The sequence below is a fragment of the Oncorhynchus keta genome, chromosome 19, assembly GCF_023373465.1.
Source record: "Oncorhynchus keta strain PuntledgeMale-10-30-2019 chromosome 19, Oket_V2, whole genome shotgun sequence".
Taxonomy (NCBI): Eukaryota; Metazoa; Chordata; class Actinopteri; order Salmoniformes; family Salmonidae; genus Oncorhynchus; species Oncorhynchus keta.
In genome coordinates this window covers 43,527,724-43,599,589 of record NC_068439.1, presented here as the reverse complement: position 1 = coordinate 43,599,589, position 71,866 = coordinate 43,527,724, and the positions used below count along the sequence as shown (strand labels likewise).

At 41.7% G+C, this 71,866-nt stretch overlaps 4 protein-coding genes across 5 annotated transcripts; all 4 read right to left on the bottom strand.

The window, feature by feature from the left end:
- Positions 1 to 15,223: 15,223 nt before the first annotated feature.
- LOC118397700 (protein S100-A1-like) lies at positions 15,224 to 15,804 on the bottom strand. Its single transcript, XM_035792598.2, has 2 exons — positions 15,610 to 15,804; positions 15,224 to 15,436 (listed from the first exon to the last, which is right to left on the bottom strand). Exons 1-2 carry the CDS (start codon positions 15,760 to 15,762, stop codon positions 15,230 to 15,232), a joined length of 360 nt encoding a protein of 119 aa, XP_035648491.1. The 5' UTR covers positions 15,763 to 15,804; the 3' UTR covers positions 15,224 to 15,229.
- Positions 15,805 to 23,826: 8,022 nt separating this feature from the next.
- LOC118398352 (uncharacterized) lies at positions 23,827 to 33,946 on the bottom strand. The gene is made up of 3 exons (XM_035793608.2): positions 33,664 to 33,946; positions 28,375 to 28,509; positions 23,827 to 25,233 (listed from the first exon to the last, which is right to left on the bottom strand). The coding sequence occupies exons 1-3, from the start codon at positions 33,664 to 33,666 to the stop codon at positions 24,844 to 24,846; spliced, it is 528 nt and encodes a 175-aa protein (XP_035649501.1). The 5' UTR covers positions 33,667 to 33,946; the 3' UTR covers positions 23,827 to 24,843.
- A 1,073-nt stretch (positions 33,947 to 35,019) lies between these two features.
- LOC118398354 (protein S100-A11-like) lies at positions 35,020 to 36,387 on the bottom strand. Its single transcript, XM_035793609.2, has 3 exons — positions 36,252 to 36,387; positions 35,890 to 36,045; positions 35,020 to 35,331 (listed from the first exon to the last, which is right to left on the bottom strand). The coding sequence occupies exons 2-3, from the start codon at positions 36,016 to 36,018 to the stop codon at positions 35,203 to 35,205; spliced, it is 258 nt and encodes an 85-aa protein (XP_035649502.1). The 5' UTR covers positions 36,019 to 36,045; positions 36,252 to 36,387; the 3' UTR covers positions 35,020 to 35,202.
- A 2,135-nt stretch (positions 36,388 to 38,522) lies between these two features.
- LOC118398355 (pre-B-cell leukemia transcription factor-interacting protein 1-like) lies at positions 38,523 to 61,353 on the bottom strand. 2 transcript variants are annotated; one of them, XM_035793610.2, is made up of 10 exons: positions 61,185 to 61,353; positions 58,663 to 58,775; positions 48,281 to 48,362; positions 48,049 to 48,131; positions 47,261 to 47,873; positions 46,324 to 46,533; positions 45,295 to 45,332; positions 44,828 to 44,920; positions 43,327 to 43,507; positions 38,523 to 42,181 (listed from the first exon to the last, which is right to left on the bottom strand). In XM_035793610.2, the coding sequence occupies exons 2-10, from the start codon at positions 58,735 to 58,737 to the stop codon at positions 41,076 to 41,078; spliced, it is 2,481 nt and encodes an 826-aa protein (XP_035649503.1). In that variant the 5' UTR covers positions 58,738 to 58,775; positions 61,185 to 61,353; the 3' UTR covers positions 38,523 to 41,075. The 2 variants fall into 2 exon arrangements, with proteins under 2 accessions (XP_035649503.1, XP_035649504.1); XM_035793611.2 differs by having other exon boundaries at positions 48,058 to 48,131.
- Between the last annotated feature and the right edge of the window lie 10,513 nt (positions 61,354 to 71,866).

Here is a 71,866-nt window from a genome sequence, read left to right as displayed (position 1 = left end):
GTGGGTGTGTTCCTCCACTGTAAGATCGCTTTCCATGGGTCGTTGCTGTCGCGCAAGGCCCTGCTTAACAGGTTTTTTGCAATCTTGACAGCTGATTCTGCCTTGCCATTTGCTTTTGGGTGTCTTGGAGAGGAGGTCACGTGGTCAAACTCCCATTCTGAGGCGAAACGCTTGAACTGTGCAGTGAATTGTGGGCCATTGTCCGTGATTACCTTGTCAGGCTGACCTTGCCTTGCAAACTGCGCCTTGCAGCGCTTTATGACCGTCTCTGCAGACAAGTCAGGGAGCAGTTCAATTTCCCAAAAGTCAGAGTAGTGATCAACGATGAGAAGATAGTCCTTTTGTCTGTGGCTGAATAAGTCCATGCTGACGGTTTGCCAGGCCCTTGTGGGCAGTTCGTGTGACATCATGGTTTCATTTTGCTGTTCATGAGCGTACTCGTTGCATGTGGTACAGTTGCTGACAAAGTCTTTAATTTCTGCTTGCATGTTTGGCCAGTATAATGTTTCACGAGCCTGGTGGTAGCATGCATCACCTCCAACGTGACTGGAGTGTATGCGGGTAAGCATCTCTGGACGTAGTGATTTGGGAATAATGACCTTCTGACCTCTGAACAAGATGCCATTTTGCACGCTGATCTCATCTCGAAACGTCCAGTATTCTCTCACTGTGAAAGGTGTCTCCTCTTTCAGGTATGGCCAACCTGCGAGAGCCATGGACTTCAGTGACTGTAGGCGTTCGTCCTTGTCAGTGTGTTGCCTTATCTGGGCTAGGCGGTGATCTGTGACGTTTAAGTAGTCTGCCTGATTGATCTGTTGAACATCTTGTTGTTCCTGCTGTAGCGAACAGATGGCCTGCCGCTGATAGACAGTGCCTCTGCCTGTACATTGTGTTGTTGCCCTGCTCAGTGTGTCGCTGATGTACATCTCTGGTCCTGGCTTGTAAATGACTGTAGTTTTGCAGAGTCAGGAGCATGCTTTGAAGCCTCTTGGGCGCGTTGAGGAGAGGTTTACTGAATATGGCAATGAGTGGTTTGTGGTCAGTTTCAGCGATGACCAGGTCTCGCCCATATAAGTAGTGATGGAATGGCTGGCAGGAGAAGACGATGCTGAGGTACTTTCTCAATTTGTGCATAGTTTTGTTCGGTGGGGGTGAGTGCTCTCGAGGCAAACGCTGGCCTTCCTGCATAAGGCAGCATCCAAGTCCCCTTTGGCTGGAGTCGCTCTGGATTGTGACAGGCTTCATGACGCAACACTGGCATGGAGCCAGGGATTTCATCTCCTGCACTGCGGCCTCGTGCTTGGGTAGCCAGTGCCATGGTGTGTCTTTGTTCAGCAACCGGCGCAGAGGCTCACAGACTGCTGATAGGTGTGGCATGAACTTTGCAAGATAGTTTGCAAAGCCGATGAGACGCTGTACTCCTTTTGCATCAGACAGGTTTGGCATGTCGAGGATCGCTCTGACCTTGTCTGGGTCCGGCTTCAGGCCATTTGCCGAGAGAATGTGGCCATGGAAGTGGACGTCTTTCACCTTGAACTGTAGCTTCTTCAGGCCAAGGCGAAGCTTAACTGATCGGCAGCGCTCCATCAGTGCCAGGAGCTTCACATCGTGGCCGCTTACTGCTTCTTCGTCTGTGTCACCACAGCCTACGATCATGACATCATCTGCGATGGGTTCAATGCCCTTGAGCCCAGCCAGTAACTCGTGCTGCTTACGTTGGTATATCTCAGGCGCCACCGAGACACCAAACGGGAGCTTGAGCCAGCGTTTCCGACCCCAGGGGGTCCAGAAGGTAGTCATGAGGCTGCTTTCTTCATCCAGCTTGCATTGAAGGAATGCATCTCGGGCATCCACCAAGGTGAAAATCCTGGCCTTGGGAAGCTTATAGAGGACATCCTCTAGTGTCGGCATGATGTAGTGGGATCGTTTCAGTGCTTGGTTCAGATGCTTTGGGTCGATGCAGACCCTCATCTTCTCTGGGGTTTTTTTTTTCTGGTTTTCACTATGACTATATTGCTGATCCAGTCAGTTGGTTCAGTCACAGATGTCATGTGGCCATCGGCCTCATACTTGTCCAGCTGGGCCTTCACAGCCACTTTCATTGCAATGGGCACATTGCGAGGAGCACACTGGACTGGAGTGATGCTCTCATCCACTTCAAAGTGTACCTCCCAAGGCACAGATTCAACGGGCATGTTGAATACATCGTCATATCTGCTAAGTAGTTGTTCTTTGGACAGGGGTCCATGCTGGACATGATCCACAATATGCAGGTCATTTGGTACAGTGAACTGCATCAGTCCCAGGCGTTCGCATGTAGAGCCTGAGAGGAGAGGATGTTGACTGGTTTTTACAATCTCAAACTCCAGCTTGTGTTTGCGTCCCCGAATAACACATTTGGTCTCAAAGGTGCCCATAGAGCTCATTAGCTCTCCTGAGTAGAGCTTTAGTCTAGTATCGCTGGGCAATAGATGAGTGTCAGGTGCCAGATTGATTTTGTCTTTGTAGCTCATTTACGTTGCATGTAGCACCAGAATCCAGTTGACATTGTTGTTGCTTGTTGTGTAATCGTAGTGTCACAAACCATTTCTTCCCTCTTGAGTGTACAGCCCCAATGGATTCATGCATGTAAATGTCACTTTCACTTTTCAGCTCTGAACATTGAATGACATCATCAACACAGTGAATCTTGCCCTCACTCACCCTTCTTTTGCTTTTGAGACACACTTTTGCAAAATGATTATTAGTTCCACAAGCTCTGCATGGTTTTCCGTAGGCAGGGCAGTGCTCTTTGCCACGTGTGTGTGTATTCCCACAGTATTTACATGCTTCAGGGCTCTCTGTGTTCACCGTTCGTGGTGAATTGCTCTGCCTCGATTGGTTTAGTCTGAATGTCTGCCTAGCAACAGCGTGAACGGTATCAATGTCGGAGCGTGGGTTTTCGATTTCCATTGCTCTCATTCTCATGTCAGTGACTTCAGCAGTGCGGCACATTTCAATGGTAGTTACTAATGTTAATTCTCTCTCTCTCTCAGTAGACGCCGGCGTGTATCCTCATTTGCAATTCCCAGCACTATTTTGTCACGAATCAATTCATCTTTCAATCCCCCGTATTCACAAGTGGCGGATTTCTCTCTCAAACAGGTTACAAAGTTGTGTACTGACTCACCCTCTTCCTGTTTACAGCTTCCGAAAACGAACCGCTCTTAAATTACGTTTCTGGCGGGTTTGAAGTAATTCTCCAATGCATCCAATATAGCCTTTGCATCACACTGTTGACGTGCTGTGAGGGTGAGATTGTGCCGGTAGATATGCCTGCATTCGCTGCCCATTAAACTCCTCAGAGTTGCCGCTTGTACCTCGTTGGGTTTCTCATGTAGACCGGTCGCCAGCGCATAGTCCTCGAATTCATCCCTGAAGTTGTCCCAATTAGTATTCCAGTCCCCTGTGAGAACCATGGGATTTGGTGGCGGAATGTTCGCTGCCATAGCAATGGAATATGAGATTTCTTTGCCTTCAGTCATCAACGTAGGTAGTGATGCTAGCTAGGCAGCTAACAACGAGTTGATCAGTGTTGTGAGTAGGAAACGGTGTGTGTTCGCATATGGAACGTAACTGCGCCTATACTGTACTTAGCTACAAAAATAACAAACGTGTGTTTTCCGAGCCACTTCTGATACCATGTTTCTGTATGATAAGTTAGATAAAGGAATAACGACAGACACCAATGTCAGGTTCAATAGCCTTGTTTGTGCATTGTACGAATCCCTACAACTGGAGTCCGGGGAACAGTCCGGCTAGTCGATTACCTATCAACTAGGCTCCGTAACAGCCACCATCTCTGTCTGCGGGTGGAGGATTTGGCAGTGGCAGATACAAGGGGGGATCCCATGAGAGGGTTCCACTCAGAGAAAGGCCAGCCAGCCAGGCTTCTTCTTTTTTATTTTGTCCTTCTTCCTCTTTCTTCTCCGGTTCCACTTGATTTACCATCAATTGTCTTACAGTTTTATCTTTTGCATTTTCTGCTTCTCACGCCCACTTTATGAAATTGTCCCACTTCACTGTTAATCTTGTTCAGTCTTCTGTTTGGTCCAGTACCCTACCCATTTTTTTTGCCATTACACTACACAGTCCTTTTGGTTCCCAGCACAGATCCTCCATCGTACTCTTACTATTTCCCTTTCCCATACTTAAACCCTTATGCATCTTCAACGATTCTCTTGTCGTTACCTCCTATGCATACATATGTATCTTTAACGGTTCTCTTGCCGCTACTTCTTATACATATAAAATAACACCAGGTGCTATTACTCAGACACGTAGACAATTCTCATAAATGCCTACAGACAATTGTCAGTGGGGCTTTTCCTGCACTCACTCTAGCCTTCTTTTAAGATGAGCTCTATTCTTCTAAGACTATGGTACATTTATTAATTTTTATGTTTAGTTTTATTGGTTTTATAATTATTGTTATTATTTTTCATACAAATTAATTTAAATTGACTGTGCCTCAGAGGTTCGTGGATCAGGTATCTTCCCCTGGGCAGCTCACAGTAAAAGTCTGGTCTGGGTGGGTCCACGTCAACTTTGGTCAGACGGGAATTTCCTTCACACGGAATGCACCCCTGGTGTTCTCTTGCAGACCTTCACTGGGATGCTCCAAGGGTGGAATCACTGATCCTGTAGAAATTCAACACCAGGGACACCTGAAGTCAATATTAAATGAATCACTCTTTATAGTCAGTTAACTGGAGAGTTTACAACAAACACAGGTACAAAGTACAAGTGTGCCACAAGCTCCCCCAGGGCAGTCCATTCAGTCCTCTTATATACTGCAACACAAGAAAAGCTACATAGGCATGGTTCATAGGGTTGGTTCCTGCAGGCTGTTATCACACGGGCTCAGTTTCCCAAGAAACTTCTTCTGGGCACATTCTGGGCATTCTGCCAATTGGTCTGAGGAGGAGGTCACAGTCACCTGCACGAACCAAGATCGAGTGAGGGAACATGCATACATACTGTGTACAATTCAAGGCTCTCTTCAGACTATAACATGTTCCCTTACAAAGTGTTGGAAAGACAATGGAAAGATAGGAAGGGTGTTGAACCATCTGATTTGTTAATTATGCATTTTTTCAAGATTATTGATGAGAAAAGTACCATCAAAACCCATCGGGTATCTCATTGCACCCTCGTATGTCATGTTTGTAGATATGCAGACTGTCACGTCCTGACCATGGAGAGCCTTTGGTTCTCCATGATGTTTGGGTCAGAGCGTGACTAGGTGGGTGTTCTAGTCATTTGGTTTCTATGTTTTGGGATTGAGTATGGTTCCCAATTTGAGGCAGCTGATTACTTAAGGGTTCCCTGTTCTCACCTGCTTTGTGGGATATTGTTTTTGAGAGAGGGCATGTAGCACTTCAGTACTGCACAGTCAATGTTTGTTTCTTGTTTTGTTTGAAAGTTTCACTAAAATAAAGATGTGGAACTTTAATCATGCTGCGCCTTGGTCCGTCTCTCCACATGACCGTGACACAGACAAACAGAGGAAAAGTACATTTACATTCCAATACTTTTGACAGCCAACTTACTAACTGTGCCCATAACTTTTGAACTTCATAGCATTCCCAGAAGGTATGGATTATTGAGTCATTGTTAGTTTTACACTTAAGACATGACTCTGCCATTGTGCTGTAGAATTAGATAATTTTGTCTCTTGTGTAATATATTTTACACATTAGTTTATACTGGATTAAGTGTAATTTCCGTTAATTGTAATTTCGTTAGTTATGTTCCAACAGTCCTTCCATCTTGTGGGAAATTCCACGGTAACAGATTGGCATCATGGGTCCCAGATCTGTACTATACAGAAATGCATAATTATGAATGTCATTCTCTTAATGGTGAGGTATCCTAGTACACAAAGTAGGACAATTTAGAATTCTCCGTTGCATATTTGGGTATCATTCTTCACACGGGCTATTATTCTAATGAGCTGTTCCCTAATTCATGACCAAATTTGGTTGTACTGGACCATATCTGTACCAATCATAGACATCACAGTACAGCAGCGTAGAGTAGAGTACAGTAAATAATACTGTACTTTAGCGTGCTCTACTGTAATGTCATACTCAAGCTGACGGTTCCATGGGAGCAGCTAATTGAGGAAGCCTATGAGAGGAAGCTGTTAACCTCTCTGGGATATTCGGGACGCAAGCGTCCCACCTAAACAACGGCCAGTGAAAGTGCAGGGCGCCAAATTCAAAACAACAGAAATCCCATAATTAAAATTCCTCAAACATACAAGTATTTCACACCATTTTAAAGATACACTTGTTGTAAATCCAGACATCATTCAACCCTAACCCTATCAAAATCTACTAATTATATGCATATTTTAGCTTTTAGGAGTGAGTAGCAGGCATTTTACTCTGGGCACCTTTTTATCCAAGTTACACAATACTGCCTCCCAGTCCCAGGTACCAGGCACTTTTGGATGAATGTACTAACAAGGGATTGAAGGCCAAGTGTCTACCAGTGGAAGTTGGGGCAAGAGGCTTCCCAGGCCAGTCTCAGTGGAGGGCACTAATGATCCTGGAAGTAAATAGAGTACAGAGGAAGAAGATCTGTCACACAGTTGGGCAGGAAGCAGAGAGGTCAACACAATGGCTTGGCTGAAGAGGAAGGAGAGGTGGTCAAGCCAACCTTGCTCAGATCGGGCTGGATAAAACTGATCGGCGCACTTTTTGGAAGGTGTAGTGAACAGTGCTGGAACACCTAATGAAGAGGGGACCTCACCTGAGGATGAGCCAGGAGCAGCACTACTGCTGTTTGCAGGTAATCCCACAACTGAAAGTTCAGTGACAACCAGGAACAGACAGACTGGTTGGCAACCAAGAAAGATTGGTGACAGCTGGAAAGACAGTATTGGGAGCAGAGGCCTGGCTAGCCAAAGCATGCAATAATGAGGGAGCTCTGTCATGAGAAGTAGTTTGGAGTGCTGCGTTTAAAAAAATGTTTTGAATAATAATTATTGTATTTTCAGCACCCGTACTTCCTGTGGCTATGACCCAAAAAGCATTGCTATGGAATGATTTATTGAGAGATACCCCATGAGGCACCCGAGAGGGGTGAAGGAAGAACGGCTCACTGGTCAGAGAGGTGTAGAGAGGTGTGAGGCAGTCGCAGGTTTAGAACTTCTGAGTTTATTAAAGCACTATAACTATAAAAGCGGGACGAAACCCAAAGTGCAAAATAATAAAGTACTCAGGAAAATAGTAGGAGAGATTCCTCTCAGGAAAACAAGCAACATTTACAATGGTGGTCCTTCTGGGTCTCAGTTGGTAGAGCATGGCGCTTGTAACGCCAGGGTAGTGGGTTCGATTCCCGGGACCACCCATACGTAGAATGTATGCACACATGACTGTAAGTCGCTTTGGATAAAAGCGTCTGCTAAATGGCATATATTATTATATATATATTATATATACAATGACCGACAAAGACAAATGACAGAGAGAGTATATATATGGAGTGGGTATTGGAACCAGGTGTGTGTAACGATGACGAGACAAGTCTGGGGTTGATGAGTGAAGGGTGTTTGCCAGCAGAAGGTTCGGCAGCAGCTAGAAGGCCGGCGACACCGAACGCCTGAGCTGAACAGTAGGGGGAGCCAAAGCGAAGGCCGGTGTGACACAGACACAGATGATGAATTTGCCTAAACAAAGGACAAGGAGAGAGGACTCGGATATAAAACATGCAGTTGTGGAAAAGTGCTTGAGAACCAGAGAGGGCTGAAAATCCACAGCACCAACATGGGCTGTTCAGTGAGTCAACAACAGTCAACACGCACAAGGCAAGACCTTGGTGAGACAGAGGAGGAACCAAACCAGGACTCAAACCACAGTGTTAGGAGCCTCCAAGAGCCGGTCGAGGGAAGAGCAGAGAGGGTAGGTGGACCAGTGGAGGCAACTCAGAAGAGGAAGGGATGGACCTTCCTACTCAGTGAATCTCCTAAAAATTGTGAAACATTAAAACCCCCCCCCAATTTAACACAATAAAAAAAATCCCATAAAAATTGGTCAGTTTAAGATAGAGATCTGTCTCGATCCACCGCATCTGCCGATGTCGCACTTCCGTATCTGCGGTGATAGGTGACAGAGCTTAAGCAGTGTTTGTCAGACCATAAAACATCCTGAAAATGTCTTCTCACAAAATCGCCTGTAGTGTCCAAACGGTTTGGCCTACAAACTAAATATGAGACGTTCACGAACACGACGGTGTTCTCCATTTTGCTCTATGACCCCCACATGTGTCTTGGGACTTGTCTGAAGTCGGTACAGTCGATCAGCCAACTTCTGTCTGTAACGTCCAAACAGTTTGGGCTACACACTAATATGACCCCTCTGAGGAAAGGTGAGACTCTCGAACACATACTGTACTCGATACCATCTACTGCATCTTGCCTATGCCGCTCTGTACCATCACTCATTCATATATCTTTATGTACATATTCTTTATCCCTTTACACTTGTGTGTATAAGGTAGTAGTTTTGGAATTGTTAGTTAGATTACTCGTTGGTTATTACTGCATTGTCGGAACTAGAAGCACAAGCATTTCGCTACACTCGCATTAACATCTGCTAACCATGTGTATGTGACAAATACATTTGATTTGATTTGATTTGATGACGTTGGCCTGGGGGTTAGGTTTATGACAGTCATAAATACCTCTTCCCCCCTTTTTCCTCTCTCTACCCTACTGATGGAAATGAACTATATTCTGGTAATCCGACCAACTGAACATATGTGGTGGTACTTAATGAATATGATGTCAGTTCGGTTGTCATCTGAGACATTCTCATCAATGATAAGATGACAAACTCTACAGTGGAAAGTCTACACATCAGAGTTATCGGATTCACATAGAATTGTTGTTCAATTTAAATGTTTGAATATGAAATTATTCATGATGGGATGAAATGTGATTTTAGCTTCTAAAATGTGAGATTTGGGTTTTCATAAGATAGGGCTCTGCTCAATCAGTGGCCGCCCCTGTGAAGGGACATGGGCTATAAAACTTTTCAAACACGCCCTCCTCTCCCTTCCTATATAAAGCCTTGACAACAATGTAACCTCCTGTTCCGAGGACGTGAGGCCGACGGTCCGATGTCAGAATGGTTCAGATAATAACTACAGAACGAAGACAACATGAACTTTGAACTCTTATTCACTACAGAAGTGATACCTCCTGGCCGTTGAGTTAGCAACAGCCGCTGCAAACAAGGGTTAGGAAGGAACAGACAGAGTATCCTGTCTACCACACAACGACGTTACTACAACGTATTCAATTTGCCAGCAGAGACATTCTTCAAGGGACAAAGGACTCGGTTGGGCAACACAGCCTTCCATCTACCACCAACCTACCGAAGCGCAGCTCAGAGTAAATATTAATTGCATTTTCCTTTTCCAAATGGGTGGTAATTTAGAATGCATAAGATACTGTATTTACGATAGCACAGCTTCGCCCTTTGTTCCTCAGTCTTCCCGCTCTTTCACTCAAACCCAGACCCTTTTCTTTTGTGTAACCCGCTGTCATACCTGTTCCGCCCGCTAGGGACATTTTCCTTTATGACATAATTTGAAATCAAGTTATGATTTAAATATGTGTATGTGTAATTCTGTGTGATTAGTTAGGTATTTAGCATATGCCATTTAGCAGACGCTTTTATCCAAAGCGACTTACAGTCATGTGTGCATACACATGCACATACACATACACATACAATAGATAATTAAACCCAATTTTGTATTGCTGATTCAACATGTTAGCCAGGGTTCGTGCAGATAACTAAGAATTTACAACTTTCAGATGAGACTGAATTAAGATGACGATTAATATTGACTGCTATTGATGTAAAATATTACTAGGTCTTTAAGAGTTTATTCGGAAGATAACAGCTCTATAAATATTATTTTGTGGTGCCCGACTCTCTAGTTAATTACATTTACATGATTAGCTCAATCAGGTAATATTAATTACAGATAAATTATTTTATAGAATAGCATGGGGCGTTGGACTAGTAACCCGGAAGGTTGCAAGTTCAAAACCCCGAGCTGACAAGGTATAAATCTGTCGTTCTGCCCCTGAACAGGCAGTTAACCCACTTTTCCTAGGCCATCATTGAAAATAAGAATTTGTTCTTAACTGACTTGCCAAGTTAAATAAAGGTAAAATTAAATATCACTTAATCCGGCATAGCCAAATACAATTTTTGGGCTGTCGGAGCTGTTGTGTTATGCACTGAAGTCCACAAGCAAAGGGAAAAGGTGAGAGGAAGAGCGCGCATAGATGCGAGAAGGAATTGTACAACAAGCAAATTGATGATGCTGTTTGTATGGAGCTGCTATGAAAGTGAACTTTGTGTGCGAGTGAACAGGGGTGTATTCATTCTGCAGATTCTGTAGAATTTTGTTTTTAAAACAGAAGCAAACAGAACACAACTGTGATAAACGTCACTGAATTTGTCCAGTATAAACTCTTGTTTGCAACTGTTTGGACGAATGATTACACTCTAGATCAGCTAGATGCAGGCAAGAGTGTGCAAGGCAGAATTGAAGTGTCACTGTCTGTCACCTTGAATACTCCAATTGGTCTCCCGAATACAAAGCCTTGTGCTACCAACATGGAGTTCTGCCCTAGCTACTCTGGCCCCTAATGGTGTACAAAACCCCAATGACAACGATACAGGCTATGGAAAGGAATATCAGTGGCTATCTTATAATAATAATAATATAATATATGCCATTTAGCAGACGCTTTTATCCAAAGCGACTTACAGTCATGTGTGCATACATTCTACGTATGGGTGGTCCCGGGAATCGAACCCACTACCCTGGCGTTACAAGCGCCATGCTCTACCAACTGAGCGACAGAAGGACCACACTTAGAAGATGGCTTGGAGTGCCCCAAAGCTTCAGCAGCATTAACCTCTACAGCCGGGTGGACAAAGTTACAACTGCCATTCCGAGGCCTGAATTAGGAGTACCAAGGGACTAAAGCGAGGCAGGTCCTTATTATCAGCTGGATACTCACCAATGTACAACCTTGTGTTATGTCGATAAAATTGATGTCTCGAGGGTCTAGCGTTATCGTCTACAGCTGGACAGCCATTCTCACCCATGTATCATAGCAGGAAGGTCCTCATTGAAAGGCTCCTGCACATGACACAAGGTTAGGTAAATGTATTGAGGGTCAAGCCTGAAAAAAATATGAAAAACTAGGATGAAGTGATTGTTATTATGGTAGTCTTTATTGGAATTTGTAAAGTGTGAATAAGAAAAACAGCAAAATCCAAACAGGAAAACCAAGTGTGTAGCTCACAACACGATATGTGAACAGACATCGACCAGAAGAAGAGAACATACAGTTGAAGTCGGAAGTTTACATACGGTTAGGTTGGAGTCATTAAAACTCATTTTTCAACCACGACACAAATTTCTTGTTAATTAACAAACTATAGTTTTGGCAAGTCGGTTAGGACATCTACTTTGTGCATGACACAAATAATTTATCCAACAATTGTTTACAGACAGATTACTTCACTTATAATTCACTGTATCACAATTCCAGTGGGTCAGAAGTTTACATACACTAAGTTGACTGTGTCTTTAAACAGCTTGGAAAATTCCAGAAAATGATGTCAGAAGCTTCTGATAGGATACTTGACATCATTTGAGTACCTGTGGATGTATTTCAAGGCGTACTTTCAAACTCTGCCTCTTTGATTGACATCATGGGAAATCCAAAGAAAACAGCCAAAACCTCAGAAAACAAATTGTAGACCTCCACAAGTCTGGTTCAGGAGCAATTTCCAAACGCCTGAAGATACCACGTTCATCTGTACAAACAATAGTACGCAAGTATAAACACCATAGGACCACGCAGCCGTCATACCGCTCAGGAACGAGACGTGTTCTGTCTCCTGGAGATTAACATACTTTGGTGCAAAAAGTGCAAATCAATCCCAAAACTGGAGGAAACAGGTACAAAAGTATATATATCCACAGTAAAACAAGTCTTATATCGACATAACCTGAAAGGCTGCTCAGCAAGGAGGAAGCCACTGCTCCAAAACCGGCATAAATAAGCCAGACTACTGTTTGTAACTGCACATGGGGACAAAGATCGTACTTTTTGGAGAAATGTCCTCTGGTCTGATGAAACAAAAATAGAACTGTTTGGCCATAATGACCATCTTTAAGTTTGGAGGGAAAGGGGGATGCTTGCAAGCCAAAGAACACCTTCCCAACCGTGGCAGCATCATGTTGTGGGTGTGCTTTGCTGCAGGAGGGACTGGTGCACTTCACAAAATAGATGGCATCATGAGGCAGGAAGATTATGTGGATATATTGAAGCAACATCTCAAGACATCAGTCAGGAAGTTAAGCTTGGTCGCAAATGGGTCTTCCAAATGGACAATGACCCCAAGCATACTTCCAAAGTTGTGGCAAAATGGCTTAAGGACAACAAAGTCAAGGTATTGGAGTGGCCATCACATAGCCCTGACCTCAACCCACTAGAAAATGTGTGGTCAGAACTGAAAAAGCATGTGCGAGCAAGGAGACCTACAAACCTGACTCAGTTACACCAGCTCTGTCAGGAGGAATGGGCCATAATTCACCCAATTTATCGTGGGACACTTATGGAAGGCTACCCAAAAATGTTTGACCCAAGTGAAACATTTTAAAGGCAATGCCCCCAAATACTAATTGAGTGTATGTAAACGTCTGACCCACTGGGAATGTGATGAAATATATAAAAGCTGAAATATATCATACTCTCTATTATTATTCTGACATTTCACATTCTTAAAATAAAGTGGTGATCCTAACTGACCTAAAACAGGGAATTTTTACATACATAAATGTCAGGAATTGTGAAAAACTGAGTTTAAATGTATTTGGCTGCGGTGCACGTAAACTTCCAACTTCAAATGTATTTAGAGTATCTTACCTGGATATAGTCGCATCCGGTTTCCCCTCAGAGGCAATGCCTACAACAAAGACATATGGGATGGTGATTGGGTCTCCGGCAAGCCCTCTGGCCGTGGTAGCGGCAGCTGGCCTGAAATGAGTTAGGAGCCGAACTTGCTTCGCGAGAAGATTCCCTCATCTCCCTCAAGACCATATCGGGAGGGAGGGAGATGCTGAAGCTGTACCTTGCATCGCAGACTGCCATCAGGACCATTGCGAAAAAGCCCTTGTAGTTTTAGTACTTGCTGCCCGAGTTTGCCAGGGCTCAGATCCAAATATGTTTTCCATCGGCAGCTCCTGCACAAAACTGAGAATTCCAACGATCCACAAAATCTCTACAGATTTCTGCTCATTTTGCAGCAATTGCAATTCAAAAAGTGGCATGTTTACTTCTACTTCTGTGGATAAAAAGTAGTGTCGTAAAGTGTATGACACCAGACTAGGCTGACATGTAGCTGGTTAGTATTTGTAAACAGGCAGAACACCGGATCAGAAGTTCAAATGTCATCACTAGCTAGAGTCAAAAAAAGTGTCTTGGCCCCTTTTGCTAAGTAAGCTACTCTTACTTAGAGCTACTCTTACTTTGTCTCACTATCTGTCTTACTTCCCCAAGCCCTCTAGTGGATATACACTACTACACAAGGCAGACTTCCTCTCTGGGGAATGCAACGAAAAAAGTGTTTGCTGTTCCCCCAAAAATGTCTCCACTCAAGTGCATGCACGCACAGAGTGGGGTTTGTAACAGCCTTAAGCCAACCTGGCTCAGATCGTGCATGATCAACACGATAGTATTCAGAAGGTGTAATAAGCAGCGTGGAAACAGCTAATGAAGAGGGGACCTCACCTGAGGATGAGCCAGGAGCAGCACAACTGCTATTTGCAGGTAGAAGTGTGACAACCAATCTCCCTTACTGTGTATATACTGCAGTGCTGACCCACTCTCTCCATTCTGTGGATCATCTTACACACTTAACTTCTTGCTTTCTTGTATTCTATGATGTCTATTTACACTCTACAGCCCTAGTTTATTGAAGGCTTACATCTGATTTGTAGTTAACCCAAATCCATCAACCATTTCAAACTTAGTTGGTGTGTAATCACTATCGGGCTAGGAAGGTTCACAGTTTTGACACAGAAAAGACCAGGCAATGTTGATTGATAACTGGTTAAATGTTATGTTTAATATTTAGAATAACACATGGGTAATTACAAAATATGTGCAAAGAAAAAGGTTAATGATATTCAAATGTTTAACACTGAATACATAATAAGTATCAGAAATATTGATTGAATAGGTTATATCTATACATATAATATCTACATCTATGGTATGTAATCTTTATGTTCATGAGACTCAGAGTATCACAAATCTCATTCCATTTGTGGTAGTGTGTTACAATGACATCCACTGAAAATATGAACATTTTCAATGAAATCTATCCTGAATATATAACCAAAGCACAGTTGAATTGGAATTTGAGGCTGTATAGGGAACACAACTGAACACACACATGCTACTGTGTATACCAGGGGAAGGCAATCAGATTCAGCCGCTGCTGATTTTTGCCTGAGAGGGTGATCCGCGGGCCGTAACATAATTAGGATCATTTGTACACTGCAAATTAGGCCCCCCAAAAATAATTATTTGAAAATAACAGTCACTGATTACATTGATCACATATCACATGTTTTAATTCGTGGGAATACTTGGGAACAGATTTTCTAAGTTAAACACATTTTTTTCCTAAATTCCTGGTGATTTTACAGTCTTCTTTTATTACCAAAAAATAAATCAAATAAAAATCCAATAAAATCACTCGCGTGCTGATTTTGGCCCGCCGGGGAATCTGTTGTGCTGACCCCTGCGGTATACAGTGCCATTCATGGATTTGAGGACACAGAGTAACTGGCTCCGTACCTGTGACCTAACTGTGGTATGAAAAGTATTTGGATAGTTGCAGAGGGAAACACTGCTTTTCCTGTCTAAGTGTCCATCAGCGAAACTTTACTTCCTTTAACACAGTGACGTTCCCTCAGCCTCTTTTCACACATTGCAGTTGCACTGTTTATAAATTAAGATGATCATACAACCATAAATTATACCCTTTCACTATTGCTCTATAGTTCATTGCACCCTTCACCTCCACCTCCACCTCCCCCTTCCCTCCTCCCAGTCCCTCCTCCCATCTTTCCTTCACTCTTTAATCTCCTCTATCGTTGCCTCCTTTGTTTTGAAGGGCGTGTGGACGAGTTTCTCGGGCTTATATTCCATGAAGAAGTCGTTGCAGGCCACCGTCAGGGCTCCCATGAGGATGATGAACTCTGTGAAGTCCACCTCACCATCACTGTTGGCGTCCAGGTCATTCATCACCTTCTCAACTCCTTCTCCATCCCGGGCATTCTGGATGAGAAGAGGGAGAGGAAGAGGGACATGGGGAGAGGGAGGGAGAGGGGTTGAAGAATTGTGTGTATTCTTGTCAGTACATGTATTTTCTTTGCCTGTGAGTGAGTGTTTGTGTATGTTTGCGTGTCTGTGTGTGTCTCTCTCTCTTTCGGCTTGTACACTCCTCTTACCCCTAGGTAACTCCCCAGCTCCTCTGTTAACAGCTCTCTCAGCTCTCCACGGCTCAGAGTGTACTTGTCCCCCTCCTTCCCCGAGTACTTGTGGAAGGTTTTGATCAGCATCTGCATTGCGTTCTCCAGGTTGGAAGACGGTTCTTTGGACATACTGGAGGGAAGGGCAGAGGTCAGAAACTATGACAGGATGCACGCTCCATCCAAACGGCATGTGCGGTCACATGACGGACATGGGTGTGAAGCCTCCACCAAGACAGAGTGAAATATACACGCTGGATGGAAGAAGGTCAGCAAACTAGAGAAAGAGATGACCTAATTCTAAGCCTAGGCTACTATATTGGGAGGTTAAATTGCAGGCTACAAATTAGCTATTCCTTCTCGACATACTGTGGCCACTGGACAGTGTTTTGTAACCTTACTTGGTTTGACGTGAAAGATGTGATGGATGATAGATGAAGAGACAGCTTTTTAAAAGCAACAGTCTTACACACATTGTGTCCGGCATCTTGGAACCTTCTTGAGTTGGTTTCGTTGGAGAGACTGTGCACACACAGACACAGATAGGTAATTTAATCTCTCTCAGTTGACAGACTTGTAAGCAGCTTGTTAAGTAAAGATAATGTCACTGAGGTAACTTCAGATGGAGGTTTCAGGGTTTCACAATCATATCAATCATGTGGCAGAAGGAAACCACAAGTGAAACACAAAACTGTCAAAATGCAGATAAACCACCTGGCAATCAGGAACTCAGGCCAGGTGATTTGGTAACCCGAGGCACACACACACGCACAACAATCTGTCTCTAGTCATTCCAAACTCTGAAAAATATTCCTTTGCAGATGTTGACTGTGTGATCAATAATACAGAACTGCTCAATATCATTTTAATGTGAGATGGACTAAATAATCTACTAAGGAATTCAATTTAATCAAATAACTGCAGAATAGATTTTAAAAAGTCTGGTTATACAATGTTTCTGTCATAGGGCTCATCTGTCTCATTGACAGACGTTACACAATGGGTGGGTCTAATCCCGAATGCTGATTGGTTTAAAGGGCATTCCAGCGGGTGTCTATTCTACAAGTTACCACCGGCTAAATCTATGATGTTAAAATGTCTATATGTTCCATCTGACTGTGCAATCCACTGTCTCATCAGCCCAGCCAGGCAATTTATAACCTTGATCTCCACTATAAAAAGTTTCTAGACATCATCTCACATTTCTTTTAGAATAACATCTAGTTTATTCTAAAAGCGTAGATTTGTATAAACCTTGCCTTCTGTCTCTCCGACATTTGCAACATTGTTGCCATATTCAAATTCGATCTCCAGATGTCCCCTAGTAATGAACGTGTGGGGGTCGGGGGTTGGGTTGAGACAGACAGACAGGCAGGCAGCTTTTCTCAGCCAGTCTAAATCATGAATCAGCTGGTATCATTTTTATGGATATATATACAAAGAAATGTCAATTAAAAAAAGGTCAAATGAAATGAAGTGCAGCTAGTTTGCAGTCTTTCCAGATTCAGTTTGAAGTGATGGTGTTGGCTGTGTTATTGGTTAGCTCCTCTGAACAACAGTGTCACTTCTGTCCAGTGAGCACATTTTCTATGCCAGGCGAAATCGCGCCTCATTAGCTCATTGTGTACAGATGCATCCAAATAAAAGTCACTGGAAAACAGCTTAAACAAATGCAAATGCAGCTACTGTTATTCTTTTTGACGTTTGACGTGACTGTAAGTTAGCCGTAGTTGGCTAGCTAGCAAGCAAGGGATAAGAACGTTGCCAGCCAGTATAGCAATAGAACATTTAGAACGAACGACTGGGTCACGTCTCTGCCAACAGAACCAATAGAACAAACGACCAGCCGGCTTGGGTAGCAACCCCAGATTTGGGTCGGGATCTAAATCTTGTGGAAGGATGACATAGTATGAATAAATTCATCCAAATAACGTTTTTAATTCAGATATGTCAATCATTATTTGAATATGTTGGTAACTCGTTGTATAAAAGTGATAATGCCCTTGAAGCTGGTGTTTGGACGATATATTGGCATGGTTTGCCGGCCCGAGATGACCCCTCCAAACATCAGCTTCTCGGGCATTATCACTTAAGATGATCACTCTTAAAATTACAATTGTTCATAAATGAAACAATGAAATTGAGTCAATGTCAATGTTTAAATCACATCAGAAGTCCATTTTTGTTTTGATCTCGAGAGAAAAAAAAACGATCTGGCCCTTTAATTGAGTGTCAAGCAAGTGATTGAGTGCCTAGCAAGTGATTGAGTGTCTAGCAAGTGAGGAATGTGCCATCTAATGTGCCAGTCTAGTGATGGTTCTGTACTGCTGCTGCTCATTTCATGGCAAAGTTTGCAAATAATATATACAAATGATATACTTCCTCCTGATATACTTCTGTAAGGTACGCCTACTTTGCAGTTAACATTTAATAGAGAAGGTTTTGGGGAAAGTATTTACGTCAACCCACAAGATGGTTATCACATCAACTGGCTACACACTGATAGACAAACGTGCGCACCACACAGACAGACAGGGGCAATATTGCTGGAAATTAATGACCAGATATTGTGTTTGGTGTAGCTTTTTAAGCCAATAGTGGCTAACCAGGGATGGGATAATGTCAATGTTGCTTTGATTAGATAGTAGCCTGGAGCTTGCGGTGTCTGATACTTGTGTGAGTTGTTTATGACAGTTTGGGTGGAACGTGAAAATTGCATGTACTTTCAGAATTGTTTGGCGAGCAACTCATAGGTGGCCTGCGAGATACTGGTAGCTTGCGATTGACCTGTTGGAGACCTCTGTCCTAAGATAACATATGGAATTGTTTTAAGATGGTTACACCATGGATCATTTAGCTATTTGATGTTGAATTCTGGGTGGTATAAAAACATTTTTTACAAATGATTTGAAAAATATAGAAAATATTGTCCTTTAGTAGTATATAGTAGCATAGCCCATAGAAACACATTGAATAACACGTTCATAAATGGCAAAACAGTCAAACAAATATCATAAGGAATAAGGTTTTTGAGGTGTCTGTCCTATTAACTAGGATATGGAGGTAAGCTTTTGTTTTTTGGAAACATATTTAACTTCTTTTTGTTGTTGGCACAAAACTACCTCCATACTGCCATCCATTTTTTAAACCAGTATGGAGTTACTTTTAGACCAGTCCCATGACACTCGTAGAGCAAAACGGAGAACACCATCGTGTTTGTGAGAGTCTTAACTTTCCATAGAGTGGTATTAGTTTGTAGGCCAAACCGTTTCGGACTCTACAGACGTTTTTGTGAGAATACCGATTTTCGGGAAGTCTGATGGTCTAAACACCACAGGTGAAGAAGGCTGACAAAGATTGTGATAGATTGAGACGCAGCCCATGCAAAAAAAACTGACGGATTTCGATGGGGATTTTTGTATTATATTACATAGATTGTCTTAAAATTAAGATATTTCATATATTAGCATTGATGGAACAAGTTAACTGACTTTCTGAGCATTATATAGAAAAAAATATTTTCTTCACAGGTTTTGGTCTGTCCAACTTAAACGTTTTAAACCTCCTTTACAACAGGCAAACCAATTGTAGTTTGAGGTGATGGGCTCAAATTATCGGCCCATAAGTTTTATTGCTCTGGATACCAAGGTGCTCGCCTGGGTATCTCACTGTGAAAAAGTGTTTCACTATTCGCAATAAGGCACATATATAAAAACATGGGTAAAGCTGATCCCAGAAAACAGTTATCAGTTACAGAGAAGTTACAGAGAAGAAATAAGAAGAAGGGCACAACTTTCCTCTAAACTGTCAATCTTACCTTAGTGCTGATGGAGGGCCTCCTTTGTCTTTGGTGAAGAGGGAGGGAGAGAGAGAGATGAGAGAGAGAGCCAAGGAAAGATGAGGAGAGAGTGGACAGCGGCTTAAATATCACCTGTCCCCTCGTCCTTCTTCTTCCCTTCTCCCACCTACCCACCTACGTACCACCATAGCTGCTTCTATTTCTCTCTCACTCTTTCCTCTCCCCCCTCCCTTCCCTCCCTTTCTTCTCAGGTGCTCACACATACAGACAGAGTGCTTGACCTCAGCACGCAACAGTAGCATCAGGACAGATCAGACAACAGGCTTGCGTCAAAGTATTTTATTTTATTATGGGCCGTTACACAGTGGTTAACATACTGTAAATACTATTAGCATAGTTTAGCGAAAATGATACAGCATTGGTTGTGAAAGTGTAAGATTGGCAAAGTGGTTAATTTATTATGGCTTTTGGTGAGCATGGCAGTGGCTCTGTGATAGAGCTTGTGCGCAACATCATGTCATGTGGTGGGTGGTCTACCTGTAAACACTACGTATGTCTATTTAGTACAGTATACCACTGGAAAAGAGACCTGGAAACGGAAAAGGAAATGTGCATCTGTGTATCCTGTACAAATCAGATTTGGGGTCAATTTGATGTTAATAAACCAATTCACAAAATTCACAAAATTGTGAGGATTTTTCAATTAATCTACTGAATTGGCTGAGTTGGAATGGAATCCAACCCTGGTACATAGCAGAGTTCTTAAAATACACTGGGGTAGGGCACAGTGTGATAGGTCACATTGTCTATCAAGCTATAGTGTCAGCCTACCTGCATTTAGGTACAGAGTGTCATAGTTTCATCATCCTTGAGTGGACACAATTCTAACACAGGTGTGCATAGTGTCGATGTTTAGACTGTGGGGAACTGCAGGAGGGTACACAGCTAGCTCATGCATACAGTACACTGTGCTAGTGGATGAGGCCTATGTACATTCTGTAGCATTAGCAGGAGATGTTAGCATGTTGCTAACTGCTAGTGAGTGGCATGGTTTTTCACATAGTCGAGATAGGAAAGTAATGTCGTTGTGCATTACTGTTGTGCATTACTGTAAAATACACTGGTTTCCTCAGAAAATAATATTACATTACAAAATATGCTCTTTAACTATGTTAAGTTGAAGAAAAAAAGCATGCTTTGGATGTGTAAAGAATGCCAGATGAGCATTTGCTTTCCTTAGTTGAAATGAATCATGCAAGCAATGCAGCATAGCAAGAGAAGAGCACGAGTGTAGTAAAATGCTTGGATAAGTGAAGGGAAGACTTTTTACAAGTGTCAAGGTGCGACATTTTGATTTTACATGTCATTCTTATTAGTAGATTGGACATCCTCTGTATTTCACTGAAGGGTTTGAAGCTTAACCTGTCATAATTAAAAAGCATTTATACTGTATATCTCCATGTCTCAGTTGTTGGTGCAATGTGGTTTCATGCGTGATGCAACATGAGATTTTTCCCTTGATTGCATTATTAGTGAAGGAACCATTTAAAAAAACATTAAACTACAATTAACAAATTGTCTGTATCTATCCGACAAATATTTACTAGGGTGTAAATAACCTGAGTGTTGGGCTGTACAGTACAACCCCTGCATTCCATTAAAGTAACTGTACAGGGTTTCCAGATTTCTGTTAAATATGACCTATAATTAATTACAATATGAATTAAACAGTTTTCCTTCCAAGAAATTTAGTCAGGCAGATGAAGCTGATTGGCCAGTTCAGCAATTAAGCCAACTTGACATCACGTTAAATTAGGAAATGTATGGCCTCTAATACTTTGGCCTCTAATACTAATTTATGCTTTGGCCACAAAACGAATATAGGATGAGTCAACAACATTATTTGGGTATGAGTTAACAGAATATGAGCTTTTAAAAGTGAGATTTCACTGGAGAGTCATTTTAAGGCTTCCAAAACGTGTTAGTGGTCCAATTCAGGACATACTGTACCTACTCATTCAATGGTTTTCTTTATTTTTACTATTTTCTACATTGTAGAATAATAGTGAAGACATCAAAAATATGAAATAACACCAAAAAAGTGTTAAACAAATCTAACTATATTTGATTTTAGATCCTTCAAAGTACCTGGAATGCTTTTCCAACAGTCTTGAAAGAGTTCCCTTGAAAGAGTTCCCACATATGCTCATATACTCTGTCCAACTCCTCCCAAACGGTCTCAATTGGGTTGAGATCAGATGATTTGTGGAGGCCAGGTCATCTGATGCAGTACTCCATCACTCTCCTTCCTGGTCAAATAGCCCTTACACAGTCTGGAGGTGTGTTCGGTCATTATCCTGTTAAAAAACAAATGATAGTCCCACTAAGCGCAAACCAGATGGGATAGCGTATTGCTGCAGAATGCTGTGGTAGCCATGCTGGTTAAGTGTGACTTGAATTCTAAATAAATCACTGACAGTGTCACCAACAAAGCACCCCCACACCATCACACCTCCTCCTCCATGCTTCATGGAGGGAACCACACATGTGGAAATAATCCGTTCACCTACTCTGCGTCTCACAGACACAGCGGTTGAAACCAAAAATATCAAATTTGGACTCATTAGACCAAAGGACAGATTTCCACCGGTCTATTGTCCATTGCTCAAGTTTCTTGGCCCAAGCAAGTCTCTTCTTATTATTGGTGTCCTTTAGTAGTGGTTTCTTTGCAGCAATTCGACATCTGAATAGTTGATGTTGAGATGTGTCTGTTACTTGAACTCTGTGAAGCATTTATTTGGGCTGCAAATTCTGAGGCTGGTAACTGTAATGAACTTATCCTCTGCAGCAGAGGTAACTCTGGGTCTTCCTTTCCTGTGGCAGTCCTCATGAGAGCCAGTTTCATGATAGCGCTTGATGGTTTTGCAACTGCACTTGAAGAAACTTGTCACAACAAAACTGATTGGCTCAAACGCATTAAGGACATCAATTCCACAAATTAACAAGGCACACCTGTTAATTTAAATGTATTCCAGGTGACTACCTCATGAAGCTGGTTGAGAGAATGCCAAGAGTGTGCAAAGCTGTCAAGGCAAAGGGTGGCTACTTTGAAGAATGTCAAATATGAAATATATTTTGATTTGTTTAACACTTTTTTGTTTACTACATGAATCCATATGTGTTATTTCATAGTTTTGATGTCTTCACCATTATTCTACAATGTAGAAAAACCCTTGAATGAGTAGGTGTGTCCAAACTTTTGACTGGTACTATACTTGCTAAAAAGAGTATAATATACTCTCTGTAACACTACTGGTTTAAGGATTAAATCAGTTTACAGACCTAGGTTAAAATACTATTTGAAATAAATTGCCAAGTTTGCCTGGTGTAATGGACCAATAGAATAGTCCAAAAACGTCAAACCCCGCCCACCTGGCACTCCAGGAGGGCTAAGCAAACACTCCCAGCATTTAAAATATTTAAAATAGTATTTGAAGTCTGGCAAATTCATTGCAACTCAGGAAATTCAGATGAGTCACAGATAGCTATCAGTAATCAAGTAACTCTTGTGTTGGTTTTGTCCAAGGTTGTGCCCACTATGGTTAAGTCAATGGTTTTAAGCACTGGGATGTAATTTCAGGTCAAACAGGGTCTCTCAACACAGAGAACAGGGGTGTGACCAGGTAACCCAGCAAACCTGATGGTAACGGAACTAGGAGGAAAACAAACAAAAAATACACTTGAAAAAAGGGTTTCAAAAGGGTTCTTCAGCTGTCCCCATAGGATAATCCTTTTTGGTTCCAGATCAAAACCATTTTGGCTCTCTGTGGAAAGGGTTCTACATGTAACCAAAAAATAGTTCTTCAAAGGGTTCTCATGTGGGGACAGCGGAAGAACGCTTTTTGGTTCTAGATAGGAACTTATTTTCTAATAGTGTAGAAACAATACCAACACATTACCTATACAAGGGTCAAGTTTCTGTTGTGACTTTTCACATCAGGTGTAACGTTTCAGGCTAGAAGAGCCACTTTTCTTCAAGTTTGAGTGTCTGTTTCGTTTTCCTTTCCTCTTGGTTCTGGTGGATTGGGTTGCATGGAGAAACGGCTCGCGACCCATATCAAGGGCCCCTAGTGGGCCCCCCGGGTCAGCGGCCTGCTGCTTAAGGGCTATTTTGGGCTCCCTTGGGGCTGCAAGGGTTCTGGTGTTGATTCCATCCTGGGCCCTCAATTATTTACTAGAAGGCCAATATTAGGACACACCACACCTGATCCTCCATGGCTATTGGCTAGCTAGTAGTGGAGAGGAGTCCATAAACTCCAGATGCTGTCCTGCCTGGATTTTCCAGGAAATGAGATTGACGAAACAAAGACAGAGAGAGACTAGTCTGAACTAAGAACCCTAGCAACACAATTTGTTTATTGTCATGTCATGCCATGTCAGAGCTTAATATCAATGACAGAGTTGCAAGGGAAGAAAAGAGAGAGAGAGCACTTAGACAATCTTGCAAAGCAAATTGGTCAATGTAACATTTCTAATGTTAAGTTGTGTTAAATTCTCTCTGTAATTGTTAAATTAACACTCATTGGTGTAAAATAATCCCAGTGTTGGTGTTAATAACCAGTGTTAAACCAAAACCACACCCATCATTATCATATTTCCCAGCATGCTCTACTGCAGGCATATTTTTTAGAATTGTTTCAATATCTATGTATTTGCATGTACATTCATTAATCTTATTCTTCTCAAATATAACTAACATACATTTTTCTAAACTATTCCAATCTGGTACTTGGACTTGATTTAACACTGTCAGTGTTAATTTAACACTGGAGAATTTGATGTGTAGCAAATGTCAAGTACAACTTGAGATGGCCTGACTTGACTGTACATTGTGGAATGTACTGTAGTATAGTGTTGCATTGCGTCATTGTAGATGAGCAAAGGGAGAAAGAAGGAATGCAAATATAAAAACATTTAGTATTGCATGTGTGTCAGTGTATATCAAGATGAATCAGCTCTACAGGTGTGTAAATGTGTCAATTTCAGAGGATGTCAAAATTTCACATCAATGAATGGCAGAATGAATTATATATACATATAATAAAGTATAGTGTGCTATATAGGGGGAAGTATATCAACATAATGGCATGTACCGCTGCAATGTAAATAATTGTAGTGTAGTTTATTTTAGTACCAAATACTGGGTTTATGTATGTGTATCAACATGTATGTGCTACTGTGGTGTTGCAACATATACTGTACTGCATGGTATTATTATTATTATTATGGTATTAGCACTCCTGTTTGAAGGGTGGGTTGCATAGTGTACTGTAGTTTGTTTTAGGGTAGTGAGGTGTCTATCAGTTTGGTGTTGGTGTGTATTGTAATGTCCGGACTGGACCGGTGGTAAACTCCTATGAGGCCTCCTTTGTCTTCTCCTCCTCGGTTGCTGCTGGTGCTGGCTCCTCCACCTTTTTCACCTCTTCCACCTTTTCTGCCTCTACGACTGCCTCTGCTGGTGCCTCTACAGTTGTGGCTGTCTCTGGCTCAGCCTGTGCCTCCTCTGGCTGTGCCTCGGCTTCTGCCTTCTCTTCCTTTACCTCTGTTGCTGCTGGTGCATTCTTGGTCTCTGTTGTGGCGGCCGCACTCTCAGCTGGCGTGTCCACGGCAGCGGTGCATTGCACGCTCAGGGAGGTTGCTAGGTAGCCCACCAGCTTCATGTACTCCTCGAAGTTGACTTTACCGTCCTGGTTAGCGTCCAGGCCCTGTTGCATTTTCTTCACCGCCTCGGAGCTGTCAGTGTCCTGGGTACAGAGTAGATACAGAGACGGGCAGACATGACTCAGAGGCGACGCCAGCAGAGGTGACCTCTGTAGTAACTGACCCCTTACATCACAAAATGCAGTACTGTTTGTGCAGCCGGATTAATAGATAGACCTCGATTTAACCGAGTTAATCCATGTTGGTGCAACACACCCTATTTTATATGTTAGTCTGTAGTGTCTCCTATTTCATACATACCATAGATATCTTACTAGTGCAGCAGGCAGCATAGCGGTTAGAGAAATAAGCCAGCAACCAGAGGGTTGCCAGATTGTATCCCAGGTCTGACGGGAAAAATCTGGTGGGAAGTGAGCTGGTAACCGAAGGGTTACTGGTATTAAATCCTAGACACTGTTGCCTGCTGTTGTGCTCTTGAGAAGGGTACTTAACCTCCCACAACTGCTACAGGGCGCCCAGTATGACAGCTCCCTGCTCCAACCTGTATATGTACAGTGGCATCCAAATGTATTGACACCCTTGATAAATATGAGCAATAATATATAAAATAACGAATTCAAATAATGAGCTATAATTGAACGCTTAAAAAAATTGGGAAATTATATTATTTTATACTAATTAAATTGCTCAGAGAAAGAGATTTTGTTAACAATTAATACTTTTTTCTCTCAAAAAAGGTAGGGGTCAAAATTGTCACCCCTAACTATGCTAACCTTCCCTCTTATTTATTAATGGTGAGAGGTTAGCATTTCTTTGGGGTATGATCTTTGACCCTCTGTAACTTTCTTTACTTTTCTGCTCTTTTGCACACCAATATCTCTACCTGTACATGACCATCTGATCATTTATCACTCCAGTGTTAATCTGCAAAATTGTAATTATTCGCCTTCCTCCTCATGCCTTTTGCACACAATGTATATAGACTCCCCTTTTTTTCTACTGTGTTATTGACTTGTTAATTGTTTACTCCATGTGTAACTCTGTGTTGTCTGTTCACACTGCTATGCTTTATCTTGGCCAGGTCGCAGTTGCAAATGAGAACTTGTTCTCAACTAGCCTACCTGGTTAAATAAAGGTGACATAAAAAAACATAATAAAACATATCATTATCATTCATTCAGGATTATCCATAATCATGGAAGCATCCACATTAATGCAGAAGTGTTTAGAAACGTATTCTGTTCTTATTTATAATAAACGTGACTCCAAAATGACACAATACATTACTTATAATAAATTTGGACACAAATCTTCTGAAACACAACAAAAACTAACTGCAAATGCATCCAACAAGTCACAAACTTTATGTAGTCCTTGCATGCTAGGAATATGGGACCAAATACTCAACTTTTGACTGCTTCATTTTGAAGAATCTTTAGGGGTGTCAATTATTTGGACCCCTACATTTTTTAGATTTGTTTGTATTACTTATACAAAAATATTAAACAAAATATCTTTCTCTGAGTAATTGAATTAGTATAAAATAATATAATTCCCCCTTGACTTTTTCCACATTTTGTTACATTACAGCCTTATTCTAAAATTGATTAAATTGTTTTGTTTTTACTCATCAATCTACACACAATACCCCATAATGACAAAGCAAAAACAGGTTTTAGATTTATTTGTAAAATGTATCAAAAAAAGAAACTGAAATATTACATTTACATAAATATTCAATCCCTTTACTCAGTACTTTGTTGTAGCACCTTTGGCAGCGATTACAGCCTTGAACCTTCTTAGGTTTGACGGTACAAGCTTGGCACCCCTGTATTTAGGGAGTTTCTCCCATTCTTCTCTGCAGATCCTCTCAAGCTCTGTCAGGTTGGATGGGGAGCGTTGCTGCACAGCTATTTTTAGGTCTTTCCAGAGATGTTCGATGGGGTTCAAGTCCGGGCCACTCAAGGATATTCAGAGACTTGTCTCGAAGCAACTCCTGCGTTGTCTTGTCTGTGCGCTTAGGGTCGTTGTCCTGTTGGAAGGTGAACCTTCGCCCCAGTCTGGGATCCTAAGCACTCTGGAGCAGGTTTTCATCAAGGAGCTCTCTGTACTTTGCTCCGTTCATCTTTCCCTCAATTCTGACTAGTCCTCCAGTCCCTGCCGCTGAAAAACATCCCAACAAAAACATCCCCACAGCATGATGCTGCTTACCACCATGCTTCACCGTAGGAATGCTGCCAGGTTTCCTCCAGACGTGACGCTTGGCATTCAGGCTAAAGAGTTCAATCTTGGTGTCATCAGACCAGAGAATCTTGTTTCTCATGGTCTGAGAGTCCTTTAGGTGACTTTTGGCAAACTCCAAGCAGGCTGTCATGTGCCTTTTACTGAGGAGTGGCTTCTGTCTTGCCACTCTACCATGAAGTGCTGCAGAGAATGTTGTCCTTCTGGAAGGTTCTCCCATCTCCACAGAGGAACTTTGGAGCTCTATCAGAGTGACCATTAGGTTCTTGGTCACCTCCCTGACCAAGGCCCTTCTCCCCTGATTGCTCAGTCTGGCCATTTGGCCAGCTCTAGGTAGAATCTTGGTGGTTTCAAACTTCTTCTATTTAAGAATAATGAAAGCTAACTGTGTTCTTGAGGACCTTCTATGCTGCAGACATGTTTGTGCACCCTTCCCCAGATCTGTGCCTCGACACAATCCTATCTCAAGGTTCTACGGACAATTCCTTCAACCTCATGACTTGGTTTTTGCTCTAACATACACCGTCAACTGTGGGACTTTATATAGACAGGTATGTGCCTCTCTAAATCATGTCCAATCAATTGAATTTACAACAGGTGGACTCCAATCAAGTTGTAGAAACATCTCAAGGATGTTCAATGGAAACAGGATGCACCTGAGCTCAAATTCGAGTCCCATAGCAAAGGGTTGAATACGTATGTAAATAAGTTATTTCTGTTTTTTAATTTTAATACATTTGCAAAAAAAACAACAACAAAAAATGTTTTCAGTTTGTCATTATGGGATATTGTGTGTCGATTGATGAGGGGAAAAAAATAGTTAATACATTTTAGAATAATGCTGTAACGTAACAACATTTGGAAAAAGGGAAGGGGTCTGAACACTTTCCAAATGCCCTGTAGCTCAATCAAAGAGTTCAAAAAGGTGTAGTGTTAATAGCATGCATAACCATGGTGAGTGTGCAGGCTGCAGTCTAACTGACCATCATGATGTTGTGGAGCTGGCTCTTCACCAGCTTCTGGAAGTCATTCCCTCCCAAACTCTCCTTCCCTTTGGCTGATTTCAGGAAGACACCCACTACCGTCTGAATGGCTGACTCCATGACTGCTGTCTCTCTCTGCCCCGAGATAGAGGGGTATGGTTTTGTAGAGAGGGATGAACAGGGTGATTGGGGGAAAGGGGGGAGAGGAAGCAGGTAAGAAGGAATGAGAGAGAGAAAACAGAGATGGTACGAGATATTGAGTGACACAGGCAATGCACATTTTACAAAATTATTTCCATAACAATCTATTTTAAGGAGATAAAGATAGGACACCACAGTGGGAAAAAGAAACGGTGGATGTCCTTGAGATACACAAAGGCTTGTCGTTTCAGGTGTTGAGTCTGGAACTCCTTGGTAGAATAGGGTAGGTACGCAATGGACAGGCGATGTGCGATAAACTAAGAGGGCGAGAGAGTCTGACTGAAAGACAAGCGGTGATGCGCAATGGAAGGTCGGATTTTTGATTGGTCATCTGATCTACTGAAGCCACTATTAGTACAGTTCCCGCTCAGCCCAGTCAAAACTGTTCGCTGCTCTGGCCCCCCAATGGTGGAACAAACTCCCTCACGACGCCAGGACAGTGGAGTCAATCACCACCTTCCGGAGACACCTGAAACCCCACCTCTTTAAGGAATACCTAGGATAGGATAAGTAATCCTTCTCACCCCCCCCCTAAAAGATTTAGATGCACTATTGTAAAGTGGCTGTTCCACTGGATGTCATAAGGTGAATGCACCAATTTGTAAGTCGCTCTGGATAAGAGCGTCTGCTAAATGACTTAAATGTAAATGTAAATGTATTGGTCCAAGGTTTCAGATTACCTCAGGGATTACCTGCCATCTGTCTCTCCACCTTTCTATCTCTCTCTCTCATTCTTTATATGTCTCTCTCTCTTTCTTTATCTGTCTTGCCTCCTCACACCCTTATGCACTCTCATGTGACAAAAAAATGATTTTTTTTTTTTAGGGACAGACATTTTACACATGCATGCGTGTTAGTGTGTGCTGTATGCGCCTTTATATGTGAGTAATCCGGTATGTATGTAATATAGCCCGTAAGCGTTGGACTGATTGAATGAGATATGCGTGATGTGTCCTATTAATCACAATAGACAGCTGTATGTGTAAGATGGCCCTCACACGGAGCACAAAATACAATGCATGCCAGTGAGTGACAGATCCATACAGGAATTCCCATTCCTTTCTGTCAGAGGAGATCACTTAAACAGGATAAGAATGTACAGGCCACACTAGTTTGCCCCAAAGCAGTGGAGAGAGATGTTTGCTCGTTTAATGAACCAATCTCACTCGATTGTCAACTTTAGTATTTAAATGTAGCACACAAACTACACACACACGTCCGCCAAGAAAAAGCATACACTGTAAAGGGATTACTGTGAATTTGACAGTAGCTTACAGGCAGCTCGGTGGCAAGTCAAATTTTGTATTTCATATTACAGTACACCTACTGAAATACAAATACAGTATCAGAGCAAGTCCAGTGTAATGATACAGAGTATAATATGTCAAATTCACTGCATTATAGTGTAAAAAAGTATATGCTACCATAATCGGAATCAATACAAATATGAATTCATTAATACAATTCATTGAGGGGTTTGTATTTCACAGTATTTTACTGTAAATACAAGGGATTAATGCAAGCAGGTTAGCTCCTGGGTAACTTGTTAACAAATACAGTATATTATTGTATATTTGGTGTTTTATAATACTTGCACTTCTAGAGGCTTTAACAAAGGCTTCCAAACTACAGCAACTAACAGGTCCAAAACAGCCCAAAAGGACGTTGCAAAATGCTCAACCATTTTGTTGTGTTACTAACATGCTGACCACACATACACTACCGTTCAAAAGTTTGAGGTCAATTAGAAACTTAGAGAAGCAAATTTTTTGTCCATTAAAATAACATCAAAGTGATCAGAAATACAGTGTAGACATTGTTAATGTTGTAAATGACTATTGTAGCTGGAAACGGCTGATTTTTAATGGAATATCTACATTGGCGTACAGAGGCCACCATCACTCCTGTGTTCCAATGGCATGTTGTGTTAGCTAATCCAAATGTATCATTTTAAATGGGTAATTGATCATTAGAAAACCCTTTTGCAATTATGTTAGCGCAGCTGAAAAATGTTGTGCTTATTAAAGAAGCAATAAAACTGGCCTTTTGGCTAGATGAGTGTCTGGAGCATCAACATTTGTGGGTTTGATTACAGGCTCAAAATGGCCAGAAACAAAGAACTTGAGAAATGTTCTTGTTCTGAGAAATGAAGGCTATTCCATGCGAGACATTGCCAAGAAACTGAAGATCTCATACAACGCTGTGTACTACTCCCTTCACAGAACAGCACAAACTGTCTCTAGCCAGAATAGAAAGAGTGGGAGGTCCCGGGGCACAACTGAGCAAGAGGACAAGAACATTTGAGTGTCTAGTTTGAGAAACAGACGCCTCACAAGTCCTCAACTGGCAGCTTCATTAAAATAGTACCCGCAAAACACCCGTCTTAATGTCAACAGTTAAGAGGCGAGTCCGGGATGCTGGCAGCAAGTCCTGCCACTCATCTCCTCATTGGGGTTTAGGAGCATATACCCACGTCGGTGATTGAAAGATGAAATGAGCTGAATATGTGTTTAAAATTCACTGCTTGATTGAGGGACCTTACAATGTGTGTGGGGTACAGAGATGAGGTAGTCATTCAAAAATCATGTTAAACACTATTATTGCACACAAGAGTGAGTCCTTGCAACTTTGGTGACTTATTCATTTTAAAAAACTTGATTAGGCTTGCCATAACAAAAGGGTTGAATACTTATTGAATCAAGACATTTCAGCTTTTAATTGTGAATGAATAAAAAAAAGGTTCTAAAATAATTCCACAATTTAATCCATTTTAAATCCAGACTGGAACACAACAAAATGTGGAAAAATTCAAGCGGTGTGAATACTTTCTGAAGGCACTGTATAAATTGATATATCCACGTATGAGTTAAATTGGTACAGCGTTGGTAGTCACAATTCTTGAATTTCCATTTCTGTCCTATCCTTACATGTATTATTTACTTGGTGGCCTGGCTGCAACCTGGCTATGCCTTCTCACGGTCAGGGTCAGTGACAGTCGACCTCATCTCCAAACGGTCGACCGACAGCATGTGTCGAGCCGCACCACTCCCTAAATCTGATTAATGAACACAGGGCTTCTATTATTTAGCCAACGTCACAAGGACAGCTCTGACCCCGCCTCAGTTCCGACACACACCAACTAATCCCTATTATTTGGAGCAAAAGACAAACAAACTACTCAGCAAATAATTAAATATAGACAGAGGTTTCCCGTTTCACTCCAGAGCCCAAAGGAGATTGAGTGTTGTGTTTCCAAATGGGTGAATGTGATACAGTATGTGTTCTGAGTAATGGCAATACTACCGCTCGTGTGGCATGAAATATTAAGAGAGGAACAAGTTAGGTTGTGGCTATATACTGCACCGAACAGGCTTGCAGTGCCTCTCTAACTTATCACATAGGTCTACTAAAATACTGCTGAACATCAATGGTGCACAAAGCTAAGAATGAGAATTCTGAGCCAGTTGAAGAGTGTCTTGAGCTCTGGTTGTTTACACAGGTTTTACTTTTGGACATTTATAATCATTGTAGATCTTTTAGGAAATAGGTTGTAGTATGTAGACTATGACAATAATTTATTTTATTTATTTAACCTATATTTAACTAGACAAGTCAGTTAAGAACAAATTGTTATTTACAATGACGGCCTACTCTGGACAAACCCTAACCCGTACGACGCTGGGCCAATTGTGCGCCGCCCTATGGGACTCCTCTAGCACTGAGATGCAATGCCTTAGACCACTGCTCCACTCGGGAGCAAGGCGCAATGCGAATGATCACCCTTACACATACAATGTAACGGATAACTGTAAATGATAGATTTCTTTTGTATTATCAACATTATAATACTCTGAAACATTTTAATGCAGCATACTGTGAATTATGGTGCATTATGGGAAAATGTTCTGGGTGGGGAAATAATTGCCGTATTTCTTATGGTACTGCAATTCCGCCCCACAGAATACAGTACCGTACCATATTTTTGGAGTACAAAAAAAAACGTTTGACCATTAGTGGGTGCATGGTATTGTTGTTTCTATCTCATTAACATATTTTGAGGCATGCCTTGTAAAACGCTATATTTGTTGCAGCAGTGAGTGGGAATGCTGTACCAATTTAACTCATATGTGGTTATAATGCCCCATCAATTAAAAATGTATAGGGGACAGATTCAAGTGGAAGCAAGTCTTACACCTTAAACGGTTAAGCATTTTGCCATGTCCCTTTGATCTGTTTTTCTCTTTAGTCGCTGCCAGTTCCGCAAGCCTAAACTAAGGCCTCTAGAAAGTGCAAGTGCTAAAACACAAAATATTCATTAATATGCTGTAATGTTTGTAAACACCTTACCTAGCAGCCAACCTGCTTGCACCAATCTCTTGTAATTACAGTCAAATACAAACCCTTCCCGTCAATGAATTTCATTCAGTCATCCATTAATTCATTTATTAGTTCATTCCGATTTATGGGAGCGTTTACTCTTTTTTTTCTCTTAAACTTTGTGTCATTGCAGTGGTTTCTTTGATATTATATTTACTTTAGTGGGTGTACTGTAATATGACAAACAGAATTGTACTTGCCACCGAGCTGCCTGTAAATTACTGTCAAAATCACGGTAACCCCTTTACAGTGTAGGTTTACCCATAGGTTATATGTTATTTCGGATAGTCCATACATTTTATGCCAGTTGTACAAACCAGACAGGCTCATATGGCCCACGGTAGGCTAGATAACAGCTGATCGACCCGTTTACAAAAGAGGCACACTTATCTCAGGTATGTTTTGTTTGAGTGTGCACACGCTATGACTGATCAAGAATAGCTATGCGTTTATGATAAATAATGCACTAACGTAGCTAAATCGTCCCCCCCCCCCCTTTTGAATTCAAACGTTATCCGCTACTTGCAACGTAAAAAATAACGAGTCTTTCTTGGAGTCTCTAAAAGCGTCGTCGTTGGCACTGTCCCTCGATGAGAGCGTGTAGAAAGTTCCTGCGAGGGTGAATCTAAAACGTGGCACACGCGTTATGATTTAAGCAAGTTTACAGTACAAAACCTTTTCAATAAAATATGGACAAAATGTATAACTCACCATATACTTCCTATAGGACAAGCGAACAGATCAAATGTGCCCAACTTTGTGTTTGTTTTCCGTCTATCTCCGCTGCTTTGAGACCGCAAAAGAAACTTGCCAAACTAGCGCTGCATAATCTCTTCCGTGATTTAGTTTTTTCTTCAACTTTTTTTCCTGACAAGGCAAAGGGCGTGTACCTGGGAGAGTGCGACAAAATAAAGGGGGAATGTGGAAAAGATAAGACACTTTTTTTTATGAGGGGCAGAAATGTGTATCACAACCTTGGAACCTAATTCCTATTTAGTCTATTATCTTTGGTATGTGGTGCTAGTTTAGATTATGTGTGATTTGTATTGTTCCACGCCAATAATTCGAATTCATAGAAGGAGGAGACATTGAGGTTTGAGTGTTGAGTTGCTTTTAACCCTTTTGTATCCAACATCGACTTCCAGCTGCATTTTACAGTCTAGCTGTTAGCCTACTGTATGTTTGGACAGTAGTGATCTTTACCCCCCTCATACACCCAGGCTCATGGGAGTGGCAACTGCCTCAGGAGCATATCCAGACCACTCCAGGACCACAACACTAAAATGCATGTCGACACACACGCCCTGAGGGAGTGTTTCATGCTGTATCAGTGTGTCATTGTTTGTCAGAGTAGACACACTCATTTGTCATCAGTCACACCCACACTGGCACCTTGCTGTGTTTAATTAGGATACAAAGTCTACAGTTTCCCATCAAAATTGCAATGGAAATGCCTAACTTGTGAAGCATCGCTTAGCAGAATAAAATGGAGGGAAGTGTATGCTATAACACAGCAGGTGAGCATGCCAGAGAAAATAGCAGTGAATGTGTCCCAAATGGCACCCTATTCCCCATATAGTGCACTATTTTTGACCTTTCACTAAACAAACAACTTCATTAAACAATAGAGTACAGGGACAGGTAGTATTTGTACAGACACCAAGCAGCTCTCCTTTATTCAATGTATTGTTGTTGACCTAGGAAAAACGTATATTGGTAATGGAGACACAAAGATTGTAAATAGCAGCAGGGATGTAGACTGCATTTACATCACTGTGTAACACTTGGAAAGGCAGCGTATCGGCATTATAAACCCGTATGGAATAGTTTTGCTGTACCTGGTGTAGTTGTGGGAGCAGTGTAGGGTTATGATCCAATTATGCTATTAAATCAAGGTTGTAATACAGCCACACTGAGAGAATGCACAAGAGGGGGGTGGACAGAGCCAGACTGGGACCAGAGATTGAGCCCGGCATTTCTAACACAGGCCCATTTTCCCCCCTCTAGGCTTCCACCTAAGTAATATATGTCATATACTGAGGCCAGTGAACCATAGGAGACAGAAGGTGAGTTAAGACAATGGATCCTTTTATTCAAAGTCACATGCTTTAGAAAATGATCAACTAAAGAATTGTGCATGTCAATTCAGATCAAAAGTTTACCACACAGCTACATTCAGGATAATTTCATTGGACTGTAGCCTAATGCACAATGCTAGTCCAACAGATTCCCATGAAGTCTTTTTATTGGCTAAAAGCCCCCTTGCTTGTTGGCAAGTTTTCCAATCAGCTGCCAAAACTCCAAAAATGTCAGCTCCCCATCATTGTTTTCGTCCAACGAGCCCATGAGCTGCTCGATTACGGCTGGATCGCTGGCGTTCTGCAGACAATCAGAGAGGAGAAAGGGGACAGTGATCCATTCAGGCCCAGACTGGGTTAACAATGAGCTGCATGGTTAAGGCTACTCTGCCATCTAATGGTAAATAATAGTACAGTACTATAGAACAAATGGCACGGAGTCTGAGTTCCACAAACTTTGGTTGCAAAGTGTTGTTTTGCAGAATAAAATGGAAGGAGGTTTATGCCATAACACCTGGTGAGCATGACAGAGCAAATACCAGTGACTTACATCCCAAATGGCACCCTTTTTCCCGAGAGCAATAGAAGTGGTACAGAAAAGGATTTGGCCTGCTATCACTAAGGTATATATGATGCTTGATATCACGTCATTCAGCCACTCACTCACGGCTCTAGATAATTTATTGCGAAATGGATGCCAAGTATGAAGTGGGTGCTGAAGAGGACTAAGGTTGTGTCCCAAATGGTACCCTATTCCCTGTGTAGTGCACTACTTTTGGCCAGGGCCATTAAGGTTCCGGTCTAAAGAAGTGCACTTACATATAAAATAGGGTGCCATTTGGGACTCAGTCAGATTTACCTTGACAAAAGTAGGTAGTTGAAAGGCCACCAGGCTGCTGAACTCCCCTTTGCTCAAGGTGTTTGAGGATCCATCCTTTCCAGCAAAGGTCTTGAACTGGGAGACAAGTACATTGATGGCAGATTCCATTGTAGTGAGTCTGTATGAAGGAGTTGACTGCGAATACATGACAAGAGAAAGAAACCAGTCGGCTTATGAATTGTCAATAAATGTTATTACAAAGCTTTTATACATTGTTGAAGCAGACTTTACAATAAAGCCAGCAACTAAATGATGAAAAACCAGAAAATCATGTGAAATCAGATTGAGAGAGAAGACAGACAGAACAGCATTAAAGGAAAACCAGTCATATGTTGTCTCACCTGATGAGGTATGGTCTGGTTGCAGCAGGTATGGAGAACCTTGTCTTGTCTTTCCAATCTTTCTTCCCCTCTTTTATTGTCTCCATCCCCCCTTGATGATGCAGACGTCAGCGGAAAACCAACAAGTTTCCATCAGGACATTCTTATCTAGCTTTCTAATTTTCCATCACACCTTCTGGAAGGCACACAATCACCCCCAGACCCAAATGCACATACAAATTTGACATACCGCTGGACATAAACAAATATATTGATACGATGGGAGTTTACTACAGTCCAATTCAATACTATTCTGTAGTTTTGATGTTATAAACAATTGATCAAAAGTCAGCAAATAATTTCTGCAATATTGCTGACAGGACAATTTATTTCAGTTGGTTTCCTTGCAGTGTTGTGGACTTAGGATAACATCTCTGTCAGCTCATTTTAATCAGGAACCTGAATCAAAACTGAATCAGCATAGATGCATTCATACATAACATCTCTCAAACCCTACATTGATGACAAAATGGTTTGAAGAAAATGCTGTATCATCAAATGATAGTGATCCAGGAGTGTAAGTCTGCACACAAATGTATGCATATCGGAGAGAGAGAACACGAGAGAGAGAGAGAACGTGTGTGTGTGTATGCATCTCTGAGAAAAGGTGTGCAGTGGTGTTTCCTCAGGTTTTAAAATGGGAGGCCTGTTCACTATGTATCTAGGCCTAGTGGGGAGGCCCAGTAGTAAAGCTTCTGCTTGACCAGTTGTTTGGGAGATGTAGAATGTTAGGTATGACAGCTTCAAAGTGTTGGACAAGAACCATCCATCATTACTGACAGCTTTACTAATCAGTTAATCTAATCAGGACTGGTACAGACTCACTGCTTCAAGTCACGCATAGGTTACCTCTCCAACGGCACCCTATTCCCTGTATAGGCCACTACTACCCACAATGGTGGGAAAAGTACCAAATTGTCATACTTGAGTAAAAATAAAAAGATACCTTAATAGAAAATGACTCAAATAAAAGTCACCCAGTAAAATACTACCTGAGTAAAAGTAAAAGTTTTTTTTTTTGTATTCCTGGCCGGCTTAAGAATTCAAAATGTAATGAGTACTTTTGGGTAAGGGAACATGAATGTAGTGAAGTAAAAGTTATCAATAATATAAATAGTAAAGAACCCCCCCCCCCCAAAAAAAAAAAAAAAAAAAATCTACTTAAGTAGTCCTTCAAAATTGTTTTACATAAGTGCTTTACACTGCTGACTACCCATATAGCCAAAATGTCAAAAGTAGTGGACTATAAAAGGAATTGTAGGGTGCCATTTCAGAAGAAGTCACAGTGCTGTGCTGATGTGTGCTGCGTGTGGACATGTGTGGACATGTCTTTGTGTGCATGCTTCTTAGAGGTTCTTACAAGGTTTTATTATTACTTACAAGGGATTAGTCTGTGTCATAAATACTTTTGTCTAGTAATATGGACTCAACAAAATATTAATTCCACACTTCCCCCTCTGCCAGTAGCCTAAGTGACACACACTTAAGCCTGGTTCACACTACAGGCCTTAATACTGATTGTTCAAACAGCAAATTACAAGTGACCAAATCAGATGTGTTCAGACAGCAGTCATTTGCTGACATGGCTACGCTTGTTGTCATAGCGTAGCCATAACGACAGGTGTATGTGCAGTGGTGCAGGTTGATTGGTGGTGCTCGTGCTTCCTATTCCTCAGAAGTTATGTAGCAAGCTAAGGTGACAACAATGCCTGCCTTATACGTTTCCCAGTTGCTTTGAATGTTCAAAATCATAGTGTAAGAACACAAACTTTCAAAGGGAGTCATTTTTGGCAAGTCACAGCAGTCAGCTATAGCTAGGTAGCTGTTTAGCTTTCTGGCACATTCACTCATTTTGTTTGTAAACAATTAACAAGCTAGTTAGCTACAACCTCCATGTTCTTGTCAAACTCAACAGAGTAGCTAGCAAGCAACAAGAAATGACAAATGAGTCCAAAAACCACTTGACGGCAAATAAATCAGATTTGACCGTTCAGACAAGTCGCTTGGCCAGGAATGAGATTTATATCTGAATTCAAATCACCTACAAAGGTGGTTGTGAAATGTGGCTTGAAATATCAGATTCCATATGCTTTATGGCTGTTCAGACTGCAAGAAAATTTACACATTTTAATACTCCCCCCAAATTAATTTGAGTCACTTCAAACTACCAGTGTGAACAAGGCTTTAGACAGAGGAAAATATATAATTCGTACAAAAATTACCACATATCACTCAAGATTCAGATTTTTTTTAATTGAAAGTCCAACACAAACCCACTATAAAGGAGAAATGGCTGCGGAGACGGCTCATTCAGCTTAACTCAAAATTGTCACAGGATTCAGGACTTTCTTTACATGTATCAATTAAATGCTAAACTGGGATATGTCATGACTCCTAAATTATATGGCCATTGTACAATAAAATGTTGATAAAACAATATATATCTTCCACTTGAATGAATACAAAAAAAAAACGTTTTTTAATTTTTAAAAAATATACTCTGAACATTTTATTGTGTGCATTTGGGGAGTTAAACTTAATTTATGCAGTTTGTTTATAATCTCTTTTTGTTTGTTTATTAAAGTTTTTATCCACATCAGCTAGACTTCTTTGGTCAAAAAGCTTTAACAATTAATTAACATTTACAGGATTTAAATTCAATCAAAAACAAAGATGACATACTATATTTAATTCAATTCCCAAATGGAGTAACCTACATTTTCTCTCTTCATAAAATACCATAATAACCAGACCATAGCCAATCAAGTTTAAAAATAGCATGAATTCTTAAGCTTACAGAATCAAACCAATTTAGTTGCCTGTCAAACACTGAAACCAAGTGTGAAAATGGATTTATAAAAGGCAAATTGCTGGCAGAAACAAAATCTTCACTAAAGAAAATGGTAGAGACTTTCAAGCAATTTCTTTCACAATATATACTGTCTGGGACAGACACATGACATTTGAACAGCTAGAGTTGGTTTTATGTTAAAACCATAAATGTGTTGAGGCCAGGACAAGCAAAATTAGGGATAAGTTTTATGTTTCTTTAAAACACAAATAAGCTATGAAAACCTGAATTAAATATCAGGATAACAAAACACTTCACACCTAATGTAATTGATAGTGATTGTTACAACAGATGAACATAAAAACAAGGGAAACAGTCCTCCTGAAACGTGTACAGATTCAACTCTCTTGTAAAGTACCAACCCATGACTTGTAATATGTACTAATATCCTAACCATGTACTTAATTTGACTTTCAAATCTGGCATAAACTCTATGTAAATGGCATTGCTTGATAAAACACCAGTTAAACACCACTTTCTTATATAGACACATCTAACAATCGTGTTATTGGGTATTTTCCAGGTTACATCACAGTAACCAAAATAACTTTAAAGAGGAAAATGCAACCGATAACAGTGCTCATTGAAAATCCAAATGATCAAAACGTGTCAAAAACAATAGTTCAGATATGTCAAATTGCCAATATGGTTTTGCACGCCATCTACTGTATAAGTCCATGCATGGCTAACTCAGCACCACATAGTACACTGAAATATATTAGAATCGATTCATGCTACATTAGGACAGCACAATCATGGTCTCAGCGTTAATAAGAAGTAAGAACTACTGCTTGTGTCAAAAAGATTGAGGCAGTAGCGCTGGGCCGCCGTCCTGTCTGTTCAGATAGTACCGGTGCATTAAGTCTGACATCAGTGGGCTCATTGAACAGCTTCTATCCCCAAGCAATACGACTAATAAATAGCTACACGTAGTATCTGAGTTTACCTTGTATCTATATTGACCTTTTATTTCAATATTTGCACTGTCTCTATGCACATTCACAGGGCCCTACACACACACACGCAAACACTCACTCCATGATTTGCTCACTCACAAATACATTTCTACTGACTCTACACACCCGCACACCCACACAAGCTGATGCTAATCTGTTTCTTATATCCTGATGTCTAGTCCCCTTACCACTATACTGGTTTACCTCCATTCCTCCAGTATACCTACACATGTAAAATATGGTATTGGATCTGACTTTAAAATATTTCCTGTATATAGTATGCTTGCTTAATTGTGAACTTCATATATCCTATTATAGTTTTTTTCTAATAATACATTGTTATTGATTATTGCATTGTGGGGTATTGAGTTTGCAAGAAAGGCATTTCACTGTACTTGTGCATGTGACATTAAAACTTTAAATTGTTCCAGAATGTTCTCCTTTCACTGACAGTTATACTCAAAAGGGTAAGACAATTAGTGAAAACCAGAAACCGAGCACTAAGGGCCAAGCGCCTACACAGCACTGTATGTTTGCAGAGCTGATACAACAGAAGCTAACAGAGCCGACAAAACCGGTTCAACTAGATCTGATCCTAACCATAACAACGGCGAAGAGACTGATCAGGATTCAGTTGTGGGAGCAAAGAGTTCACATTGCTGTGTATCTGATTATGTTTTGATCTTGAATTGTGACATTACATTTTATAAGTGCCAAACACTATAGGTAAATCAACTCCACACAACTGTCAATATGTAGGCCTTGACATTGAAGTCAAGACACAGGTAGGTAACAACTGATTCCCAACAGACAAGAATGACTTCAGCTAATTAGATGCAGAGCTAGGGACATGTTTATGAGATGCAAGATCACTCCTTCTCATGCAGGAATCCCTTCAAAGGCAACAACACCTGCTGTTAACCACCATGTAATACCATTGCTGTATCTTGGTGTTATATTTGTCTGGTTTATTTCTATCTATGCAGTGGCTGCAAACTTCCACAAAGCTTCTCGCTCAAACTCCTCCATCGCCTCCTCCAGGGCTTCATCATCCTGCCCATCAACCTCCAAGATGTCTGCCATGTCCTCTAAAATGTCTGCCACATCTTCAGCGAAGTCACTGAAGAGAACTTTGTCATGGACGAACACACCGTCTTGAAAAAACATGCCGACCAACTTCTGAATCTCGGCTTTGCTGTCCGGCGTAGCCCTCTCCAGCTTGCTCAGGTAGCCGTCTAATAACTCCTCGAATTCAGACAGTTCCACAGGAAAGAGTCCTTCCTGGCTAGCGCAGTCCTCAACACCGCTACAGCCCGCCAGGGGGCGAACGTTGCGTCCAAGTTTCTCCTCCTGGTGCTTCCAGAAGCTGGTGTGGTCATACTGGTGGGTCTGGTGGTGGTGGTGATGTTGCTGCTGATGGTTGGAGTCTTGTTGATGGTGATGATTGGACTCTTTCTTGTAGTCTTTCCTGGACTGCCAGGGCCTCTCCTGCTTTCTTTTATCCCTGTCCATCCTGCGCTCATTCTTCTTTCTCTCCCACTCATCCTGGGATTTCCTCCAGGCATCTTTATGAGAGTTTTGTTTGTTTGCCTTCCAGTCCCTGTCCTTCCTCTTGTCTTTCTCTTTCCATCCGCACGCATTCTTGTCTTTGCAGTGTTTCCAGTCTTTCTCTCCCTTCCACTCCTTCTTCTCCTTTTTCCAGTGGTCTTTGCTGTTGTCCTTGGCTTTCCTCCCGTCCCTCTTGTTCCCGCTCTCCCTTGGCTTCTTCTTGCCCTCAATCCTGTTCCCCATCTTCTCCACCTGCTCACTGAGCCTCTTCTGGATCTCAACCAGGCTCTCCCTCACCGTCTTCTGGTACCCACCATCCTTCTTATACCCACCATCCTTCTTCATCCCCTCCAGTCTCTTCCTGCTTTCCTCCAACAGCACCTTCTGCCTCTGAAGCTCTTCCTTCACCCTGGCCCCCTCTCTCGGAACCCTCCTCTTTTCGGGCCCTGCTGTGGTGCTACTCTGGTTGCTAATCCCAGGTTGACCAGTAGGGGGTGGAGTTGAGCTTGAGGGAGGTGGGGGTGTTTCCTTGTTGGCTGAGGTAGACATATCAGAACAAAAATCAGTGAGTTACCGGTAGCTAACTCCGTTCCGTACATATGAGGGCAATCGCGGCATTCAAAAAAGACTGCAATGAAAACTAATGGGACTGTAGCGAATGTTGGCATCAAAATCCAGGGTGTGAACTAAGTTTGGATTCAGCATTGATTGACATGGTAATGGACCAATACTAACTGACCCCTCTGATGCTGTACGTTAAAGTGTGATGTGTCACGACGTAACGTACAGCAGCATAATGCAACTCATTCTGTGTCATACAGCCTCTCTCCACCAGGTGTAGCGCTTCTCTCGCAGATTAAAAACAAGAAATTATCAATGGTGAGTGTAAAGTTATTTACTTGTGAATTCATCAATAGTTAATTCAATCAATTGTTAATTTTTCGCGTAAACACTGCGAACCTTCATGACTCAAAAACCATTACACCCAGTTTAATTGCGAAGATAAATTTAGCGCCGCCCTATGTATGTAATGAGACATTATATAAACTCTTTATATAGTGTTTTATTTACATTTTAGAGGTGATCAATTGGACAAATCTTGTGAAAAAAGCCGGTTCCCCACACGACATATCTCCCCCTTTCACTATGACGCAGTAGCTTTCGCTTCCCCACCCGGAAAGGGGATAAATTGTGCTTTACAATGGTATTCATATTACAGTTGACCTGGAAGTATTACGTTTTTGGGGGAACTAAAATAAAGGTCACATGTACAGAACAGCACAATGTACAAAAGTGAATTAGTTACAGTTACAGCTACCATACCAGAGAATTATGTTACATGCATGTTAAAGAAGAGATTCACAACAGTAATTAAACCTCCCCTGAACCATACAGTTCACTTTGATCAGGGTTGGGGTAAATTCAAATTGAAGGCAGTCAATTCAGGAATTGATTTGAATAAAACATTTTTAACATAAAACATTTTAAACTTTTGAAATAAATTGCTTCTAGTTTTGAATTTATTTAGAAGTCACTGGAATGTCCATTTACTTCCTGAATGAACTGCCTTACTCGAAAAATACTGACATATTTATAGATTATCAAACAAATGATGGATATTATCAATGGAAGAAAGACGAATGAATAACAATGTGTTCACAGTGAAATGAAAATACTGTACCTTCTGTGATTTGGGACAGTTCGGTCACTCTGGCCCTCAGCGACTCCAGCTCCTCCTTCAGGCCAGGCAGGGATGACAGCTCTTCTTTCATATAATTTTCTTGCTCCAGATCTCCTTTTCCGTTTTCTTTACCCTTTGCGGATCCTGCATTTAGGACGGAGTCAAGTTCCTCTTTATGGGCCTGTAACAGAGAGGGGAAAATGTTGCTTTATTTCTAGGAAGGTAGGACATAATAATAAAGACTCTAAAAAGATTTAAATGTAAAATAATTAGACTGTGGATCAGACTTTTTCAGGATGTTTTAGTCCAAAGATCCTGAGCTTTACAAAGCTCCGGCGCATGTGTATATTCTCTACTTTATGCGCAGAGAACAGGCTACTCAGGCGAATGGTGCTCGTTTCATAAAGTTAGATCAAAACTGAATCAATGTCTGCAAGATCACATAATGGTCACAGTATTCAAGGGTGAGACAGGATTTGCCCTTTGGCGAGTGAGAATTAGCAATCATAAAAGCTAACACTGCCATTTCTTATTTTTCTCCTGACCTAGTCAGCCAGATCAGAGAAACAACCTGTTGGTACAGCACATCTTAGCCATAGAGCCTCAAAGTCTTTGTATAGGCCCGACAGGCGCCGAGGCACTTGACTAAAGAGTTGATTCCCAATATAAAAAGACTGAAGGCATTGCGGCCTGTATTGCATTCCTGATCTTGAATGGTCATGTGTCAGCTCTCAACTGGTCTCATCTCAGTTTTCAAATTATTAACAAATTTACAGTTGTGTTACACCTCAGGTCCTCTGCGCTGCAGGACGAAACAGAACTCCCTGTTGCAATGACATCTGCAGATGATTACTAGATACAGAGCTTATACTTTTGAATGTTGCATTATGAAGTGGGATTGAAATAGATTGAATTGTAATTTGTCAAGTTCCTCTTTATGGGCCTGTAACAGAGAGGGGGAAACATTGCTTTATTCTTAGTAAGGTAGGATCTTTTAGTCCAAAGATCCAGAGCTTCCCTAAGCTTCTGTGTGTGACAAGCATTTCTCTACATTCGCATTAACATCTGCTAACCATGTGTATGTGACCAATAAAATTTGATTTGATGTGTGGATCATGTTTTGCGCATGTGTATATTCTCTACGCGCAGAGAACAGGCTGCTCAGGTGAATGGTGCTTGTTAAATACTGATACCAATGTCTGCAAGATCACATAATGATCACAGTATTCTACAAAACAGAAACAAATATAATAGTAATGATTTATTCTGTTATGTGGAATACCGTCATCAGAACGTGATCTTGCAGACATTAATTCCGCTTTGATCCAACTTTATTAAAACGAGTACCATTCGCCCGAGTAGCCTGTTCTCTGCCCGTAAAGTAGAGAATATACACATAAGCAGAGATGTCGGAAGCTCCGGATCTCCAGCGGACTGGAGATCCTGAAAAAGTCGGGTTTCAAAGCCATTCCGAAAAAAAGGATATGGTTCATGGGCTGACCTGGAGTTGTGTTTCTAACTGGGAGATTTGCAGATTTTCTTGTGCCAGTTTATCCAAAAGCTCCTTCATCTCCTGAGGATCGTTTAGCCAGTCCTGTCCAGCAGAATATAAATCACAGACAATCAACACAGCATTATATACACTACCGTTCAAAAGTTTAGGGTCACTTAGAAATGTCCTTGTTTTTAAATGAAAAGCAAATTTTTTGTCCATTAAAATAACAAATTGATCAGAAATACAGTGTAGACATTGTTGATGTCTAGGCAGCATCCCGGGGCATGCCCCTTTTTTGCATTTTTTGCATAAACAAAAACAAAACAAAATTACCAGGACCAAGACTTAAGGCTGCAAGTACAAAAAAAAACCAGACATCTTATCTCTAAGTTTGTCCAGTTCCTTTAACATCCATCCCAATACAACATCGTTGAAAGTGACGATGACCGAGAAGGTAGGATAGAGCAACAGACCTGGTTTTGTTCTTTCCCACTCAGCTCATCCGAGTCATCTGTCAAAAAAGAAAACAGTACATCAAACCACGTTTTCCAAACTTATGTAACGTATATCAACACACCTGCATATATTTGATCATCCAAAAGGCAAAGCCCATTTTTAACTACTCTACCAGAGCATAACATTGTTGGGAAGTTATTTGGTCATTGGCACAATCTCTGACTATTTGAAAGGTTCTTCCATCTCCATAGAGGAACTCTGGAGCGCTTTCAGAGTGACCTTCGGGTTCTTGGTCACATCCCTGACCAAGGCCGTTCTCCCTCAATTGCTCAGTTTGGCCGGGCGGCCAGCTCAAGGAAGAGTCTTGGTGGTTTCAAACTTCTTCCATTTAAGAATGATGTGGGCCACTGTATTCTTGGGGACCTTCAATGCTGAAGAAAGCTTTTGGTACCCTTCCCCAGATCTATGACTCGACACAATCCTGTCGTCTCGGAGCTCTACAGACAATTCCTTCGACCTCATGGCTTGGTTTTTGCTCTGACTTGCACTGTCAACTGTGGGTCCTTACATAGACAGGTGTGCCTTTCCAAATCATGTCCAATCAATTGAATTGACCACAGATGGACACCAATCAAGTTGTAGAAACATCTCAAGGATGATCAATGGAAACAGGATGCACCTGAGCTCGATTACAATTATCATAGCAAAGGGTCTGAATACTTGTGTAAATAAGGTATCTGTTTTTTATATTTAATACATTTGCAAACATTTCTAAAAACCTGTTTTCACTTTGTCATTATAGGGTATTGATGTGTAGACTGATAACAAAAAAAAATCTTGAATCAGTTTTAGAATAAGGCTGTAACAAAATGTGGAAAAAGTCAAGGGGTCTGAATACTTCCGAATGCATTAAGTCATACATTTTATCATAAGAATGAAATTGACACATTGTTCAGTCTGTGTGTGTGTGTATTAAAATGTCCATTCCATAAGAAAAGAAATGGAAAAAGATTACACTAGCAAAATCTGGTTTAGGTTGAACTCACCAGAGAGGAAGAGGGACCCTAAACAGAGCAGGACAAGGGCACACACAATGCATGTGTTCATAGAGAAGCCCTTCTCTTTCCTCTCTGCCATTTTGAACTCCACCTCTTCATCTTCCGATGTCATTTCTGGTGCCACATATCTCCTCCTCAGAGCAACTCCTTCCTCAGAACTCGTGTCAGCTCTTCCAAAGTCAAAGCTACTGGTAGATTCTAGCAGAGGAACAGACAAGAATAACAGAAAGATCGATGATAAGCTAAATGAAATAAAATCATGCACTAAAGCTATTGAACATTTTATACAAAAGTGTTAGATGGTAGAATGCTCTGAATGTAGATATATCTTGTGTGTAATTCTAGCGCAAATGTTGTTTTTGTAACTGTTCAATGAGTCGGGGTGTGTTAACACCCATGTGTTTTTTGAATTTGGATGAGTCGGATGGAGGACCGGATACTGATCCTGAAATCGACTATGGCGATGACAATGTGAGGTCTTCATCTGATTCGGATTTTGATTTTCTTTCACATTTCTGTTTTGCATTATTTATCAACCATTGGTGTTTATGGCAAAATTTTAACTGGATTGTATTCCATTTAGTCATCAAATGTACAAATAAAATGTGTTGCAGCAGACCTTTGTAGAATAATAAAGAACACATTTGTAGGTGCATGTTATGTACTTAAAAATATACAAATATTCAATATAAACTAAATATTCTTAAGACAACTACAGTCAATCAAATTATTATTTTGTACAATGGTATTTATTTAGTTTGATTACAACCCAGTAGGTGAATCTGATGCGTAGACTAAAGGAGACACCAGACAACATTCTTTATCAGGTACTTGTAGGATGAGAAACCATGTTGTTCTAGGGTTAATTGTATGCTATATCTCAGAAAATGTTTACTGATTTCCAACCTAGTGTACAAATCCATACCGTCTTCCTTTGGTATATCAGTCACTTTTTCAGGCAATTCAGTCTCCTCCTTTTCCACTGCTGGATCTTCTGCTGCCTCCTCTGAACCAATGGTCTCTGGAGGAGGACCATCAGGGTCTGGGCTTTCTGGAACAGCATGGGGTTCTGGGGCAGGGCTTAGAGGCTCCTCAGAGCTCTCTGGGAGGGGGCCAATATCAGTGACAGTGTCAGATTGGGAGCCCGTTGGGGTGAGAGAGTCTGTGTGAATGCTTATGTCAGATTCGGCACTAGTTTCCAGGGCAAGACTCTCAAATACAGGGCCTGGAACAGTGTGGGTATCAAGGGTGGAGCTCTCAGGGACATGGCTTAACTCAGGCTCAACCTCTGAGGGGGGTGGTTCTGTGAAGGGAACATTCAGTGGCACAACCATGTCGACATGAGTGACAAAGGGCATGGCAGCGAGTTGCTCATTGTCAGTGGGGGAGCTGGTTACCATATCATGGATAATGGGGGGTTCAGGTTGACTCGCCAGGTCAGGGTCAAGGGGCGCATGGCTAGACGGGGATGGGCTTAACAGGGTAGGGATGGAGGGGACAGGGCCCTCGCAGATATCAGGAGTTGTTTCCTGGCAAACCTGGGAATCAGAAGAGAATAAAAGCACAAACCTTTATAGTAATTGGTAATAATGAGTTATAACCATAGACATCATATGCCATATAGCATAAGACACCATTTTGAACGTTGTATTATGAAAGATTATGCTGTGAGAACGATACCCTCAGAAAGCATTGTGTTCATCAGGGACTCACAGTACAGACCTGTTGGCCCTCCTCTGACAGAACTGTTTGTACTGGAGTCTCCGGGTCACTTGGCTTAGACTCCACAGTGGCCCCTGGAACAGCATCCAACAAAACATTAATAACATAACATGAACAACATCCACACAAGTTCATTATGCAACATCTATACATTTAGACAACAACAGAATACACCACAGAAAGCATAGGGAAACCGTATCATTGTAAGATTGAGATCAGGTACCCGTGACTTCCTCTGACAGACTAGGGACATCACAAAGACTCTCAGTCCCATCATCCACTGGACCCACGCTCTCAGCAGCTTCCTAAGGGCATAGGGTTCTCACGGTCAACTCAACCTTTGTCTATTCACCTCACCATTCATTCATTCACACTGCCACAGAATGTGGAAATGTAATTTAAAACTCACAGCATTGAATACCAATCTATAATCAAATGCTGTGATGGGGTGATCAGCCTATTCTTTCATCATAACATTTGGCAAGGTGTCAGCACCAGACCTCAATTTCAAATACTGAGCATTTGCTTGAGTATGCCTGGAGCAGAGTTGCCATGGCCACGGTTTTCCACAAATTGGGCTACTTTGAAAAACAATGTCGTGGGTGAAATTGTATTGGTTGCGGGTTATTGGGCTACTTCTAAGTTGCACTGCAGCCGCTATGACATTTCTCTTATTATTTTTATTTTATTTCACTGTGACCTGATGCTGTTGACTATCAGGCAGTGAAGCAGGCTGTTGCGATGTCTGTGTGGGCCTGATGGGGAGGGCTGGAGGGGTGTCTGAGAGTGTGTTGAGAGCGCTGCAGCAGGCAGCCGAGTGCACTAGTCGAGTGAGTGAAGACAGAGCAGAACGTGTGCAATTTTTACCAGTTATAGGACATTTAGATTGTCCTTATGGAGACCTCTTTTTTACCAATCCCTTTTCCATAAAACATTAACAAGCTAGAACTGATGCGCATCAAGAAATAACAGTGGAAAAAGCACTGGAAAACAACTATAGGCGCATTAGATATATTTGCTCGGAGGTGGTTTAAATTCCATTCCAATGTCGACTTTGCTTATAAACCGTTACAAGCAAAGTGTTTAACCCATATTCAGTTCTAGGGTCTCGAGGGCTGGAAATTTGAAATGGAAGTTATGAACCTCCCTTGCGTGCTTCTGTTATGGGAGTAAAAATTCCTCAATAAAACTGACATTAAAATGTGGAGAATTATACAGTGGGGCAAAAAAGTATTTAATCAGCCACCAATTGTGCAAGTTCTCCCACTTAAAAATATGAGAGAGGCAATTTTCGAGCTAATTTTCATCATAGGTACACTTCAACTATGACAGACAAAATGAGAAAGAAACATCCGGAAAATCACATTGTAGGATTTTTAATGAATTTATTTGCAAATTATGGTGGAAAATAAGTATTTGGTCACCTACAAACAAGCAAGATTTCTGGCTCTCACAGACCTGTAACTTCTTCTTTAAGAGGCTCCTCTGTCCTCCACTCGTTACCTGTATTAATGGCACCTGTTTGAACTTGTTATCAGTATAAAAGACACCTGTCCACAACCTCAAACAGTCACACTCCAAACTCCACTATGGCCAAGACCAAAGAGCTGTCAAAGGACACCAGAAACAAAATTGTAGACCTGCACCAGGCTGGGAAGACTGAATCTGCAATAGGTAAGCAGCTTGGTTTGAAGAAATCAACTGTGGGAGCAATTATTAGGAAATGGAAGACATACAAGACCACTGATAACCTCCCTCGATCTGGGGCTCCACGCAAGATCTCACCCCGTGGGGTCAAAATGCAAAAATCCCAGAACCACACGGGGGGGGACATAGTGAATGACCTGCAGAGAGCTGGGACCAAAGTAACAAAGCCTACCATCAGTAACACACTACGCTGCCAGTGACTCAAATCCTGCAGTGCCAGACGTGTCCCCCTGCTTAAGCCAGTACATGTCCAGGCCCGTCTGAAGTTTGCTAGAGAGCATTTGAATGATCCAGAAGAAGATTGGGAGAATGTCATATGGTCAGATCAAACCAAAATATAACTTTTTGATAAAAACTCAACTCGTCGTGTTTGGAGGACAAAGAATGCTGAGTTGCATCCAAAGAACACCATACCTACTGTGAAGCATGGGGGTGGAAACATCATGGTTTGGGGCTGTTTTTCTGCAAAGGGACCAGGACGACTGATCCGTGTAAAGGAAAGAATGAATGGGGCCATGTATCGTGAGATTTTGAGTGAAAACCTCCTTCCATCAGCAAGGGCATTGAAGATGAAATGTGGCTGGGTCTTTCAGCATGACAATGATCCCAAACACACCGACCGGGCAACGAACGAGTGGCTTCGTAAGAAGCATTTCAAGGTCCTGGAGTGGCCTTGCCAGTCTCCAGATCTCAACCCCATAGAAAATCTTTGGAGGGAGTTGAAAGTCCGTGTTGCCCAGCAACAGCCCCAAAACATCACTGCTATAGAGGAGATCTGCATGGAGGAATGGGCCAAAATACCAGCAACAGTGTGTGAAGACTTACAGAAAACATTTGACCTCTGTCATTGCCAACAAAGGGTATATAACAAAGTATTGAGATACACTTTTGTTATTGACCAAATACTTATTTTTCACCATAATTTACAAATAAATTCATTAAAAATCCTACAATGTGATTTTCTTTCTCATTTTGTCAGTGTACCTATGATGAAAATTACAGGCCTCTCTCATCTTTTTAAGTGGGAGAACTTGTACAATTGGTGGCTGACTAAATACTTTTTTGCCCCACTGTACATTTGCATCTGTAGCCTATTAATTTATATGCCATTGTTGGCTACTTGAGCCTATCATTTGATCCAATAAATGTACAAATGAAGCCATTACCTGAGCCATCTCAAATCAATGTGTGCCTCATGTGTAGCCTACTTGGACATGGCAAACAGATTTAAATAGTCTATAACTTCAGTTTATTGTTGTTGTAGCCCTTCGTTATTATGCAATTATTGATGGCCATGTTTAGTTAATTAAATTGGAAGTCATCAAAGCTCTATCGCATTTGCCGATCAGTTGTTAGAAAACAATTAGATTAACGTAACAGTGAAATTAGGTTACAGTTTTTTTTATAATGATAAAACACTGGCTGGTGTTGACAAGCAAATTCAGTTCCGAGCCATATTATTTATATTTGATTACAATTACACCATCCTCAGTAGCCTATACGAGCAGGTTACTGTGCGACACGCACTTACCTCAAAACCGCCTTGCTATTCATGTTGAATAAATGAATCTGTCAATTTGAACTAAGCAAGCTGCTAAATCATTCAGCTTACATATTGGCCTATCGGGGTCTGTAGGGTCGGCAAACATGCCATTTATAACAGTTTGTATACACAGCAAAAATGTAAACCTAAGTAAGATCAAATATCTTAAATCAAGACAATATATGCTTGATTTTGTCTGACAAGATATGTCTTCTTACCAGGCAGTTATGTTAGAGCATTTCACTTGTTTCAAGCTTTTTTGTCCTTAATTATTTTAATAAGATATAACTTGTTACTGAGATTGTATTACTGGTTCTGAGTAACTTAAAATGCTTGAAACTAGAATTACCAGAATTATAAACTTGTTTGATCAACACTGACAAGTACAAAACTGCTTTGTCAAAGTCAGAATTTCTTTTTTCATCTCTTCACATATTAAGAATAGATAATGACCAAGTAGAATTCACTGTTTTATTGTCAATCTTACACACAGCACAGCAATCATGTAGGCAAAATACAGTACAGAACAAAGACAGTACACTTTTCATATCTGGGGAACACACTGAGTTATTTGAACTGTTGTACAATTCTATTACATCCCCAAGATGGTATTTGAAAAAGTTTGGCAGTTGTTGCTAATTGTGTAATATGAGGTAAACTCAACCAGCTTTTCAGCATCCGCTAACTCAGTGGCCTGTGCAAGGTGTGGGACCTCAACTTGACAAGCCATGATGTTTCTATCAAAGCATATCATTTGAAATGTTTGATATTCCAAACAATAAAGCCTAGAATCAACAAGAAATATGTTTTTGACCAGTTCAAAATGTAGAATTCAGAACTTTAGCAAAGATCATGGACTTCTGAGTTATGTATTTATTACAAGCCATTTGACAGATACAGCATCGTTTACTTCATTGAAATCTAGGAAGTTCCTCAATGTTCCACATGAATAGATCTTCAACCAAAGATCTTCAACCTTTGATACAGGTCCCACTTCTCTTTCATTTGAAAAAAAATTGGTTGCATTGAACTGTCAACATTTTGGCAGCTTCATATATTTGGTTCTGATTGATCAAAGACTTGAACATATTTTTTAAATTGAGCTTGGAGTTGCATTGTTTAAAGAAACAATGTTTAGACTCGAACCGCATACACGTCTTACCATTGGACCCAATGACTTTCTGTGGTGGCAAATGTATCATATAATGCTGTTTAGGTGTAACATTGCAGTCTGGAAAAAGCTCCTTCCAATGCTTCAAATGATTTTCAATGAGTAACTTCAACCTAGACACAGTCGCAATGGAAAGAACAGGTGCAAATACTATCTGTACAATCTCTATTAGCTCAATTATCAGTTGTGTATGTGTGTATATGTTATGTTCCCCAGTATGTATTTCAGGAAATTCCCCCAAGCAGCTGATTGATTGGCCCCATTGCAGAGTGGAGGTCTAATCCCACCCTTTCGTTAGGGGATCCAGCTGTTGGAAATTACAAACTCCTTCTGCAGCTGGATAAAAGCCTGTGTTCCTTTGTTAGGAAGGAGAGCGCTTCTTTGTATGTCCTGTGTTTCGTTGTTGATCTGTAAAGGATTTTGTAGCCGGTCCTACTGAGGTATGTGTATGCCAAAAGGACTGTGTTTGTGATTATTGAAATTGTTCCCAGGGGGGGAAGGGGAAGGCACCTTGGGGGTTCTTAGGCAAGAAGCCTGCGGGCATACATATACCCGTAGTGTGTACTCTGTCTATGCACACTAGGTAAGACCTGGGCGGACCACCCCCTGTATTTTGGTTAGCGCGCCAGGTGGCGTTAAGGTTAGGTAAGTAGTGGCTAGGCAGGTAAGGTAGAGGACTAACATTTACTTTCTTTGGTTCCATCCAGCCCCTTTTCCCAAATTACCGTGAAGGAAATACATTCCCTAGTAACAGTAAAGTTCTTTGCCATCCTTACCCGCACCTGCAATCCCATACTACTTTCACTCAACAGGGAGCTAAGTGTAGCAGGGTGTTGCGTTCCCACATTGCTACTAGGGAACGATATCGCTGGTGGTAACGTCACTCCTGTGTTAGGTAGTAGACGATAAATTGGTTCAAGCATTTCCCTATGTTTTTCCTGCTTGTGTGTTAACAAGGGCACAATCTCACAAGCTGGGAGATGTGGTGGATTTGTCTAGTTCCATTTTTGAGAATGTTGAGGTAGAAGACACTGCACTCAGTATTCCTTCTGCAATGCTGATGGTTTTTACCCCCGTAAAAACTATGGCAAGGGAAAGTGAAATCGTGCACCAATTACATGACATCGTCTGTCACCCCCAAGAAGGTGATTGAATGTCAGAAGGGTCTTCAAGTCTTCAAGGGTTTTGCTTCAGTAATTTCCACTGAGGAAGCTAAAACTAGGGAGACCGCCTACTTCATGGAAGCAGGAGTTTTGATGTGTAAATGGGAAGCTCATAACAGTGACTGGAGTGAAGTGTGTCAAGTGGTTGTTTCCGACAGCCGGTGCTGTCACTCGCCCATGACCAGGTCGTGGTCTGGACATTTGGGGATCACAAAGACTTTAAACAGAGCCCTTCAACATTTTTTCTGGCCAGGTTTGAAGTCTGCCGTGGTCTAATTTTGTAAAACATAATATAATACATGAAAATCAATTTAGCCTCAAGTAAATAATTAAACGTGTTCAATTTGGTTTAAATAATGCAAAAACAAAGTGATAGGAGAAGAAAGTAAAAGTGCAATGTAAGAAAGCTAACGTTTCAGTTCCTTGCTCAGAACATGAGAACATATGAAAGCTGGTGGTTCCTTTTAACATGAGTCTCCAATATTCCCAGGTAAGACTTTAGGTTGTAGTTATAGGACTATTTCCCTCTATACCATTTATTTCATTAACCTTTGACTATTAGATGTTCTTATAGGCACTTTAGTATTGCCAGTGTAACAGTATAGCTTCTGTCCTTGTCCTCGCTCCCTGGGCTCGAACCAGCAACAACGACAACAGCCACCATCGGATCAGCGTTACCGATGCAGAGCAAGGGGAATAACTACTAGAAGGCTTAGAGCGAGTGAAGTTTGAAACGCTATTAGCGCGCACTAACTAGCCAGCCAGTTCACTTCGGTTACACCAGCCTCATCTCGGGAGTTGATAGGCTTGAAGTCATAAACAGCGCAATACTTGACGCACAACAAAGTGCTGCTGGCAAAACGCACGAGAGTGCCGTTTGAATGAATGTTTATGTGCCTGCTTCTGCCTAGCACCGCTCAGTCAGATACTTGTATGCTCAGTCAGATTACATGCAAAGCAGGACACGCTAGATAATATCTAGTAATATCAACCATGTGTAGTTAACTAGTGATTATTATTTTTTTATATTTTTATAAGATAAGTTTAATGCTAGCTAGCAACTTACCTTGGCTTACTGCATTCGCGTAACAGGCAGTCTCCTTGTGGAGTGCAACGAGAGAGGCAGGTCGTTATTGCGTTGGACTAGTTAACTGTAAGGTTGCAAGATTGGATCCCCCGAGCTGACAAGGTGAAAATCTGTCTTTCTGCCCCTGAATGAGGCAGTTAACCCACCATTCCTAGGCAGTCATTGAAAATAAGAATGTGTTAACTGACTTGCTTAATTAAATAAGGTGTGTATATATATATAAAAAATGTTTAAAATCGGCGCTCAAATACCGATTTCCGATTGTTATGAAAACTTGAAATCGGCCCTAATTAAATCGGTCGACCTCTACTTTAGCACTCCCTCCACCTGCTTCCTGAAGTTGTCCAATAGTGATGATTGATACTGCTGTACCCCAGCAACAATGTCATTCACGCCTTTCTGAGTGAGAGAGAAAGATCAATCATGGAGGTTGGAACACCATGTATACAGATTTTGCTTATGACATTAACATAAGGGATCAACAATTGTAAGGTGGACAACCTAGCACTAAGAATAAACTTAACCATCACTGAACCACTACAAAATGTTCTGCATAATAATATATGCCATTTAGCAGACGCTTTTATCCAAAGCGACTTACAGTCATGTGTGCATACATTCTACGTTATGGGTGGTCCTGGGGATCGAACCCACTACCCTGGCGTTACAAGCGCCATGCTCTACCAACTGAGCTACAGAATGCAACTAACCAAATGCTGTGCTCTGTTCAGAAAAAACATCTTACCTGTGAGACAATGCTTGGCTCTGGCATTTATCACAAAAGCAGTGGCATGTGCTGTCAGATCCAAAAAATAGAGTTGACATTGAATGTTCAACCCTGACATGTGCAGGCTGGACATTACTAGTTCATGACAAATATAATGTTGGTGACAGAAGTGATTGTGAAGACTATGAATGCTATTAGTATAGCCAAGTACTTAATATGGTCAATTTCAGTAGATTACCACCAACCGAGTAACTTACTTGTTGCACTGACAGCTCCATGTTGGTCAATGCCCCTTTGCCCTTCATTCAAGTCAGGTGTTTGGAGTTAGCTAGAAGCTGATCGGGATGAATGTTGTCCTGTGTACCACATATCAAAGAGATTATTATTTGAAATTGTATTTAGTTTCACCAAGAGCTTTAAGTGTTTTGCGCCCATTTATCATTGATTCTTTTCACATTAATCCAGCTTTAGCAATTACAGCTGAAATTATCAAATAGTTCATAGGATTTTTTTTCTCCTGGATAAAAAAAAAAAGAAGATTTTAACTAGCTACCTACTTGTTCCGGTGGTAGTGGGCTTTCCGCCGATGGCTGTTCACCTGGTCTGGTGCCTTCAAGTAGGTGTTGAAGTCGTCTTCTCTTTACATGATAGAAGGAATTGTACACTCTATATTCCTCAGTGCATCCGTCAATGCCACAGAGCAACTGGAAATCAGGGCTGTGACTGTGCAATATATTGATATGGCTCGGTTTCAATGAAAAAGTAATAAAAACGCAGCAGATAACGCACCGCCAAAGCATCTTGAACATTACCAAAAGCAAGTAAAACGGTCCCACTGCTTAAGATGAAAAGAGTGTAAATAACTGAATGTTCACCAGTATTTATAATATGACCAAGTAATTTGATTGGAGTAGAGTATAACAGCACAGACTTAACTATACATGTATCACTCCACTTTACAGGTGTTCTAATAACCGTTAATTACATTAACAATCGTTATCTTAGATTGTAACAAACTTCGCACCGCAAAGATTAACATAATTCCCACAAATAACATTTGAGTTAAATTATGAAGGTTCATCAGAGGACTGTAACGTGTAGACCTACAGAAAATAACAAGCTAGTGTGCAGGAAAATGTTTGGTGCTTGGCTCCAGTCCAGTTGTGGAACTTGTTGGCGGAGCCAAATAAAATCTTTTGGTGCTTATTACTGTCAACTAATAAATGGCGCTTGTAGAACTGTTGTATAAAAGCAACATCACACTCAAGGTCATGCTGTTACAATGTTTATTATCCTCAGTGTTACGGTGTAAATGTGCCCCAAGGACTGACAGTCGATTATTTAGCGTCACCGTCTTTGGCGTCCTTTCTGTTGACAATAGAAATTAAATAGAACGGGCGCCAAAGACGGCGAAGATAATGACTGACAAGTCGATAATTTGTCTACAATCTTAGTTACGTTAATATTTGCTTGCCTAGCTAAGATTTTCATTATTATTATTATATTAATATGGGTGACAATTTAGCGTTAATGTTATTTTCATTAGGGAGGTGACAAAACCCAATGGTCACTCAAAGTGCTCCAGAGCTCCTCTGTGGAGAACCTTCCAGAAGGACTAACATCTCTGTAGCATTCTACCAATCAGGCCTTTATGGTAGAGTAGCCAGACGGAAGCCACTCCTCAGTAAAAAGCCACACGACAGCCCGCTTGGAGTTTGCCAAAAGGCACCTAAAGAGATTCTCTGGTCTGATGAAACCAAGATGTAACTCTTTGGCCTGAATGCCAAGCATCACATCTGGAAGAAACTTGGCACCATCCCTTACAGTGAAGCGTGGTGGCAGTATCATGCTGTGGGGATGTTTTTCAGCAACAGGGAGACCAGTCAGTATCGAGGGAAAGATGAACAGAGCAAAGTACAGAGAGATCCTTGATAAACCTGCTCAGGACAGGCTGGGGGCAAAGGTTCACCTTCCAACAGGACAACTACCCTAAGCACACAGCCAAGACAACGTAGGAGAGTCTTAGGGACACTCACTTCCTGGAGTGGCCCAACCTGAGCCTGATTGAAATTCTCTGGAGAGACCTGAAAATAGCTGTGCAGCAACCCTTCCCATCCAACCTGACAGAGCTTGATAGGATCTGCAGAGAAGAATGGGAGAAACTCCCCCAAATACAGGTGTGCCAGGCTTGTAGTGTCATACCCAAGTAGACTTGGGGCTGTAATTGCTGCTGAAGGTGCTTCAACAAAGTACTGAGTAAAGGATCTGAATTACTTGGGATATTTCAGTGTTATTTTTAATATATTTGTAGAAATTTCTAAACGTGTTTTTACTTTGTCATAATGGGGTAATGTATGTAGATTAGATTGAGGAGACAACCCAGATTTAAGTCAATTTTAGAATAAGGCTGTAAAGTAACAAAATGTGAAAGTGAAGGGGGTCTGAATACTTTCCAAATGCACTGTAGTTATGCACATGCAGAAAAGGGATGTATTTCAAATTATTCACCAAAACTGGCTTCTGAAGTCCTTACAAGTTCCGTTGATATTCTTTCCTAATTGGCTCTAATGCTATGGAAAAAGGGTTTATTGGATAAATGCTGCAACACCTCTCTCTCAGTGTAAAGAAATGTTCTAGTTTTCAGGCCTTTTGGGCAGGTTTAAGTGGTCATAGGGCTAGAGATTTTAGCTAGACCTGGCATGGAATGTCAGGTGGGGTTTGCAGTTTGGGGACTTTACTATTGATTTATTAAATAAGGCAAGCTCAAACAGGCAAAGTATTTAATAGATTTAAGTATTTGAAACCCAGGTCTGGCTGGCACACCATAGGTTGGTAGGGGGTGTATATCAGGGTACAACTAGATTCAGCCGCGGGCCGATTTATTCTTGAGTGGATGGTCGGGGGGGCGGAACACAATTACAAATCATTTGTAGACTGCAAATTGACTGCAAGAAGGCCAAACAGATACAATATAATGTTTGCATTAAACAATTTCAAACCTTGCTTATTTGTATACAATCACTTATGTGTGGGAATACTTGGGAACAGATTTCCTAAATGAAAATCACTTGGCGCTGATTTCCTGGTGTTATTGCAGTCCTATGTCCTACTATGAAACAAAAAAGTATTATATTTGTATTTTGGGGGGGCAAATAAAACAATTTGGCCCGCGGGCCACCAGTTGGGAAACCCTGGTGTATATCTTACCTCTGGGGACAGCATGGTCCAACTGTTGGTTGAGGATCCACTGTGGCTGCTGCCTGTGCTGCTGCTGTCAGACATTGCCCCCTTGATGCTCAGCACAGCAACTACAACTTATTCTGCAGAGGACAGAGATTCACTGACTCATGTAACAAATGTCATTATGAATCACCCAATAATAACTCATTATGTGGTTTTAAAAATGTCTGCAGTTTCTACATATAGGCCACTAGAACTGTGGCCTACTTGCACTGTGTTCCCATTATGCAATTGAACAAACTATTCATATAGGCCTAAAGAATCAAGAAATATCACGACAGTATATTACCACGGTATTGGAAAAGTTTTTTTAAAATTATTTTTCAAACCAACATCAGAAATTGAATTACACCAAATTGTCAATTGTTGGGCTACAGTGAAGAATTTAACATTAAGAAAACCATCTGAGAAATAGACTGCATAGCCTACCTTAAACTCCAGTTGCAATAATTGTATAGCATACACAAAAGCCTATAGGCCCTACAAAAAGTAAGAAATAGCAAAAATGTAGCCTGAGACATTGATAACATTGTCAAACAGTTAGCGAATCGCGATAGAGGGAGTGGCCATTTTAAAAACAGGCGGATCTTTTTTTGTATTCTCACTTGTATAATCTATTTGCATATACTTCAGACACGCCACCATGGGTTTCTTTACAGTTCCCACGCCAAAAACAGATTTAATGCATCGCTTAGTTATGCGTAGAGCCACGTCATCAGAATGGTCTGGCACGAGGTTACTCAGGCAAAAACAAGTTTAGCTTTAAAAACATCGTATCACAGCACCTCTCCTATTTCTAATGGTCCAATTTAAACTGCATTGTATTTAAATGTACATATTAAGTGTGTAAACAGTATTTTTACACACATCAGTTACTCTTTTACTATCTATAGGTATGCGCTTTGTTTTATTCTACAAACTGACATTTTTTGGCAGAAAATGACAATTGGTCAAAATAAAGATGCAGTGTTGTCAGACCTCGAATAATGCAAAGAAAATAAGTTCATATTCATTTTTAAACGATAAATGTTTTAATTTAGGAAGAGTTCAGAAATCAATATTTGGTGGAATAACCCTGTTTTTCAAATCACAGCTTTCATGCGTCTTGGCATGCTCTCCTTCCGGTTACTAGTCCAACGCTCTAACCACTAGGCTACGCTGCCGCTTGTGACCATCCATCTTCCTCTTGATCACATTCCAGAGGTTTTCAATGATTTCAGGTCTGGAGTTTGGGCTGGCCATGACAGGGTCTTGATCTGGTGATCCTCCATCTACACTTTGATTGCCCTGGCTGTGTGGCATGGAGCATTGTCCTGCTGGAAAAACCAATCCTCAGAGTTGGGGAACATTGCCAGAGCCGAAAGGAAGCAAGTTCTTCCAGGACAACCTTGTAGATGGCTTGAATCATGCATCCGTCAAAGATTCCAGCCTTGCTGAAGAACCCCCAGATCATCTCCGATCCTCCACAGAATATCACAGTGGGTGCGAGACCTGGAGAGGCCTTACAAGCCAGTGTCTCACACCCACTGTGAAATTTGGATCAAGACCAGATCAAGACCCTGAAACCCATTGAAAACGTTTTTTTTTTTTTAAACGTTATTCGAGGTCTGGCAAAATGGCATCTTTTGTTATTTTGACCAGTTGTCATTTTCTGCAAATGAATGCTCTAAATGACAATATTTGGGGGGGGTGTTGTCAGTAGTTTATAGACTAAAGCCAAAATGCTCATGTTACACAAACACATACCTAAAAATTGGTAAAACTGAGTTTTGCAGTGGTCTCTTAATTTTACATACATATGTTGGGCCAGTAACCAAAAGGTTGCTAGATCGAATCCCTGAGCTGACAAGGTAAAGATTTGTTATTCTGCCCCTGAACAAGTAGTTAATCCACTGTTCCTAGGCTGTCATTGTAAATAAGAATGTGTTAACCTTTTTAAAGTAGGCAAGTCGGTTAACATAAATATTTCTACTTTTTATGCGGACCCCAGGTAGAGTAGCCACTGCATGTGCAGTAGCTAATGGGGCTTCTAATAAACTAATCACATTCTTGCTTGATTAGGGCCCTACGCTCTAGCCTAAATGGCATCTACCGTATCTGCGCCGTTCAGATGAGCAAAAAGTCAGATCCAGTTGGAATTTAGGATGGAGGCTAGTTGTTAGCTTGGTTAGCTAAACAAAACCTGAGCTTTGGATTAGTCTTCGACAAAACCAGGACGACGTGTTCTCTTTTTAGCCAGAGGCTTACATTTCAGCTGTGTGAATTGTCCCAGTTTGCTCCAGCGAGCGGTGAAAGAGTAGAAGTCATGACACCAAACTCGAAGGAAATAAATGTTTGTAGACACATGCAGCATATTTTGATCAGTTTACCATGGTAAACAAAGGCAGAATGCAATCCCTCCCACAGTTAACGTTTCTCTCTCTTCCGCTTCCAATAGCGTTGACCACACAAAATACATGTTCCAAAGGTAATATTAGACATGTTCTTACCCTGCGGACTTCAATTCAATTTCACCGTTTTAGCTCGAATACGTCCTGGTATACTATTAGACAGCTTTCCTGTCGTGAACATCGGAAAATGTGGGAATTCCAAGCTGCGTCACTCCAATGCCTCACACTGTCTTTTCCAATGGGATGTCAATATGGCCGTTTGCGTCACCTCCCTCAAACAGAACAGCCAACCAGGGTGAAGTGTTGTGTCAGGAAAACGGCTTGATTGACGCGCGCAGGTGAAAGTGGTAGGTAATGGATACAGACCCTTCCTTCACGGATGATAAGATGCTTGCATGTGCACATTATGTACAGGAGGGGAGGCAACTTCAACCAGCCTTACATTAACGTGTTTGCAGTGAGCTATATTTTGTCGGGACTTCCCAGCCTGGCTATCCCACTTCCAACCCTGTTGCATGAGATTGCCCACCTTTTTTTTTTTTTTTTAATTTTTTTTTTTTTAATTATTTTTATTAACAACAAATCAATACATAAAGCACATGAGGGAACACAAGCATACATAGATTACAAACAATGGACAATCGAGCTAGGGGGTACAATATCACATTACAATTACACAAAGACCTTAAGGGACATGCATATACTTTCAAAAAACAGCTTTTTTGTTAGTAGAGCATTTAACCGTCTTAAAATACAGTTCAATTTCTTTTTGTAGGATACGAAAATGTGGTTTTCTGTTTGTAAATTTACATTTGTGTATATGAAATTTGGCCAAAAGAATAATGAAATTAATTAAATAAAAATGATTCCGCTTATTTCTATTGTATGTAAAGAATCCAAACAGTACATCTCTCCACAATAGTGTAAAATCTTCATAAATGTGTTCAATTATAAACCTACTGATGTCTTGCCACAGTTTTCGTACATGCATACAATGCCAAAAAAGATGCACAACTGTTTCTGGGTGGTCATTACAAAAGGAGCAATTTACATTTACATTACATTTAAGTCATTTAGCAGACGCTCTTATCCAGAGCGACTTACAAATTGGTGCATTCACCTTATGACATCCAGTGGAACAGTCACTTTACAATAGTGCATTTAAATCTTAAAAGGGGGGTGAGAAGGATTCCTTATCCTATCCTAGGTATTCCTTAAAGAGGTGGGGTTTCAGGTGTCTCCGGAAGGTGGTGATTGACTCCGCTGTCCTGGCGTCGTGAGGAGTTTGTTCCACCATTGGGGGCCAGAGCAGCGAACAGTTTTGACTGGGCTGAGGGGGAACTGTACTTCCTCAGTGGTAGGGAGGCAAGCAGGCCAGAGGTGGATGAACGCAGTGCCCTTGTTTGGGTGTAGGGCCTGATCAGAGCCTGGAGGTACTGAGGTGCCGTTCCCCTCACAGATCCGTAGGCAAGCACCATGGTCTTGTAGCGGATGCGAGCTTCAACTGGAAGCCAGTGGAGAGAGCGGAGGAGCGGGGTGACGTGAGAGAACTTGGGAAGGTTGAACACCAGATGGGCTGCGGCGTTCTGGATGAGTTGTAGGGGTTTAATGGCACAGGCAGGGAGCCCAGCCAACAGCGAGTTGCAGTAATCCAGACGGGAGATGACAAGTGCCTGGATTAGGACCTGCGCCGCTTCCTGTGTGAGGCAGGGTCATACTCTGCGGATGTTGTAGAGCATGAACCTACAGGAACGGGCCACCGCCTTGATGTTAGTTGAGAACGACAGGGTGTTGTCCAGGATCACGCCAAGGTTCTTAGTGCTCTGGGAGGAGGACACAATGGAGTTGTCAACCGTGATGGCGAGATCATGGAACGGGCAGTCCTTCCCCGGGAGGAAGAGCAGCTCCGTCTTGCCGAGGTTCAGCTTGAGGTGGTGATCGGTCATCCACACTGATATGTCTGCCAGACATGTAGAGATGCGATTCGCCACCTGGTCATCAGAAGGGGGAAAGGAGAAGATTAATTGTGTGTCGTCTGCATAGCAATGATAGGAGAGACCATGTGAGGTTATGACAGAGCCGAGTGACTTGGTGTATAGCGAGAATAGGAGAGGGCCTAGAACAGAGCCCTGGGGGACACCAGTGGTGAGAGCGCGTGGTGAGGAGACAGATTCTCGCCACGCCACCTGGTAGGAGCGACCTGTCAGGTAGGACGCAATCCAAGTGTGGGCCGCGCCGGAGATGCCCAACTCGGAGAGGGTGTAGAGGAGGATCTGATGGTTCACAGTATCGAAGGCAGCCGATAGGTCTAGAAGGATGAGAGCAGAGGAGAGAGAGTTAGCTTTAGCGGTGCGGAGCGCCTCCGTGATACAGAGAAGAGCAGTCTCAGTTGAATGACTAGTCTTGAAACCTGACTGATTTGGATCAAGAAGGTCATTCTGAGAGAGATAGCGGGAGAGCTGGCCAAGGACGGCACGTTCAAGAGTTTTGGAGAGAAAAGAAAGAAGGGATACTGGTCTGTAGTTGTTGACATCGGAGGGATCGAGTGTAGGTTTTTTCAGAAGGGGTGCAACTCTCGCTCTCTTGAAGACGGAAGGGACGTAGCCAGCGGTCAGGGATGAGTTGATGAGCAAGGTGAGGTAAGGGAGAAGGTCTCCGGAAATGGTCTGGAGAAGAGAGGAGGAGATAGGGTCAAGCGGGCAGGTTGTTGGGCGGCCGGCCGTCACAAGAAGCGAGATTTCATCTGGAGAGAGAGGGGAGAAAGAGGTCAGACACAGGGTAGGGCAGTGTGAGCAGAACCAGCGGTGTCGTTTGACTTAGCAAACGAGGATCGGATGTCGTCGACCTTCTTTTCAAAATGGTTGACGAAGTCATCTGCAGAGAGGGAGGAGGGGGGAGGGGGAGGAGGATTCAGGAGGGAGGAGAAGGTGGCAAAGAGCTTCCTAGGGTTAGAGGCAGAAGCTTGGAATTTAGAGTGGTAGAAAGTGGCTTTAGCAGCAGAGACAGAAGAGGAAAATGTAGAGAGGAGGGAGCGAAAGGATGCCAGGTCCGCAGGGAGGCGAGTTTTCCTCCATTTCCGCTCGGCTGCCCGGAGCCCTGTTCTGTGAGCTCGCAATGAGTCGTCGAGCCACGGAGCGGGAGGGGAGGACCGAGCCGGCCTGGAGGATAGGGGGCATAGAGAGTCAAAGGATGCAGAAAGGGAGGAGAGGAGGGTTGAGGAGGCAGAATCAAGAAATTGTTGGAGGTTTGAGCAGAGGGAAGAGATGATAGGATGGAAGAGGAGAGAGTAGCGGGGGAGAGAGAGCGAAGGTTGGGACGGCGCGATACCATCCGAGTAGGGGCAGTGTGGGAAGTGTTGGATGAGAGTGAGAGGGAAAAGGATACAAGGTAGTGGTCGGAAACTTGGAGGGGAGTTGCAATGAGGTTAGTGGAAGAACAGCATCTAGTAAAGATGAGGTCGAGCGTATTGCCTGCCTTGTGAGTAGGGGGGGGAGGTGAGAGGGTGAGGTCAAAAGAGGAGAGGAGTGGAAAGAAGGAGGCAGAGAGGAATGAGTCAAAGGTAGACGTGGGGAGGTTAAAGTCGCCCAGAACTGTGAGAGGTGAGCCGTCCTCAGGAAAGGAGCTTATCAAGGCATCAAGCTCATTGATGAACTCTCCGAGGAACCTGGAGGGCGATAAATGATAAGGATGTTAAGCTTGAAAGGGCTGGTAACTGTGACAGCATGGAATTCAAAGGAGGCGATAGACAGATGGGTAAGGGGAGAAAGAGAGAATGACCACTTGGGAGAGATGAGGATCCCGGTGCCACCACCCCGCTGACCAGAAGATCTTGGGGTGTGCGAGAACACGTGGGCGGACGAAGAGAGAGCAGTAGGAGTGGCAGTGTTATCTGTGGTGATCCATGTTTCCGTCAGTGCCAAGAAGTCGAGGGACTGGAGGGAGGCATAGGCTGAGATGAACTCTGCCTTGTTGGCCGCAGATCGGCAGTTCCAGAGGCTACCGGAGACCTGGAACTCCACGTGGGTCGTGCGCGCTGGGACCACCAGATTAGGGTGGCCGCGGCCACGCGGTGTGGAGCGTTTGTATGGTCTGTGCAGAGAGGAGAGAACAGGGATAGACAGACACATAGTTGACAGGCTACAGAAGAGGCTACGCTAATGCAAAGGAGATTGGAATGACAAGTGGACTACACGTCTCGAATGTTCAGAAAGTTAAGCTTACGTAGCAAGAATCTTATTGACTAAAATGATTAAAATGATACAGTACTGCTGAAGTAGGCTAGCTGGCAGTGGCTGCGTTGTTGACTTTGTAGGCTAGCTGGCAGTGGCTGCGTTGTTGACACTACACTAATCAAGTCGTTCCGTTGAGTGTAATAGTTTCTACAGTGCTGCTATTCGGGGCTAGCTGGCTAGCTAGCAGTGTTGATTACGTTACGTTGCGTTAAAAGAACGACAATAGCTGGCTAGCTAACCTAGAAAATCGCTCTAGACTACACAATTATCTTTGATACAAAGACGGCTATGTAGCTAGCTATGTAGCTAGCTACGATCAAACAAATCAAACCGTTGTACTGTAATGAAATTAAATGAAAATGTGATACTACCTGTGGAGCGAAGCGGAATGCGACCGGGTTGTTGAGTTCCATTCGGAAGACGTTGGCTAGCTGTTGGCTAGCTAGCAGTGTCTCCTACGTTAAGGACAACAAATAGCTGGCTAGCTAACCTCGGTAAATTAAGATAATCACTCTAAGACTACACAATTATCTTGGATACGAAGACAGCAAAGACAGCTATGTAGCTAGCTAACACTACTAAACACTACTACTAGCTAACTACTACTTCACTACTAAAGCAGTGAAGACTACGTTAGGGTGACGAAATACGATAATTACGCAATTATCTTTGATACAAAGACGGCTATGTAGCTAGCTAAGAAGAAATTGCTAAGATTAGACAAATCAAACCGTTGTACTATAATGAAATGTAATGAATTTGAGTTGATGTTTTCCTTAAACTTCTTCATATAGTGGTTGGCAGGATAATATTTATGAATAATTTTAAAGGAAACTTCCTTAATTTTGTTAACAAGTAGGTATGTTTGTGGCAACATCCAAACTTTTTTCCAACAGATATTACCAATAAATCCATTCCAATAAGGCCATCCATTGACATAAGGTATAGATACAACATCCTGCTGAAACAAGGATCGTATCGCTCTGTTGTTGAATGGACCAAAAGAGAAACAAATCTTTCCTACTGATGAGTCAACAGGGTCAACAGAAGGTAGGCTCTGAGGGTCAGGTCTTGACATGTTCCTGAATAACATAGCAACACCTGAGGGAATGGCATCTAAAACAATTGCAAAATCTTTAGGTGTTACAGGGACCTTGTAAAGTGATAAGAATTCTTTATAACTGAGTAAAAGACTCTCTGCATTTACCAGTTGGCTCACCAATAGGATATTATTTCTGAACCAATATTCTAAAAACAGAGAGGTATTTTTATACAATATATCCCGATTATTCCATATATAATATCTGTGTGGAGAAAAATTGTGTTTATAAATTAAGGACCATGACAAGAAAACCTGCCGATGAAAAGCAGAAAGTTTCACTGGAACTTTGTCAATATTATAATTGCAAAACAACACGAAGTTAAGGCCACCAAAAGTAGAGAAGACATGATGAGGAATAAAATTCCAGATAGAAGTGGGTCTTCTTAGGAATTGTTTTATCCAATTGATCTTGAAAGTATTATTTAAAGTAGTAAAATCCAGAAAATTCAGTCCACCATTCTCATAAGTGTTCATTACAACAGTTTTCCTAATGTAATGGGTACGGTTTCTCCAAAGAAAGTTGAAAAGCATCTGGTCTATCTCCTTGCTTATTTTACGGTCAAGATATAAAGATAGAGCACCATATGTTAGTCTAGAGATACCTTCAGCCTTGGTTATTAGGACTCTACCTTTTAAAGATAAGTCCCTCTGTAGCCATTGATTTAGTTTCTTCTGGGTTTTTTTAATAAGAGGGTTAAAATTTAGTAAGCCTCTAGACTTCTGATCCTTTGTAATGGTTATGCCTAAATATGTAAGTTCTTCTTTTACTGGAATACCATAATATGAAGGTGTCACACAATCTTTGACAGCCATGAGTTCACATTTCTTAATGTTAAGATATAGACCAGACGCTTTGGAAAAGGATTGTATCACATTGATCGATATGGGAATTTGGTTAGCGTCTTTCAGAAAAAGTGTAGTATCGTCAGCCAGCTGGCTTATAATAATTTCTTTACCAGCTATGGAAATACCTTGTACAGGACTATTATTTAAAGAATTTGCAAGAAGTTGGGTGATTAATAAAAACAGGTACGGAGAGATAGGACAACCTTGCCTAATTCCTCTCTTTAACTCAAATCTAGGTGAGGTGCCATATTTCAATTTGATAGAGCTGTTACCATTTGCATAGAGAGTCTTAATAGCCTTACAGAAAAAAATCCCCAAAGCCAAGTCTCTCAAGGGAGTGGAAGAGAAACTGATGCTCTACTGAATGCCGTGTTTAGCACTAACGGAAGTTTATTTAGTGCTTTATCCGGGTAGACGGAAAGTAGAGCATTGCAGTAGTTTAACCTAGAAGTGAAAAAAGCATGGATACATTTTTCTGTGTCCATTTTTGGACAGTTTCTGATTTCTGCAATGTTATGTAGATGGAAAAAAGCTGTCCTTGAAATGGTCTTGATATGTTCTTCAAAAGAGATCAGGGTCCAGAGTAATTCCGAGGTCAAGATTAATTGTCAGATTGTCAGATTTGTCAGATTTGTTTCTTGAACTAGAACAAGCATCTCTGATTTGTCAGAGTTTAAAAGTAGAACATTTTCAGCCATCCACTTCCTTATGTCTGAAACACAGGCTTCCAGGGAGAGCAATTTTGGGGCTTCACCATGTTTCATCGAAATGTACAGCTGTGTGTCATCCACATAGGAGTGAAAGTTAACATTATGTTACCGAATGACATCATCAATATATAGTGAAAACAATAGTGGTCCTAAAATGGAGCCTTGGTGAACATAAATGTACAGTTGATTTGTCAGAGGACAAACCATCCACAGAGACAAACTGATGTCTTTCCGACAGAAAATATATAAATCAGGGCAGAATTTGTCCGTGTAGACTAATTTGGGTTTCCAATCTCTCCAAACGAATGTGGTGATCGATGGTATCAAAAGCAGCACTAAGGTCTTGGAGCACGAGGACAGATTCAGAGCCTCGGTCTGACGCCATTAAAAGGTAATTTACCACCTTCACAAATGCCTTCTCAGTGCTATGATGGGGTCTAAAACCAGACTGAACCGTTTCGTATACATTGTTTGTCTTCAGGAAGGCAGTGAGTTGCTACGCAACAGCTTTTTCTAAAAATTGAGAGGAATGGGAGATTGTTTATAGGCCGATAGTTTTTTTTTTTTATGTTCTGGGTCAAGTTTTGGCTTTTTCAAAAGAGGCTTTATTACTGCCACTTTTAGTGAGTTTGTTACACATCCGGTGGATAGAGAGCCGTTTATTATATTCAACATAGGAGGGCCAAGCACAGGAAGCAGCTCTTTCAGTAATTTAGATAGAATAGGGTCCAGTATGCAGCTTGAAGGTTTAGAGAACATGACTATTTTCATCAATGTGTCAAGATGTATAGTATTAAAAAACCTGAGTCTTCCTTGATCCTAAGTCATGGCAGAGTTGTGCAGACTCAGGACAACTGAGCTTTGGAGGAATAGGCAGATTTAAAGAGGAGTCTGTAATTTGCTTTCTAATGATCATGATCTTTTCCTCAAAGAAGTTCATGAATTTATCACTGCTGAAGTGAAAGCCATCCTCTCTCGGGGAATGCTGATTTTTAGTTAGCTTTGCGACAGTATCAAAATTACATTTGGGATTGTTCTTATTTTCCTCAATTAAGTTAGAAAAATAGGATGGTCGAGCAGCAGTGAGGGCTCTTACTCGATACTGCACGGTACTGTCTTTCCAAGCTAGTCGGAAGACTTCCAGTTTGGTGTAGCGCCATTTCCATTCCAATTTTCTGGAAGCTTGCTTCAGAGCTCGGGTATTTTCTGTAGACCAGGGAACTAGGTTCTTATGAGAAGTTTTTTGTTTATAGGAGTGCGACTGCATCTAGAGTATTGCGCAAGGTTAAATTGAGTTCCTCAGTTAGGTGGTTAACTGATTGTTCTACTCTGACATCCTTGGGTAGGCGTAGGGAAGTCTGGAAGGGCATCTAGGAATCTTTGGGTTGTCCGAGTATTTATTGCACGACTTTTGATGATCCTTGGTTAAGGTCTGAGCAGATTATTTGTTGCGATTGCAAGCGTAATATAATGGTTGCCCGATAGTCCAGGATTATGAGGAAAAACAATAAGGTCCACAACATTTATTTCACGGGACAAACTAGGTCCAGAGTATGACTGTGGCAGTGAGTAGGTCCGAAGGCATGTTGGACAAAACCCACTGAGTCAATGACTGCTCCGAAAGGCTTTTGGAGTGGGTCTGTTGACTTTTTTTGTGACTTTATTAAATGACTACAAGGTCCGATAAGAATTCAGGGAACTCAGTGAGGAACGCTGTATATGGCCCAGGAGGCCTGTATTTAAACAGTAGCTATAAAACGTGATTAAGTAGGCTGCATAGATTTCATGACTAGAAGCTCAAAAGATGAAACAGTTGTTTTTTGTAAATTGAAATTTGCTATCATAAATGTTAGCAACACTGCTGCTTTTACAGGATGCGCGGAGGATATGATCACTAGTGTAACCAGGAGGTGAGACCTCATTTAACAAGGTAAATTCATCAGGCTTAAGCCATGTTTCAGTCAGGCCAATCACATCAAGATTATGATTAGTTCATTGACTAACTGCCTTGGATGTGAGGGATATAACATTAAGTAAGTATTTTGAGATGTGCGGTATCACGATCTCTTTCAATAATGGCAGGAATGGAGGAGGTCTTTATTCCAGTGATATTGCTAAGGCGAACACCACCATGTTTAGTTTTGCCCAACCTAGGTCGAGGCATAGACACGGCCTCTATGGGGATAGCTGAGCTGACTCCACTAAGCTGGCAGGCTGGCTATCTCATTGTGGAGCTAGGGGAGTTAGAGCCTTGTCTATGTTTGTAAATAAGATGAGAGCACCCTTCCAGCTAGGATGGAGTCCGTCACTCCTCAGCAGGCCAGGCTTGGTCCTGTTTGTGGGTGAGTCCCAGAAAGAGGGCCAATTATCAACAAATTATATCTTGTGGGAGAGGCAGGAAACAGTTTTCAACCAGCGATTGAGTTGTGAGACTCGGCTGTAGATCTCATCACTCCCCCTAACTGGGAGGGGGCCAGAGACAATTACTCGATGCCCACACCTTTCTAGCTGATTTACACGCTGAAGCTATGTTGCTCTTGGTGATCTCTGACTGTTTCATCCTAACATCGTTGGTGCCGACGTGGATAACAATATGTCTATACTCTCTACACTCGCCAGTTTTAGCTTCATCCAGCACCATCTTTAGATTAGCCTTAACGTCGGTAGCCTTGCCCCCTGGTAGACAGTGTTTGATTGCTGGATGATTCATTTTAAGTGTAATACTGCGGGTAATGGAGTCGCAAATGACTAGGGTTTTCAATTTGTCAGCGCTAATGGTGGGAGGCTTCGGCGTCTCAGACCCCGTAACTGGAGGAGTAGAGACCAGAGAAGGCTCTGCCTCTGACTCTGACTCGCTGCTTAGTGGGGATAATCGGTTGAAAGTTTCTGTCAGCTGAATAAGCGACACCGGTTGAGCAAGAAGCCATGAGAAAGTTGTACGGCAGCGGGGACTGTGCGAGGGGATTTATACTACTATCTGTACTTACTGGTGGCACAGACGCTGTTTCATCCTTTCCAACACTTAAATTACCCTTGCCTAACGATTGTGTCTGAAGCTTGACTTGCAGCACAGCTATCCTTGCCATAAGGCGATCATTCTCCTGTATATTATGAGTCCCGAGACTGCAATTAGAAGGCATTATGTTAATGTTACTGCTTAGCTTCGGCTGGTGGAGGACCTGACGAACCACGTCCAGAAAAACATCCGGTGTGAAGAAGTTGAAAAAAAAAGAAAAAAAAATCGAGCGAGGGGGGGGGAACTAAAAATATAAATTGTAATTAAAAGGTAAAAACCATAAAGTTGGCAGGTAGCAAAGTAAGGTTAGCAACAAAACACACAGCAGCACGTAAACAAGTCTACAAGTTGTGTCCGGAAATTACGTCTGGTGTTAGACTCGTTTAATGTCTCTATAACATGGGACAGAACTCTAGCCCTTCACTCCCAATAGCTCTGATTCCGGAGCTGCTGGGAATTTTTTAGATAGGCACTGGCCACTGCATTACGCATTCCTTTGGTTCTCCTACAGTCACTCATTCCGGATCAAATCAATTTATAAAGCCCTTCTTACATCAGCTGATATCTCAAAGTGCTGTACAGAAACTCAGCCTAAAGCCCCAAACAGCAAGCAATGCAGGTGTAGAAGCACTGTTCGAGCCCCGGATAATGTACATCGCAGTACTGTTCCTATTTCTTTGTTGACCCAGGACAGGACACTCATTCAGAACAGATCACCTTCTTGATTATAGACACACCCACGCATTCCATTGTTTTAAGTCTCCCCTGATTGAGTTTGCATAACCAGGTTATTTGCTGGTCCGAGAGACTGCTGGGTTGGTCACAGGAGTGTCAGGAGTGTCTGCTTCTGGAGTTTGAAAAGTCAATGAGAGAAG

Bases quoted from the DNA above. Each gene is read 5' to 3' on its own strand.
- LOC118397700 (XM_035792598.2), bottom strand. From the start codon at position 15,762: ATGTCCAAAGAACCGTCTTCCAACCTGGAGAACGCAATGCAGATGCTG. The intron at 15,437-15,609 runs GTAAGAGGAGTG...CTTCTCATCCAG, and splicing joins AGCTGGGGAGTTACCTAGGG to AATGCCCGGGATGGAGAAGG.
- LOC118398352 (XM_035793608.2), bottom strand. The intron at 25,234-28,374 runs GTCAGTTAGACT...CTCTGTACCCAG, and splicing joins AGCTCCACAACATCATGATG to GACACTGACAGCTCCGAGGC.
- LOC118398354 (XM_035793609.2), bottom strand. From the start codon at position 36,018: ATGGAATCTGCCATCAATGTACTTGTCTCCCAGTTCAAGACCTTTGCT. The intron at 35,332-35,889 runs GTAAATCTGACT...GATTGTCTGCAG, and splicing joins AACTACCTACTTTTGTCAAG to AACGCCAGCGATCCAGCCGT.
- LOC118398355 (XM_035793610.2), bottom strand. From the start codon at position 58,737: ATGTCTGACAGCAGCAGCACAGGCAGCAGCCACAGTGGATCCTCAACC. The intron at 48,132-48,280 runs GTACCTGATCTC...ATGCTGTTCCAG, and splicing joins TCTGTCAGAGGAAGTCACGG to GGGCCACTGTGGAGTCTAAG. The intron at 43,508-44,827 runs GTCAGCCCATGA...TCTCTGTTACAG, and splicing joins AGTTAGAAACACAACTCCAG to GCCCATAAAGAGGAACTTGA.